We start from the raw sequence: 72,089 nt of genomic DNA on the forward strand, positions 1-72,089 counted from the left end.
ACTAGTACAGTAACCTAGTTTCTAGGCATTTTTAGGCAATTACATTTGCCTTCATTAGGGAATAACCAATGTTAAAAGAAAGAATGGCAGCAGGAGTAGGTTATGTACCATGTTAACTGTAGCAGCAGCAGTAGGTTTTGTACCATATTAACTGTAATAGCAGCAGAAGAGGACATGTACCATATTAACTGTAGTAGCAGCAGGCATAGGAATGGACCATATTAACTGTAATAGCGGCAGAAGAAGGTTTGTACCATAGTAACTGTAGTAGAAGCAGGAGGGCTATTTTTTAATTTATTTTTTAAATAGGCTACTGTGTTATGCCAAATTTAGCAGAATCTTATTGACAATGTTGTTTCCAATAGCGTCATTGTATTGAATTAGGCTACAAGTAGATTTAGGTTTAGCCTATCATGTGCACATTACAAATCAATGTTGTCAACGAGATAAAACAATACAATTTGATTCAAATAACCCAATTTAGGCAAAAGGCAAATGTTTTAAGAAGAATAGCTCAAAGACTCTGAAAAACCTGTATCAGATTGAAATGGCGTCTCCCCGTTTGGTAATTTAGCCTAAACAAGTACCACACGCCCAGCGTAATGACCACCCGGGACCTCACAAAATATGACATTATTCTGGGCCAGCGGTCTTCTTGCCCAGGGACCCCCTCCCAGGCAAACAGGTAACCCAGGGTCCCCCAACATACCTTACCAAAAATGTTTTGTCTTATCATCAGGTGAATGATAACGGCAAGAAGTAATCAACATTTTAAAATGAATATATTTGGTAGATAGTTTTTCCATTACCTCCCCACATTATAATTGGAAGAAGATAAAATTTTGACAAAATAAACAGAGCTAGATGGATAATAATGAATGAATACTGAACAATATTTGCTATATGTTTAACTTCTTATCAAATAAGAAAAATCTACTTTTGCCGAAGATGCGGTGATCTTTAACTGAAAAGGGGCGTGGTTTACCCGGTCTTCGTGTAGATCAGTGGGACCGCCGAGCTTCAGCTTCCGTGCGTTTTCGGGCTAGCTGTTCTTTGTCCTCCATTAGAGCTCGGATTCCCAGCCCCATCGTACGGCGCAGGCCCGAAGTAGCGCAGCCGCTCTGAGGTTAGTGCCCTACCGCGCAATCTCCAGCTATTTCAGCCCCGGCGCAGCCGCACCAACAAACCCGGCAGCATAGGGGCGAAAAGATGCAGATTGTTTTAGATGCCGATGAGAAAACGAAAACACCGAATATTTGGCATTTTTGACGAAAATACACTTAGCGCACAACTGAGAATAAGTCGAGATAATGCAGCAATAGCGCTGGTGTTGATGTAGGCCGCTAGGCCTGTTATGTATTGTGTGTTACAGTTGTACCTCGAGATGGCGGGTTCGGCGCTACAGTAGCTGCGTTCTTTTAGCTTACCAGTACACAGCACATCTAATTGCATGCGGTGCTTGGTTAGCATACAATATTTGGGATCCTGATGATTCCAATAATTGTTCTAGTTTCTACACAATTGTCCAGTATGTCGCTAAATACTGCGTTTTTATGGTTGACTTGCTAGCTAACGTTAACGAGAGGTATAGCTAGGTTCTTGTCATATCTAAAAGCATCCTCGGAGCTAGTTAACAGTTTTTAGACAGCCTAGCTAACTATATGGCTAGTAAATTAACCATAACGTTTGATCAGAAACGCTGTTAAACATTGTTATCGAAACACATTTGCTAATTTAACTTAGCCACTAACCAGCTAGCTTGTTGTCGTCTATCCACCGCCATCTCATTGAACGGCAGGTTGGGGTAGCGTTAGCTAGCTAGTAGCTATGGTCTGTTAGCAAAATATTCGAGAATGCTGATTAGTGTAGCCTGTTAGTAATGGGTAGCCCGTGAGTTACTGTTCGCTAGTTCATCTCGATGTCAATTGATAGTTTGTCAAGACGAACTGGATGGCTAGCCAGCCCATTCCCGCCCCTGTGTATCTCACTGTCTGTGCAGCCTCTCTCCCATCACATAATTCACACTAGGGCTACATAACGTTATAAAGATGCATCATGCAAGCCATTCAACATATATTACATTCAAGCTTTGCATTTCCTTTCTCCCCCACCCCCAAATATATTCTGAAATGTAATTCATTGGTCACCCAGTGCAATACTCAAATAGCCTTTTGAGTAATAAAGTAATACATGCCTTCTGAATGAATGAACATAGTTGGACTATAGTCAACCTCAGCCATTAGACGTACATACTCATTACATTTATTTAACATAAGTACAGAAGCACTGACCACATTACACATTTGTGGATTACGAGGCCCCCTGGTGGTCCATGAAATATTACTACAGGTAGCTCCAAATGCGTTATCATTAGCTGTGTCATGTATCGCAATAAATCTAGCTAGTACACATTTTCATATATAGCCCAAAGACATAAGAAGCTTTGTTTCATTGAGCCCTGTTAACATACTTTTGTGATAGTATCACAGTAGAAATGTGTGGGGCCTATACACACCCCTGAATGACACGTGCATGTGTGTCTCTGTGTTGCTTGCATCAATATCCCATGTGCCAACTATTGCCATAAAGCACATAAACCCCAAATCTGCTCCAGGAGGCAGGGGGGCTTCTCCTCTATGGCTGTCCCAGCCTGTTGTGTGTGGTGTCAGGTTGTTACGTACTGAGACAGAAAAAATTGAATTCCATGCAAATCGATAAATAAATATGTTTTCTATTTTCTTTCTCTCTCAGTTAGTATTTGAGGCTAGCACCACGCCATGGAGGACCACAACGTTCACCAGACCGAGCATATGACCACCATTGAGGAGCACGCCGTGCAGCAGGTACACGTGGCCACGTACACAGATCACAGCATGCTGAGCGCCGACGAGGACTCGCCCTCGTCCCCTGACGACGACGTCTATGATGACTCGGACATCCTTCACTCGGCCGGCAATGACGAGTTGACCGCACACCTGGCAGCCGCAGGTGAGCCTCGGCCAATTAGAGGAGGGGTCTTTGGCATGATGGAGGACAATCTATTAGTCATAGTAGCAGAGTGAAATGAGCGCTTTGGTCTCTGTCTTGAAGAGGTTACTGTATTCAGGATCTGCTCTGCCAAAGCTAGTTATTTCTGTCTTGAAGAGGTTACTGTATTCAGGATCTGCTCTGCCAAAGCTAGGTCATGGGACCGTTGTACCAGGGTCACACATTACGAAAATGCAAAATTACAGAATGCTGTGTTGAACAGAAAGACATGGTTGCCTGTCATCAAATCAAATTTTATTTGTCACATACACGTGTTTAGCAGATGTTATTGCGGATGTAGCGAAATGCTTGTGCTTCTAGCTCTGACAGTGCAGTAATATGTAACAAGTTATATCTAACAATTTCACAACATATACCCAATACACACAAATCTAAGTAAGGAATGGAATTAACAATAAACACTATCATTCAAAAGTTTGGGGTCACTTAGAAATGTCCTTGTTTTCGAAAGAAAAGCATTTTTTTGTCCATTAAAATAACATCAAATTGATCAGAAATAAAGTGTAGACATTGTTAATGTTGTAAATGGCTATTGTAGCTGGAAACGGCTGATTTTTTTATGGAATATCTACATAGGCGTACAGAGGCCCATTATCAGCAACCATCAGTCCTGTGTTCCAATGGCACGTTGTGTTTGCTAATCCAAGTTTATCATTTTAAAAGGCTAATTGATCATTAGAAAACCCTTTTGCAATTATGTTAGCACAGCTGAAAACGGTTGTGCTGATTTAAAGAAGCAATACAACTGGCCTTCTTGAGACTAGTTGAGTATCTGGAGCATCAGCAATTGTGGGTTCGATTACAGGCTCAAAATGGCCAGAAACAAATAACTTTCTTCTGAAACTCGTCAGTCTATTCTTGTACTGAGAAATTAAGGCTATTCCATGCAAGAAATTGCCTAGAAACTGAAGATCTCGTACAACGCTGTGTACTACTCCCTTCACAGAACAGCGCAAACTGGCTCTAACCAGAATAGAAAGAGGAGTGTGAGGCCCCGGGGCACAACTGAGCAAGAGGACAAAAACATTAGTGTCTAGTTTGAGAAACAGACACCTCACAGGTCCTCAACTGGCAGCTTCATTAAATAGTACCCACAAAACACCAGTCTCAACGTCAACAGTGAAGAGGCGACTCCGGGATGCTGACCTTCTAGGCAGAGTTGCAAAAAAAGCCATATCTCAGACTGGCCAATAAAAATAAAAGATTAAGATGGGCAAAAGAACACAGACACTGGACAGAGGAAGATTGGAGAAAAGTGGTATGTTCGGATCACAAAGAAGAACATTTGTGAGACGCAGACCAAATGAAAAGATGCTGGTGGAGTGCTTGATGCCATCTGTCAAGCATGGTGGAGGCAATGTGATGGTCTGGGGGTACTTTGGTGGTGGTAAAGTGGGAGATTTGTACAGGGTAAAAGGGATCTTGAAGAAGGAAGGCTATCACTCCATTTTGCAATGTCATGCCATACCCTGTGGACGGAGCTTGAATGGAGACACTTTCCTCCTACAACAGGACAATGACCCAAAGCACAGCTCCAAACTATGCAATAACTATTTAGGGAAGAAGCAGTCAGCTGGTATTCTGTCTATAATGGAGTGGCCAGCACAGTCACCGGATCTCAACCCTATTGAGCTGTTGTGGGAGCAGCTTGACCGTATGGTACGTAAGAAGTGCCCATCAAGCCAATCCAACTTGTGGGAGGTGCTTCAGGAAGCATGGGGTGAAATCTCTTCAGATTACCTCAACAAATTAACAACTAGAATGCCAAAGGTCTGCACGGCTGTAATTGCTGCAAATGGAGGATTCTTTGATGAAAGCAAAGTTTGAAGGACACAATTATTATTTATATTAAAAATCATTATTTCTAACCTTGTCAATAACTACATTTCCTATGCATTTTGCTATATTTCCTATTCAAACTCATTTCATGTATGTTTTCATGGAAAACAAGGAAATGTCTAAGTGACCCCAAACCTTTGAACAGTAGTGTATACATATATGGACGAGCAATGACAGAGCGGCATGGACTAAGATACAGTAGAATACAGTATATACATATGAGATGAGTAATGCAAGATATGTAAACATTTACATTTACGTCATTTAGCAGACGCTCTTATCCAGAGCGACTTACAGTTAGCACATACATTATTTTATCGAACCCACAACCCTGGCGTTGCAAACGCCATGCTCTACCAACTGAGCTACATCCCCTGCCGGCCATTCCCTCCCCTACCCTGGACGACGCTGGGCCAATTGTGCGCCGCCCCATGGGCCTCCCGGTCGCGGCCGGCTACGACAGAGCCTGGATTCGAACCAGGATCTCTAGTGGCACAGCTAGCACTGCGATGCAGTGCCTTAGACCACTGCGCCACTCGGGAGACTATAAACATAAACATTATTAAAGTGAGTAGTGTCCCATTTCTTAAAGTGGCCAGTGATTTCTATAGGCAGCAGCAGCCTCTAATGTGCTAGTGATGGCTATTTAACAGTCTGATGGCCTTGAGATAGAAGCTGTTTAACAGTCTCTCGGTCCCAGCTTTGATGCACCTGTACTGACCTCGCCTTCTGGATGATAGCGGGGTGAACAGGCAGGCTTTGGTGGTCAATGTCCTTGATGATCTTTTTGGCCTTCCTGTGATATCGGGTACTGTGGGTGTCCTGGAGGGCGGGTAGTTTGCCCCCGGTAATGCGTTCGGCAGACCGCACCACCCTCTGGAGAGCCCTGCAGTTGCGGGCGGTGCAGTTGCCGTACCAGGCGGTGATACAGCCCGACAGGATGCTCTCAATTGTGCATCTGTAGAAGTTTGTGAGGGTTTTAGGTGCCAAGAGACATTTCTTTAGCCTCCTGAGGTTGAAGAGGCTCTGATGCGCCTTCTTCACCACACTGTCTACGTGGGTGGACCATTTCAGTTTGTCAGTGATGTGTACGCCAAGGAACTTGAAGCTTTCCACCTTCTCCACTGCGGTCTCGTCGATGTGGATAGGGGGGTGTACCCTCTGCTGTTTCCTGAAGTCCACGATCATCTCCTTTGTTTTGTTGACGTTGAGTGAGAGGTTATTTTCCTGGCACCACACTCCCAGAGCCCTCACCACCTCCCTGTAGGCTGTCTCGTCATTGTTGGTAATCAAGCCTACTACTGTTGTGTCGTCTGCAAACTTGATGATTGAGTTGGAGGTGTGCTTGGCCACGCAGTCATGGGTGAACAGGGAGTACAGGAGGGGGCTGAGCACGCACCCTTGTGGGGCCCCAGTGTTGAGGATCAGCGAAGTTGAGGTGTTGTTTCCTACCTTCACCACCTGGGGGCGGCCCATCAGGAAGTCCAGGACCCAGTTGCACAGGGCGGGGTTCAGACCCAGGGCCTCAAGCTTAATGATGATCTTGGAGGGTTACTATGGTGTTGAATGCTGAGCTAAAGTCAATGAACAGCATTCTTACATAGGTATTCCTCTTGTCCAGATGGGATAGGGCAGTGTGCAGTGTGATGCCGATTGCATCGTCTGTGGATCTATTGGGGCGGTAAGCAAATTGAAGTGGGTCTAGGGCAGTGCTTCTCAATTATTTTCTGTTACGCCCCCCCTAGGAAGAAGTAAACATTTCGCGCCCCCCAACTCTCCACCGCGACTGTAAATAGTATAATTTGTCTATAAAATTCTTATAAGTACACCTCTGCATAACATTGTATCCTTATTAACATTAAAGAAAAAATATATAGATCAACTTACAACAAATAATAACTTTATTAACATTGTTTTTTAGTCTGTAACAGAAAATACTTAAAGTGCATCAATTTGCCTGAAATTAAAAAACAAAATTAAATCCTTATTTAAACTGTAGAAAAATTTTGACCATTTGATACTGAAAAATTAAATAAAATATAATCAATAAATAATAATAAATTCAAATTGATCAGCAACATTAACTCAGGAGCACAATATATGAAACACTTTGACCTATAAAACAAAAATGAATAAAACAATTTGTGCTGATTTTTTAAAAATCAAAATGAGGAAGTCAGGATTAATGGCTACAATGAGCACGTTTTGCAGTGCACAGCTTTTCGAAGCGGAGTTTCAAGCATGATACTGCAACTCTCAGCTCCTGCTCAATGTTTAGCTGGGACCTGTACTTGGTCTTCAGTGCAGCAACAGCAGAGAAGCCAGTCTCACAAAGATAAGATGTTGCAAAAGGAAGAAGAATGCCCATGGCCCTCTGCCCTAAGAGTGGATACTGCCTCTCTACACTCAGCCAGAATTCACTCAGTGTCTGTGATGTGAACCTCATTCTCAATGAGTCAGACGTCATATCAATGAACTGGTCCTCCTCTGCAGAGTTGAAACCAGTTGGAGCTGGTGCATTGAATGGATCTCTCACCCAGTCATATTGGGAACTGTTTTCAGGGAAGTACTTTTTAAAGAATCCCATCAGTGATGAAATATGCTCCTTAATATATGGAATCACTGAGGTGGCATCATAGTCAGTAGTGTCAACAAATTCATGCAGGTTCTCGAATGAATCAGTATTTCCTTCATCATGTCGCCTGCCCCACATTGCAAGCTTTCGAGTGAAAGAGCTGATCTTGTCTGTGACCTGAGGGATGTGTTTCTTTCCCTTGAAGCTGAGAGATTTAGTTCATTTAGCTTTCCAAATATATCACTCAGGTAGGCCAGTTTTGCCAGGAAGTTCTCATCACAAAAAATTTCTGCGAGGTCATACTTGTGCTCCTGCTCCGAAAACATTCTTATCTGCTCTCTGAGCTCAAAAACTCGGGACAAGACTTTTCCTCGTGACAGCCACCTTGCTTCACTGTGAAACAGCACAGCTTGATGTTCAACTCCCATCTCCTCACAGATAGCAGAGAAGACTCTTGTTTTTAGTGGTCTGGTCTTTATAAAATTGACTACACCTACAATGTCAGTCATAACCTCACTTAATTTAGAGGAAAGGTGCCTTGATGCCAGTGCTTCTCTGTGTATAACTAAGTGTGTCCACTCAGCATTAGGTGAGGCCTTCTTGATGAGTGCCCAAAGTCCTTTTCTCATCCCTGCCATGGTCTGTGCACCATCACTGCAAACACCAATGCAATTCTCCCACTTTAGCCCATTCTCAGTCAGGAAGCAGTTCAGCATTTTGAATAGCTCTTCAGCTGTGGCTCTGTCTCTGACATATTTACAAAAAAGTAGATCCTCACACAGGGAGTTTGTCATGTCAAAATGTACATAAGCAATAAACAAACAGTCTTTGTTGCTGTCAGTTGCTTCATCGAACTGTAAGGCAAAACGTTTGTCTTTGAGTTTATCTACCAGCTGTTCTTTAAGATCGTTAGCAATGTCATTTATACATCTGGCGACAGTGTCATTGGACAGAGAGAGAGTTTTTATTTTTGCAGCACTTGCGTCATCCAGCATGACCGAGACCATGTCTAATGCTGCAGGCAGTATCAGCTCCTCTGCTATGGAGTGGTTTTTTTTGCACTGAGCAATTTGGTACGCCACCTTATAAGATGCTAACAGTGCTCGCTGGTTTACTGAAGTAGCATTCACAAAGCGGGACAATTGTTGGCAATATTCGGCACGATTTCGCTGAAAAAACTCAAGCGGCTTATCAGCGTGGTTGGGGTGTAATGTCTTTAAGTGACGCCTTAATTTATTTGGCTTCATGCTGTCCGCTGCCAACATTTTTAGACACAGTAAACATGCCGGTCTTTCCTCGTCTCCCACCGTAGTCACAGTGAAGCCAAGCACTACATACGCTTCGTCATATTTCCTCGTCTTAGCTTTCGGGAGACTTACGTTTGTCTCATTATCTCCGTCTCTCTCCGCCTTTCTTTTCATCCCTGTTAAATATTTTTCCATGGTGTCTCTTAAGGGTTTTTTATCTGCACTTCATATCTCCTGCTCTGTGCGGTGTGCTCTTGTTCGGTGCAAAAAAAACCTACTCCCTGCGGCAAAAAAAAAAAGCATGTTCCACGGGGTCACACCAGGGGGGCGCGCCCCACTATTTGAGAAGGACTGGTCTAGGGTGACAGGTAAGGTAGAGGTGATATGATCCTTGACAAGTATCTCAAAGCACTTCATGATGACAGAAGTGAGTGCTACGGGGCGATAGTCATTTAGTTCAGTTACCTTTGCTTTCTTGGGTACACGAACAATGGTGGCCATCTTGAAGCAAGTGGGGACAGCAGACTGGGATAGGGAGAGATTTAATATGTCCGTAAACACACCAGCCAGCTGGTCTGCGCATGCTCTGAGGACACGGCTAGGGATGCCGTCTGGGCCAGCAGCCTTGCGGGGGTTAACATGCTTAAATGCCTTACTCATGTCGGCCACAGAGAAGGAGAGCCCACAGTCCTTGGTAGTGGGCCGCGTCGGTGGCACTGTGTTATCCTCAAAGCGAGCAAAGAAGGTGTTTAGTTTGTCCGGAAGCACTGTAGTTCATGACCAGCTCTGTACAAAACATGTCTATCTACACCAGGGGTACTCAACTCTGACCCTACGAGGTCCGGAGCCTGCTGGTTTTCTGTTCTACTTGATAGTTAATTGCACACACCTGGTGTCCCAGGTCTAAATCAGTCCCTGATTAGATGGGAACAATGAAAAAATGCAGTGGAACTGGCTTCAAGGTCCAGAGTTGAGTTTGAGGGATCTACACTCTACTGAATCTTGAGCCCAACTACTTATTTCAGACATGACATTGACAAGTCTTTGAACTGATCCCTTCACCTAAAAGAGTAGTTGTCTTTCCTGTCCATAGATAATAAGTTAGTTCATATGCATGGTGTCATGTTCATAACTGACCAGCAGATGGTGCTGTCAGACCACTAACGCTAACTGCTCCATTTCAACTGTGTTGCGTTTCTATTCACAGGCCCAGTGGGCATGGCTGCAGCTGCTGCTGTAGCAACAGGCAAGAAACGCAAGAGGCCCCACATCTTCGAGTCCAACCCCTCCATCCGCAAGAGACAGCAGACACGCCTGCTGAGGTGCGCATCACAAAACTCTCTGACCCCAAAATCTTCCAGAACTCACCTAGGGCGCCTTCCCTGACTCTCTTTCTCTTGTAATTCTGAACAGTATCCTATTATTATCCTACTTTATTTGAATCAAAGTATGGAATGACAGTCATTTGTCACGGCTATTTGTTTTTATAGTCCCCATGAAAAGAAAGAGCGCGTTTGAGTGAGTGTTTTTGTGTCTGTAGGAAACTGCGAGCCACCTTGGATGAGTACACCACCAGAGTTGGCCAGCAGGCCATAGTGTTGTGCATCTCTCCCTCCAAACCCAACGCTTTGTTCAAGGTGTTTGGTGCTGCGCCGCTGGAGAATGTGGTGAGTGCAAAATGTCTGCCATACGTCACCCACACAGACAGATGATGTGTTGCCACCTCATAATGTTTGGCTGAATCTGTAACGCAGAAGAACAAGGAGTTAGTTTTTCACATCAGGATAAGGAGTGTGTGTTCACTGTTCCTGCCTCTCATTGGGGTTAAATCAATGGCCCAGTTCAACTTTTCTCAGTGCATCTACTTTTATTCTTCTTCTTCTTCATTGTTTGAAGTAAACACTGATCTGATCTGTGATTGGTGAAAGCAATAGACTGAAACATTGTCTTCACTCGACGAGTGCTTTTCCTTTCCTTACCTCAAGGAAAGAAGGGTGCATTTAGAAAATATCAGTGACGATAGATAAAGTTACCCAGTTGTCCTTTTGTCATCCTAGTGGTTAAGGTTAGAATTTAAGGGGTTGTATTCTGATCTTAGATTTGTGCCTAAGGTCAACTTCTGTCCAGAACATCCATTGCATTGGGCCATTCAAGTTGCAGTGTCAACATCCTACCAACAGTAGCATCAATGCATACTGACTATGTCCTGCAGAGTACCTCACTATGTCGCAATGTTTGGTTCTCAGACTGGTATTAAAAGGTTAGGGATAACCTTCCTCTGACCTTTGCCCCCTACTCTGGGTCGTCCACTAACCCATGTTTTTCCTCCTACCCCTCCTCCCTCTCCTCCTCCTACCCCTCTTCCCTCTCCTCCTCCTCCCTGCAGGTGAGGAAGTACAAGGGCATGATCCTGGAGGACCTGGAGAACGCCCTGGCCGAGCACGCGCCCCCCGGGGGGGAACTAAGCTCCGAGCTGCCCCCCCTCACCATCGATGGCATCCCCGTCTCTGTGGACAAGATGACCCAGGTGAGCCCGTAGAGATATGGTACACTGACACACACAGATATATATATATATATATATATATATATATATATATATATATATATATATATATATATATATATATATATATATATATATACTGCTCAAAAAAATAAAGGGAACACTAAAATAACACATCCTAGATCTGAATGAATGAAATAATCTTATTAAATACTTTTTTCTTTACATAGTTGAATGTGCTGACAACAAAATCACACAAAAATTATCAATGGAAATCAAATGTATCAACCCATGGAGGTCTGGATTTGGAGTCACCCTCAAAATTAAAGTGGAAAACCACACTACAGGCTGATCCAACTTTGATGTAATGTCCTTAAAACAAGTCAAAATGAGGCTCAGTAGTGTGTGTGGCCTCCACGTGCCTGTATGACCTCCCTACAACGCCTGGCCATGCTCCTGATGAGGTGGCGGATGGTCTCCTGAGGGATCTCCTCCCAGACCTGGACTAAAGCATCCGCCAACTCCTGGACAGTCTGTGGTGCAACGTGGCGTTGGTGGATGGAGCGAGACATGATGTCCCAGATGTGCTCAATTGGATTCAGGTCTGGGGAACGGGCGGGCCAGTCCATAGCATCAATGCCTTCCTCTTGCAGGAACTGCTGACACACTCCAGCCACATGAGGTCTAGCATTGTCTTGCATTAGGAGGAACCCAGGGCCAACCGCACCAGCATATGGTCTCACAAGGGGTCTGAGGATCTCATCTCGGTACCTAATGGCAGTCAGGCTACCTCTGGCGAGCACATGGAGGGCTGTGCGGGCCCCCCAAAGAAATGCCACCCCACACCATGACTGACCCACCGCCAAACCGGTCATGCTGGAGGATGTTGCAGGCAGCAGAACGTTCTCCACGGCGTCTCCAGACTCTGTCACGTGCTCAGTGTGAACCTGCTTTCATCTGTGAAGAGCACAGGGCGCCAGTGGCGAATTTGCCAATCTTGGTGTTCTCTGGCAAATGCCAAACGTCCTGCACGGTGTTGGGCTGTAAGCACAACCCCCACCTGTGGACGTCGGGCCCTCATACCACCCTCATGGAGTCTGTTTCTGACCGTTTGAGCAGACACATGCACATTTGTGGCCTGCTGGAGGTCATTTTGCAGGGCTCTGGCAGTGCTCCTCCTGGCACAAAGGCGGAGGTAGCGGTCCTGCTGCTGGGTTGTTGCCCTCCTACGGCCTCCTCCACGTCTCCTGATGTACTGGCCTGTCTCCTGGTAGCGCCTCCATGCTCTGGACACTACGCTGACAGACACAGCAAACCTTCTTGCCACAGCTCGCATTGATGTGCCATCCTGGATGAGCTGCACTACCTGAGCCACTTGTGTGGGTTGTAGACTGTCTCATGCTACCACTAGAGTGAAAGCACCGCCAGCATTCAAAAGTGACCAAAACATCAGCCAGGAAGCATAGGAACTGAGAAGTGGTCTGTGGTCACCAACTGCAAAACCAGTCCTTTATTGGGGGTGTCTTGCTAATTGCCTATAATTTCCACCTGTTGTCTATTCCATTTGAAATGTATTGTCAATCAGTGTTGCTTCCTAAGTGGACAGTTTGATTTCACAGAAGTGTAATTGACATGGAGTTACATTGTGTTGTTTAAGTGTTCCCTTTATTTTTTTGAGCAGTGTATATGTCTATGGGTGATATGAGAACCCTCCTTCTGGCCAGTAGATGGAGCCAGTGGGGTATAAATCCCTTTCATTTGTTGGCTACGCTAGAAAATGACATTCTTCAAGGTCAAATGCCCCTTTTAAGTCAATTTCATCAAGGTTATCCGTTTTCATGATGATAGTTGCCACATTTCACTTTGTTCAAATTGACTATTTTCTCTAGCTTTGTGTTGCTCGTTAGAACTATAGATCCTATTTGATTCTAGTTTGTAATTAACGTCCTCATGAGACATATTTGGAATCCAAAATGAGCCAAACAAGGCTTTCAGATATGCCCATATTGTTTTAAAAGAGGCAGATATCCTCCCTGTGGTGCCAGTCAGTATATAAAAGGAAGAGAACGCAGAGTGAAGTGCTTTGACTGAGGCTGTGTTGCCTGGTCCACACCAGAGTCGTGTTCAGTAGGCACGAAGCGGACTGAAACGGGGAGGTACTATCAGAACTTGTCCAATAAATAAGAAGCACTCATTTTTGTTTTTCCATTCCAAAATGTTTTGCTTCGCTGTGCCCTAATGAACACAGCCCAGAGATGGCTCACAGGCTAGTCTTCATCCCCAGAGGAGCCAACTTGTTTACTTCACTGCTGACACAGTCATTGGATCATCATCAGAGACTGGGCACCATGGATCGCCCTCAGAGACACTACCCCAGGGAGAGGGCACAGGGACAGAGGTAGCCAATTACTGAGCCCACGGGGATAGAAACAGCCAACCACAGGGAGAGGAGCAGCCAATCAAAGAGCCGGTTTCCCGTCTCCTCGGGGGCAGGCGTGATAGAACCAGGAAGATCCTCAAAGGTTGTTTTTCTAGGAGTTGAGAATAGGAGGAGAGGAGGATCTGTTGCCTTACTTCACTCATCCAAGGCTGGTTGGCAATGGGGTTATAGAATGTGTGTGGTGGTGGGGGGGGGGGGGTTCTGGAGCACCTGGAAAGCGAGGTCAAAGCAGTATCCCAGGACAGTCTCACCTAGTTGGGGCCAGAGTGACGGGAGAGTATGGGCTTTGTGGAGATGTAGTCTGTCGACTGCTACTATGCTGAGTAGGTCTCTCTTGCAAAATAGGTGATCTCAATGAGACAAATCTGTATACATGTAAAGGTTAAATAAAGTAGTGGGGTGGAAGATGTGGTTGTGCCAGGAGAAAGGCTCAAATAAGAAGTTATCAGATGGATAGGGATGAAGTGACAATCAGGGGAGGGGAGTTGGCCCAAGGACTATCCCAGGAGAGGCTCACCTGGCTGGGCTTGGGGAGTTCACCAGAGGCCCTGGTGGCTGGTGGTATGGAGAGGCTAGGAGCAGCAGGGGAGTGGAGACCAGCCAGGGTGAGTGGAATTACAGCTCTTTGGGCTTGGAGTGGCTGGCTGCTGATTGGCTGATAGCCTGCCAGATTAGATCAAAGGGAGGGGGGTGTTAACTCCACACACAGTCACTGTAATTAGGCCATCTGTCCCCCAATCCCCCCACACCAGCTACAGGTGGAGAGACCGAGGCACTAAGGAGCTTTCTATGGCTGTTGCTACCTAGTAAGTTAGCCTTTGTCGGTCTCCATTTTATCAACTCTGGCAAATGTGTGTTTCTGTTGATGTTGTTTTGAGAGGGTTTCGCCAAACAGTAATTCACTGGTTGCAACTCAAATACAGCAGCAGGAGAAGAAGACTGGTCAGAAAGGCTTTCGCCAAAGAATTTTATAGTATGATAACTTCTCACCAGAGGTTACCCATCCATGTTTCAGACTATCCAAAGCCAGTCAAGGCACCGCCATTTTGTCAACTCTCAGAACACAGAGCGAACTGGATAGGTGTGTGTGTGTGGCGAATATATATATATATATATATATATATATATATATATATATATACACACACACACAGTTGAAGTCGGAAGTTTACATACACCTTAGCCAAAAACATTTAAACTCAGTTTTTCACAATTCCTGACATTTAATCCTAGTAAAACTTCCCTGTCTTAGGTCAGTTAGGATCACCACTTTATTTTAAGAATGTGAAATGTCAGAATAATATTAGAGAGAATGATTTATTTCAGCTGTTATTTCTTTCATCACATTCCCAGTGGGTCAGAAGTTTACATACACTCAATTAGTATTTGGTAGCATTGCCTTTAAATTGTTTAACATGGGTCAAACGTTTTGGGTAGCCTTCCACAAGCTTCCCACAATAAGTTGGGTGAATTTTGGCCCATTCCTCCTGATAGAGCTAGTGTAACTGAGTGAGGTTTGTAGGCCTCCTTGCTCGCACACGCTTTTTCAGTTCTGCCCACAAATTTTCTATAGGATTGAGGTCAGTGCTTTGTGATGGCCAATACCTTGACTTTGTTGTCCTTAAGCCATTTTGCCACAACTTTGGAAGTATGCTTGGGGTCATTGTCCATTTGGAAGACCCATTTGCGACCAAGCTTTAACTTCCTGACTGATGTCTTGAGATGTTGCTTCAATATATCCACATAATCTTCCTTCCTCGTGATGCCATCTATTTTGTGAAGTGCACCAGTCCCTCCTGCAGCAAAGCACCCCCACAGCATGATGCTGCCACCCCCGAGCTTCACGATTGGGATGGTGTTCTTCGGCTTTCAAGCTCCCCCTTTTTCCTCCAAACATAACGATGGTCATTATGGCCAAACGGTTCTATTTTTGTTTCATCAGACCAGAGGACATTTCTCCAAAAAGTACGATTGTTGTCCCCATGTGCAGTTGCAAACCGTAGTCTGGCTTTTTTATGGCGGTTTTGGAGCAGTGGCTTCTTCCTTGCTGAGCGGCCTTTCAGGTTATGTCGATGTAGGACTCGTTTACTGTGGATATAGATACTTTTGTACCTGTTTCCTCCAGCATCTTCACAAGGTCCTTTGCTGTTGTTCTGGGATTGATTTGCACTTTTCGCACCAAAGTACGTTCATCTCTAGGAGACAGAACGCGTCTCCTTCCTGAGCGGTATGATGGTTGCGTGGTCCCATGGTGTTTATACTTGCGTACTATTGTTTGTACAGATGAACGTGGTACCTTCAGGCATTTGGAAATTGCTCCCAAGGATGAACCAGACTTGTGGAGGTCTTTTTTTTCCTGAGGTCTTGGCTGATTTATTTTGATTTTCCCATGATGTCAAGCAAAGAGGCACTGAGTTTGAAGGTAGAAGTTTTAATGACTCCAACCTAAGTGTATGTAAACTTCCGACTTCAACTGTATGTATTTATTTTTTCCAGAGCCAAATTTAGTCAGTGAAGTCAAGGCGGGCAGACACTGCAGTGGTTCACTGTGCAATATAATCCCCCTGACAGTGGTGCCCGGCTCTACCCCGGCCCCATCCTTATCCCTACCACGGCCCCAGCCACAGCCCCATCCCTACCTACCCCAGCCCCATCACTACCTCGGCCATACCCCGGCCCCATCCCTGCCCTATCCCTACCTACCCCAGCCCCATCTCTACCCTACCCCGGCCCCATCCCTGCCCCATCCCTACCTACCCCAGCCCCATCTCTACCATACCCCGGCCCCATCCCTGCCCTATCCCTACCTACCCCAGCCCCATCTCTACCCTACCCCGGCCCCATCCCTGCCCCATCCCTACCTACCCCAGCCCCATCTCTACCATACCCCGGCCCCATCCCTGCCCTATCCCTACCTACCCCAGCCCCATCTCTACCCTACCCCGGCCCCATCCCTGCCCCATCCCTACCTACCCCAGCCCCATCTCTACCCTACCCCGGCCCCATCCCTACCCCAGACCCATCTCTACCCTACCCCAGCCCCATCCCTACCCCAGACCCAACCCTACCCCGGCCCCATCCCTACCCCAGACCCAACCCTACCCCGGCCCCATCCCTACCCCAGACCCGGTATTACCAGGGCCACTGAGGACACAGGGACTAAACCCACCCCAGCCCAACCGGGGAAGACACACACAGGGCTACACATACCACATGCACACAGGACTGGTAAGAAACACAGAGGTGTGTGTGTGTTCCAGCCCCTTCGTCTCCCAGGAAGAGGGGGCAAATCAGATGAAATTAAATGACCCACGCTCCTCCTCTCTTTTGGCCCTCTCCAAAATGTTGGAGGCCTCTTACGCAACAGGGTGGATGAGACGACACAATCAGGCTTCATTGTGGTTAGTCCTCAATCCTAACTGTTCACAGTACAGTTCAGCGAATACAGCACACCACTTCAACAGTAGGGAGAATGGATGAAACATCAACCACCTACTACTGGTTAAAACTACCACTGAATCACCTCTGGTCACTACAGCAGTCTATTAACATGTTCTTGAACTGTGGTTAATCTCGCCAGTGGAAAATGTGTGTGCTGTTTCCCTGCCATAGAGAATTACGACTTTGAAAAGAGAGAATAGTTTATATCTGGATGTTGTCGTTTGTACTAGTCTCAATCAGTTGTACTATAGTGTCTCACTCTTGAGGCGGTTGAGGTTCTCTGCCCAGAACAGGGTTGTGTTCATTTGGGCACGCAACAGAAAAAAGTTGCAAAAGAGCACCATTTCTTATTGGGCAAGTCCACGTAGTCCCTCCAGGTATCAGTCCATTTTCTTCCATTTAGTGCCACCCAGGTTCAAAGCCATTAGGCCTAGATTATGTTACTTCATCAGTCCTCGCATTCTTCCACAGTCAGTCAGGGAGGCAGACTGGAGCCACAGTCATAGACTGGCCTGTAGATAGACCTCCGTGCAGTCTGGGCTCCTTTTAGAAAGCCTATTTCTGGGCCCAGTCCACCTCAGCAAGCTGCAAGTAGATAATCAATACCGCTTTCCTCCCCCTAGTCAAGGGCGTGTGTGTGTGTGTGTGTGTGTGTGTGTGTGTGTGTGTACCACTCACCCCCTGTATCTTGTTTCCTCTGGTCAGGCCCAGCTGCGAGCGTTCATCCCAGAGATGCTGAAGTATTCGACGGGCCGGGGCAAGCCTGGCTGGGGCAAGGAGAGCTGCAAGCCCATCTGGTGGCCCGAGGACATCCCCTGGGCGAACGTGCGCAGTGACGTGCGCACTGAGGAGCAGAAACAAAGGGTGAGAGCCTGAGAGAAACAAATTGCCTCCCTGGTATCATTACAATGTTGAATATGGTAGAGAGGTAGGACGTCGTGGAGACGGTTAGAGAATAATAACTTGGTGGGACAGAGTTCTACCAGTGACAATCCAGCACTTTGTTATTTAGAAATGACTTATTTACTGTTTCAAATGTTTTTTTATGAAGCATAGGTATCAATGACATACAGATGTACATTTTGTTTTGTGAGTTACTTTTTTACATAAAAGACAACGATATACAAAAAAATTATACTATCAGAATATCATAGCAAGGAAATAACTTATTCATTACTTATTTATTACAACTAAAGCTCAGATTACATGGCCTGAAAATCCATACTAAATTCAGCTCCGTTTCACTCCACTATATCAATTAGTGAAGTGAAACTATAGTGAAATGTAGCATAATTCCGTCTGGGTTTTGAGACTACAGAGTACAGGAAACAACCCAGAACAACACAAACCGATCTACCAGTCCCCTTGTATAACATCTCCTCTTGCTGTGGCGCCCCTTGCTAGGTGTCGTGGACGCAGGCGCTGCGGACCATTGTGAAGAACTGCTACAAGCAGCATGGGCGCGAGGACCTGCTGTACGCCTTCGAGGACCAGGTGCCACAGCATACAGCCATGACCACGGCCACCCACAACATCACCCACCTGGTGCCCTCACAGACCGTGGTGCAGACCATCAGCAACCCCGACGGCACCGTCTCCCTCATACAGGTCAGGTTTCCCTCTAGGTACAGATCTAGGATCTCCCTTAACCATTATTCGGTCAAGCTCCGGGGTGAAGTTTCCCCTAGGTACAGATCTAGGATCTCCCTTAACCATTATTCGGTCAAGCTCCGGGGTGAAGTTTCCCCTAGGCACAGATCTAGGATCAGCTTCTTTTTTAGTGGGGAAAATGCCAAACTGACCCAAGATCAGCGTCTAGGGGCAACTTCACCCTACTCCACAGATCAAAAGTCACCTAAATGCTGGGTCAGGATTAGGGTCCCAACATTCCGGGAATGTTCCCAAAGTTCCCAGGTTTTTCGGAAATCCCGATTGGAGGATTCCCAGAATCAGGAGGGAATAAGCTGGGAGAGAATCATCCAACTGGGAGTCCTCCAACCGGGACTTTGGAAAGACCTGGGAACTTAGGGAGAGTTTCCGTAATTTTGCAACCCAGGTCAGGATCCAGAGTTTTTCTTAAAATTGTATAGATGGTGCAGGGTTCCCTCCCTATAGATGGCGCACGCCTCCCTCCCTATAGATTGCGCAGGCTTCCCTCCTTATAGATGGTGCAGGCCTCCCTCCCTATAGATGGTGCAGGCCTCCCTCCCTATAGATGGTGCAGGCTTCCCTCCTTATAGATGGTGCAGGCCTCCCTCCCTATAGATGGTGCAGGCCTCCCTCCCTATAGATGGTGCAGGCCTCCCTCCCTATAGATGGTGCAGGCCTCCCTCCTTATAGATGGCGCAGTCCTCTCTTCCTATAGGTGGTGATTAAAAGATTCCCTGGATGAAGATTTTGAGGGATATAATCCATGGGAAGGATTTAGCTGTTTTGTATTCAAGCCAAGCTGCCCATTGTAATCTCCCTTTCCCCCCTCCTCTCTCTCTCATCTCTCTCTCTCTCTCCCCCCCCCACCATCTTCTATCTCTCTTTTTTTCCCTCTCTGCCCCTCAGGTGGGCACAGGGCAGACGGTGGCCACTCTGGCTGATGCCTCGGAGCTGCCGGGCACGGTGACCGTGGCCCAGGTCAACTACACTATGAACGACGGAGAGGTACACACAGAACACACCTCTCATCACTGTCTCTCAGAACACACACATGTTTAGAGACACCTGATTCTCCTATCTGATGACTGTATGCGGTTGTAATTGCAGTCCCTCCTGTGTGTAAGGCTTCTTACTACTATACTATGAGGAGTGTTAGATGGTAATGTTACAGAGTAGTGAACATAGCATGTAGCTGAAAGGTTTCTCTAACTTGCTCCATTGTACACTTTTAGGCACTATGCACTTTTATCACTTTTATAATTAATAAATAAATACAAAACGATTTTGATGGCGTTTTAAGCCTGAAGATGGTTTTTCTGCAGTGTGCGGACAGCGTTTCCACTTTTGAGATGCTAATGTTAACCATCTCCTGATTCCTAATTGGCATATATCATCCCAATAGTTGATGTGTGGTGAGCTTTCTGGCGCAAAAGGGCTGTCCAGACCACACCCAGGTGGGTTCTACACATTGGTCATGGATGAGGTGATTTCCCCCTTACTATTTAAAGCGCTGACAGGGATTTTTCTGCCATTGAAATCCTTGGGCGGGCCGCCTACGCGTTTTATCGGGTCACCTAAGTCCAAACCATGAGAGAGAAAAAATGTTGTATTTTTTATAGATTTTCGGGATGGAAAAACACTTTCAGTGTCAACTTAAACGACAGATATAAAGTATGTAGAAAATGTTTTTTGTATAATATGATCTTTGATCACTAACAATCACCAAAATAAAAACAATGAATTTAGCAGTATTGATTTTGTTATTATGCTTGAGCAAAATAACACAGCATTAGCCATGGCAAAATGCATAGAATTTCAGGAAATTAGCTTTAAAACTGCAACATCTTCTCTCAGCTCCATGGCAAAATATGTCGAATTGCAGGAAATTTACATTTAAAACTCCCCAAAAAATTATCTCAGCTCCGTAGAGAAATGTGTAGAACTGCAGGAAATTGGCATAAAATGCTAATAATACTCTACACCATCTAAAATTCAGCTGCGCCCACGGGCCCATTGCCACGCCCACCACCTAAGCCCCTTTTTGATCCAGAAAAAACCCTGCGCTGATGTACAAAGCGCTATATACATCCAATCAAATCTTGTTTTTTTATTATGTTAAGTGTTGTAGAACATGGAACACTGTGTGGTGCACTTTACACTCTCGGATCCGGCGATACTGCTAGCAATAGATGTGCACGCACATGGATAAATAATGTTGTTGGTTTGTAGTCCTATTTCATATTCAAGAGATGATCGATACAAGGCTTTAGTTTTAAACTGAATTTTATATTACTCAAAACTTTTATGCGTTCCGGTCTCCCGAGTGGCGTGGCGGTCTAAGGCGCTGCATCGCAGTGCTAGAGGCGTCACTACAGACCCGGGTTCAATCCCAGGCTGTGTCGAAGCCGGCCGCGACCGGGAGACCATTGAGGCGCCGCACAATTGGCCCAGCGTCGTCCGGGTTAGGGGAGGCCGGGATGTCCTTGTCCCATCGCGCTCTAGTGACTCCTTGTGGCGGGCCGGGCGCATGCACGCTGACTTCGGTCGCCAGTTGTACGGTGTTTCCTCCGACACATTGGTGCGGCTGGCTTCCGGGTTAAGCAAGCAGTGTGTCAAGGAGCAGTGCGGCTTGGCGGGGTCGTGTTTCGGAGGACGCATGGCTCTCGACATTCGCCTCTCCCGAGTCCGTACGGGAGTTGCAGCGATGGGACAAGACTAACTACAAATTGGATATCACGAAAAAGGGGTTGTCTGAATATGTTAGCCAACAAAACATGTTTATTGTAATTTGCATGAAATGATATTTGTAGGATTGTCATAAATCACTATGCCTTCATCTCTTGTTGTGGAACATGTCATTTACTGTACTGTAACCCTTAAATGCAACTTCATACTCTGTTTCAATATTATTGCTGAAAACCAAGTTCTCTCTACTCTTCACCAGAATATGTCGGTGTGTCGCACGTTACCGATGGAGGTGTCGCCACAGTTTATTGTAAGCGGCAGATCTACGTCACATTTTATGTTAATTAACTACGACAAATGTTTGTCGTAGGATCACAATCCTACTCGTTTTTGGCAACAAATGTTTGTCGTTGTGTAGAAACACTCTAACTCTGCCTCTCTCTGTCACTTTCCCCTCCTCTCTTCCTCTCTCCATCTCTCTTACGACTTCATCTCTCCATCTCTCTTACGACTTCCTCTCTCCATCTCTCTTACGACTTCCTCTCTCCATCTCTCTTACGACTTCCTCTCTCCATCTCTCTTACGACTTCCTCTCTCCATCTCTCTTACGACTTCCTCTCTCCATCTCTCTTACGACTTCCTCTCTCCATCTCTCTTACGACTTCCTCTCTCCATCTCTCTTACGACTTCCTCTCTCCATCTCTTACGACTTCCTCTCTCCATCTCTCTTACGACTTCCTCTCTCCATCTCTCTTACGACTTCCTCTCTCCATCTCTCTTACGACTTCTTCTCTCCATCTCTCTTACGACTTCCTCTCTCCATCTCTCTTACGACTTCCTCTCTCCATCTCTCTTACGACTTCCTCTCTCCATCTCTCTTACGACTTCCTCTCTCCATCTCTCTTACGACTTCCTCTCTCCATCTTTTTTCTCGCCCTCTTCCCTCCCCCTTCCATCCCTCCCGCACTCTCCCTCCCCCCTCCATCCCTCCTTACTGGCCAGGTTGAGCAGAACTGGGCGACTCTGCAGGGTGGGGAGATGACCATACAGACCACACAGGCGTCCGAGGCCAATCAGGCGGTCGCGTCCCTCGCAGAGGCCGCTGTCGCCGCCTCCCAGGAGATGCAGCAGGGAGCCACCGTCACCATGGCACTTAACGGGTAGGACACACCGTAGGGCACACCGTAGCAAAAAAAAGAAAATAGGAATTTCTTATTGGACCAGTTCAGATAGTACCCGACGGAGTGAAACGCAGTTTCTGAACATTACCACAGAGAAATGGGTGGGTGGAGGGAGGATGGGGGAGAGAGAGGGGTAGGGGAGGGAGGATGGGGAAGAGAGAGGGGTGGGGGAGGGAGGATGGGGGAAGAGAGAGGGGTGGGGGAGGGAGGATGGGGGAAGAGAGAGGGGTAGGGGAGGGAGGATGGGGGAAGAGAGAGGGGTAGGGGAGGGAGGATGGGGAAGAGAGAGGGGTGGGGGAGGGAGGATGGGGGAAGAGAAAGGGGTGGGGGAGGGAGGATGGGGGAAGAAAGAGGGGTGGGGGAGGGAGGATGGGGAAGAGAGAGGGGTGGGGGGGGGGAGGATGGGGGAAGAAAGAGGGGTGGGGGAGGGAGGATGGGGAAGAGAGAGAGGAGGGAGGATGGGGAAAAGAGAGAGGAGGGAGGATGGGGAAAGAGAGAGGGGTGGGGGGGGGATGGGGGAAGAGAGAGGGGAGGGAGGATGGGGAAGAGAGAGGGATGGGGGAAAAGAGAGAGGAGGGAGGATGGGGGAAGAGAGAGGGGTGGGGGAGGGAGGATGGGGGAAGAGAGAGGGGGTTGGTCTCAAGGGACAGGTAGGGTCATCCAGCCAGGCGCCGAAATCGTCCAACTCAACAGCATTGCGGACAATCAGGCAAAATGCTATATCTGCACTGACTCTGGGAGTAGGTGACTATTGAGAGTACATAGTTTGGGGACCAGCCTTCATAATGGCAACACACAGATACCACAGCCATTGGATGTCCCATCGATGTCTACTTAAAGGCCCAGTGCAGTCAAAAACGTGATTTTCCTGTGCTTTATATATATATTTCCACACTATGAGGTTGGAATAATAATGTGAAATTATGATAATGCCATTTTTGTGGAAGAGCTGTTTTGGTGGGATGGAGTTTTGACCTTCCATGGTGACATCACCATGCAGTAAATTAGTTAATAGAACAATAAGAAATAGAGTTCCAAACCTCTGCCAATAACAGCACATTTTCCATTTTCCCCTCCCCACTCAGACCACTCCCAGACAGTCCTAGAAAAATTATTGCTTGAGAAATTGCCCTTTGCTAAGAAGCTATTTTAGTTTTAACCATTTTAATTGGAAACAATCACGTAAGGTACTTAATTGTTACCCATAAATGATTTGATATTGAGATAAAGACGGCTGCATTGGGCCTTTAAGGACAGTGCTTGCATTGGCAATGAGGCATCTTACAACGTGCACAAAGTGCATCTAGGTGTATTCATATCAGCAAGTACTGACATGAGGCCCTGGGTTCTGCAGCCGTAGCAAGGGAGGGGCAGGCAACTAGGCTGAATAGTGTTATTCCCAAAGTCTCTAATTGCATAGGTAGTTGTATAACACCTGTGATGTCAGAAGGAGGGGACTGTTGGGGCAGGAAACTAAGGGTTCCATAGGGACATGGGGTCAGCTGCTTTTTCCTCCCATTTCAGTGTTTAATTTTAGTTAATTAATTAGTCGTTACCTGTGTAATGAACTGCCTCGCCTGGTTTCTGGGGTGTGAAGTGGTTGCTAACCAACCAATCAGCCACTACATTTATTCCTCAGAAAACCACTGCTGAATGAGATTGCGCTTTTCACAAAAGTGTGGTAACGGGTCTATGTGAACTAAACAGTAAAACTGCTAAAATTGGTCATTAGCTTTTTTGGAACCTATGGTGTGTATTAAGTGTGAAGATGCTAGCGGTGCACTCATTGACACTACGGTAGTTCGGAGTCATTTCCTCCAGTGTCTAGGGGTTCCCATTGGGGCTTGTTACAGGTACCCACCTGAGTCCCCTTCCTCCCTCACCCTTCCTCCTCCCTTCCTCCTTCCCTCCTGGTTACATCATGTGAGCAGCACGGCACTCTCTGCACTTTGCCAGAACCTTCTGTCCCTGTTTCCCAACCCCCACTGAGGAGGGAAAAGGCTTTTGTTTTTTTCAAAAAGAGAGCTTACTTTTATCCTAGTGGATGTTCTCATTATGCCAGTGGTTGAAACGGGATATGTCAATTCTTGTCAGTGTGATCTTTAGTTTGTTCTATAAAAGTGAGATGTAAACAGTCATTCTATGAATGTTTGTGGATGAAACTCTTGGGTGTTGATAATATTTCCTGTCTCGTTTGCCTGGAAGAGGAGGACTAGAAGTTAGTATGCCTGTTCAGGAATATGTAACAGATTCCCAAAGTTGACCATGGCAGAAAATATGCTTATAACGCCTCCATCCCCCATGTTCTAATAACCCCATTCCTTGTCAGCAGTCCCTGGGGCACTGGGGTCGGTTTGGGAGTGGTGGGAGGATGGGTGTATTGTTTTAAAGAGTGTCCCAATGCAGAGCCAAGTATGTGCAATGGTCCGCTGCCTTACTCACCTTCAGATGTGAGAAGTTGAAGTGGATGTCTGGGTGAGAGACCGAGGCTCTTCTACAGGTGTCAGACTGTCAACTGTAGGCTAATGTTGGGCCTCTGCCAGCACCATACTGTCAGGGTTGGGTCTTGGGTTGTTGTCCCCTCTCCTTATAGATGTCAGTGTCCACCAATCTGTCAACAACGTTTGGAGGCCTGATGAGTAGGGTGGACAAATCGCCATGCATCCACTCCTTTCCATCTCTAACCTGTGAGTGTGATTGTGTTGCAGTGAGGCTGCGGCCCATGCGGTGGCGACGCTGGCTGAGGCCACCCTACAGGGAGGAGGGCAAATCGTCCTGGCCGGGGAAACGGCGGCTGCTGTAGGAGCACTGACTGGAGTGCAGGATGGCAGCGGTACGTACCACACAACCTCTCAACAACTATTGTCAGGTAATTGACTCACCTGTATAAATCAATGTGAAATACTCCACTGACACTCCTCATACCATTCAAACAACACAGCCTTAACATTCAAACAACACTACCCTATCAAAACAAAAAAAATGCCTTTTGTGAACTAACACTCGCACTTAACCCCCCCCCCCCCCCCCCCCCCCCACTTTACTGAGGAAAAGTATTCTTACTACGACTTGATATGTGCTTGTCCCACCTAGCTATCTTAAGATGAATGCACTAACTGTAAGTCGCTCTGGATAAGAGTGTCTGCTAAATGGCTAAAAAGTAAAAATGTCAATGTCAATTCAAACAACATAGCCCTAACAATCAAACAACACTGCCCTAACATTCCAACAACACTGCCCTAACATTCCAACAACACTGCCCTAACGTTCCAACAACACTGCCCTAACGTTCCAACAACACTGCCCTAACGTTCCAACAACACTGCCCTAACGTTCCAACAACACTGCCCTAACGTTCCAACAACACTGCCCTAACGTTCCAACAACACTGCCCTAACGTTCCAACAACACTTCCCTAACATTCAACTGGCCCATTGTTTCATATAGCTAGACACCATGCATACAAAACAACCAAATCACACAGTTTAACATAATCCTCCCATATCATGATGACCTGTCTGGGGGTGTCAGCAACAAGTAACACAGAACATACATGCACACACACACACACACCTGTCCCCCTGCTCTCGCTAGGATAACCCAGGTTCCCCAGCAGTGCTGTTTATGTGTGCTTGCGTGTGTGTGTGGCTCATACTAGATACTCTGTCCATGCCAACAAAAGGGCTTAGCAAGAAAAACGTCCAAAAGGACTAATTCAGTGGAGAATTTGTTTGCTGTAGCGCGGCGGCCTACCTGAACTCTACTCTGCCCTTGTGTTTCATTAAGTGACTACAACTGGTCCAGTTTCCTTGTTTGAATGTTAACTGAATGTTAATGATACTTTGTTTACACTAGATTTATATAATTAATTACATTCAGAGCAAGTCCAGCGCTCCTTTCATCTTCAAATCAGTCCAATTGGCTGGTAGGGTGGCATATGCAAATCACTAAAAGGCTATAGGAGGTTTTCAACAAGGTGGGAGGTTTCAGTGTGCATTTAACAAGGGAATTGGTATGAATGGATATTTGGTCCTGTACTTTAGTTGTGGATTTTCATATGTACTTTCTGCTTTTACCCCAGAAGGTAAGGTCCACATAAAATGAGTGTTGATAAGTATCATTCTTGGGTTGTGGCAACGCCTGGACATATTAGTGAAGGTGTTTTTTTAACCAATAGCATTTCCTCTATTGAGTCTAGTCTTCCCATGTACACAGTAGTGTCAGTATCACACCTGGGTTCCAATACTATTTACTGTATTTTAATTACTTTCAAATACATTTCAAAACAAGAAAATTAATATTTCAAATACTTAAATAGGCATGTATTTGAACCCAGGTCTGGTCAGTATGTGAGGGAATGAGACAGGACAGGAGCAGCCAGTGAGCTTCTCTATTCTAGTCTACTCGGTGTTGATGCAACAGATGGTGGGCATGGACACCAGAGACCCGTGTTAGTCAGTATGTCCACCATTCTATTAATCCATACTATTCCTCTACAACCCTACTGCAGACCGTTCATACTGTAGATGCATATTTACAATACATACTGATTACAGTTCATTAAAATCTTTCAGGTTGTATGATAACAGCCCACGTCAGTTGATGGTTACATCATGATCTCAACAGCCGTTTTCATCCACCACCACCGTTCCAGAAACTCCATCCCTCAACCTAACTCCCATCCTTCAAGTCCTCCCTCTCCTCCTTCAGGGCTAGTTTCCTGTCTCTTCACACCACTCCCCTGTCCTACAGTGGGCCATGCCCCTGCTGGTGACAATCCCTACCCCCTTCACACACACACACACACACTCCTCTTCCCCCCAGGCACGGGGGTGTTGTCATCTCCCTGAAGAGCTCCTGCTAAAGAGGCTTTGATCCACTCCATTATCAGTCCATAGTCTAATCACTGGGCCAGCTGTCAGCGCTCTGGGACCGGACAGCAACCGGCCGCATGGTGACACACACACACTGTCCCCTCCTCTACCACTGCCCACAGGCTGCATTAGGAGGAAGGCCATTAGGACAGGAGCGAGGCGTGTCTTTGAACACCAAAGCTGATTAGCAAGCATTACAACTACATTTAAAGAAATGGACATCAGGAAGCCTTCTTGCCCCCCCACAATGTGCCTGCCTATCATTTTAGTCACATTGCATTGCAGAGAGAATCGAATGCTTTTCTCCTAAGTGACGTTAAAGCTGTCCCTATTGGGTGTGTATGTTTCACAGGAGTGATCTGACGGTATGATTTGGACATGCATCATACTGTCATTTGCAAAATGGCTACCTTTTTAAGATGCCCATCTGTTGGGTCGTCACTAGTTAACACAGCCACAAAGTCATAATTATATTATTACATTTACATTTTAGTCATTTAGCAGACGCTCTTATCCAGAGCGACTTACAGTTAGTGAGTGCATACATTTTTATACTGGCCCCCCGTGGGAAACGAACCCACAACCCTGGCATTGCAAGCGCCATGCTCTACCAACTGAGCTACAGGGGACTACAATTACAATTATGACTGAACCCCACCCATTTCTACAATTTATCTTCTTAAAATCTGATTTTAAACCTAACTTTAACAACACTGCTAACCTTATGCCTAACCCTAACCTTAAATTAAGACCAAAAAGCAAATGTTTGTAGCCAATTTTGACTTTCTGGCTGTGTTATCTAGTGGATACCCCATCTGTTGTGGCTTTTTGTGAAGCGCCAAAAACTCAGGCACTCTGTTTTGTGAATGGACAGGGAGGGAGGCGGCAGAACCGTGGCGCCTGAGGCTATGAAAATACATTGTGGGATAGCTGGAGCCCCTTCCGTGCCCCATCATTCTACAAGGGGGGTATTTTAGCCAGTTGGTAGAAGCCACAGTGCTAAACTTCCTTCCCTTGTAGCTTATGCTGTTAGATTGCATCCCAAATGGCACCCTATTCCCTATATAGTTCACTACTTTTGACCTTAGCCCTATGGGCCGTGGTCAAAAGTAGTGCATTGTATAGGGAATAGGTTGTAATTTGGGACACATCCTTAGTCTGTTAGCTAGCAGCAGGCACCACTCAGCTAACAACCAGCCCCTTCACCTGCTGGCCCAGTACTCCTGAGCCTGTTGACCTTTACCTAATCAACATAATGGGAGAGTGGAGGGGCCGCTGTTTGAAGTGCTGCCTGATTGGCTAGCTTTGTCCCTAGCACACATACACACTCACACATACACACACCCGTCGACCATGGCCCTCAATGTCACAGTAAGTGAAGTGTGAGCGGCTTGGCCTGGTACTTGACTCAGTAAGCACCGTGCTCTCTCTCTCAATTCAATTTCAATTCAATTTAAGGGCTTTATTGGCATGGGAAACGTATGTTAAGCTAGCGAATTTTTCCATATTGTCATTGACTTGAAATCAGTCAAAACACCACAAAACAAGACATGATAAACTTACTGTGCCAGACTGCCCCCCCCCCCATATTGTAAGCCCTGCTACTACACAATCATCATTACCTGAATCAACACAACTTGATTCTGTCACTTAGCTGGGCCAAGGGGGCTTATTAGACTACTGCAGAGGGGGACCTGGGGCCTCATTTAGAGAGAACCTGTACACGCAGATTGATCATACGAGTCGACCAAAGGTGATTTACCTGGCATTACGTTTAGTGATTTATAAATGAAACGCTGTTACATAATTTAGACTGTATTAGTGCTTGTGTAGACAGACATTTTATAAATTGCATTTTCTCACATTACATTTTAGGACTCAAATGTGGTATTTAAACTAAGCACATTTTATAAATGACGTGTCTGGATCCTTTACCTAGTGGATAAGGTAAAGGGGTGTGGCTTACAGTGGGGAAAAAAAGTATTTAGTCAGCCACCAATTCTGCAAGTTCTCCCACTTAAAGAGATGAGAGAGGCTTGTAATTTTCATCATAGGTACACGTCAACTATGACAGACAAAATGAGATTTTTTTTCCAGAAAATCACATTGTAGGATTTTTTATGAATTTATTTGCAAATTATGGTGGAAAATAAGTATTTGGTCAATAACAAAAGTTTCTCAATACTTTGTTATATACCCTTTGTTGGCACTGACACAGGTCAAACGTTTTCTGTAAGTCTTCACAAGGTTTTCACACACTGTTGCTGGTATTTTGGCCCATTCCTCCATGCAGATCTCCTCTAGAGCAGTGTTGTTTTGGGGCTGTCGCTGGGCAACACGGACTTTCAACTCCCTCCAAAGATTTTCTATGGGGTTGAGATCTGGAGACTGGCTAGGCCACTCCAGGACCTTGAAATGCTTCTTACGAAGCCAGTCCTTCGTTGCCCGGGCGGTGTGTTTGGGATCATTGTCATGCTGAAAGACCCAGCCACGTTTCATCTTCAATGCCCTTGCTGATGGAAGGAGGTTTTCACTCAAAATCTCATGATACATGGCCCCATTCATTCTTTCCTTTACACGGATCAGTCGTCCTGGTCCCTTTGCAGAAAAACAGCCCCAAAGCATGATGTTTCCACCCCCATGCTTCACAGTAGGTATGGTGTTCTTTGGATGCAACTCAGCATTCTTTGTCCTCCAAACACGACGAGTTGAGTTTTTACCAAAAAGTTCTATTTTGGTTTCATCTGACCATATGACATTCTCCCAATCCTCTTCTGGATCATCCAAATGCACTCTAGCAAACTTCAGACGGGCCTGGACATGTACTGGCTTAAGCAGGGGGACACGTCTGGCACTGCAGGATTTGAGTCCCTGGCGGCGTAGTGTGTTACTGATGGTAGGCTTTGTTACTTTGGTCCCAGCTCTCTGCAGGTCATTCACTAGGTCCCCCCGTGTGGTTCTGAGATTTTTGCTCACCGTTCATGTGATCATTTTGACCCCACGGGGTGAGATCTTGCGTGGAGCCCCAGATCGAGGGAGATTATCAGTGGTCTTGTATGTCTTCCATTTCCTAATAATTGCTCCCACAGTTGATTTCTTCAAACCAAGCTGCTTACCTATTGCAGATTCAGTCTTCCCAGCCTGGTGCAGGTCTACAATTTTGTTTCTGGTGTCCTTTGACAGCTCTTTGGTCTTGGTCTTGGCCATAGTGGAGTTTGGAGTGTGACTGTTTGAGGTTGTGGACAGGTGTCTTTTATACTGATAACAAGTTCAAACACGTGCCATTAATACAGGTAATGAGTGGAGGACAGAGGAGCCTCTTAAAGAAGAAGTTACAGGTCTGTGAGAGCCAGAAATCTTGCTTGTTTGTAGGTGACCAAATACTTATTTTCCACCATAATTTGCAAATAAATTCATTAAACATCCTACAATGTGATTTTCTGGATTTTTTTTCTTCTCAATTTGTCTGTCATAGTTGACGTGTACCTATGATGAAAATTACAGGCCTCTCTCATCTTTTTAAGTGGGAGAACTTGCACAATTGGTGGCTGACTAAATACTTTTTTCCCCCACTGTATCTATACATTTACATTTTAGTCATTTAGCAGACACTCTTATCCAGAGCGACTTACAGTTAGTGAGTGCATACATATTTTTTTCCATACTGGATTCCTTACCTAGTGGAAAAGGCAAAGGGGTGTGGCTTATCTATAAATGAGGTGTCTGGATTCCTTAACTAGTGGAGAAGGTAAAAGGGTGTGGCTTATCTATAAATGAGGTGTCTGGATTCCTTACCTAGTGGAAAAGGTAAAGGGGTGTGGCTTATCATATTGTTTATCACATTTGTGTATCATTTCCTAAATGCCCGCATTAGTTATTATTATGCCAGTGTATCATTGAAATGTGGAATGGCCACGCGTATCCGCCCGCCACCATACCCAGCTCTGACCTTCTTCCCCTAGCCTGTGACACTGTGACAGCTTGTGGGGCTGGGCAGAGACCCACGTGACTGCAGTAATAATCCCCAGGCACACACACACACACACACACACACACACACACACACACACACAGCTGGGCAGAGAGGAGAGGCAGTCTCAGGCTCAATTGGACCATTGTTCTGCAATGCAGCCTCTTTCTAAAATGGCTGCCTAAAACGGTTTGACTCTAGCACGGCTCTCTCTCAGGCCCTAACCCCCTTAAAGACCCCTATTGACCAAGGCACTTTACAGCAGAACTAAAATGGTCAATTGTTATTTATCCATTTCACCAGTCCCTTCGTCAATACTGCATTGTATGTGTGGCCAAAATATAGAATAGCCTAGAAAAATGGATTGTTCCCTCATTCTGGGAAATGTATACTTCACTTCACAATTACATTTATAACATCAGACAAGAAAATATGGAATTTACATTTTTATTAGGATCCCCCTTAGCTGATGCCATGACATCAGCTAGTCTTCTTGGGGTCTGACACATAACTAAAAAGACATTACAAACAATTACAATTTACAAATAAAGACATTAAACATTTAACAAACGCACATTTAGGTAGATGGAGAACAGAAGAGAAGGCTACTTTAGGCTATTGATATGCAGCCCGTGTGTCTAAGCCTGTATTCCCCCGTCTGTCTCTCTCCAGGCCTGGTGCAGATCCCGGTCAGCATGTACCAGACGGTGGTTACCAGCCTAGCCCAGGGGAACCGGCCCGTACAAGTGGCCATGGCGCCCGTGGCCACGCGCATCGACAACACGGTCACACTGGACGGCCAGGCGGTGGAGGTAGTGACCCTCGAGCAGTGACACTGAATCCTCCCTCTGCAGGTGTGTGCTGCTGGAAAAAAGTGTCCCATAATGGTTGCCGCCGGGAGCTGAGGGAGGGATAGTCTGTTTTCACCATAGAGATAGATAGAGGACTCATCTTTGTAGCTGTGCCGTTATAGTGTCTGTGACAGCATGGGCAGCGCCATTGAGGCAATCTCCATTTCGAAGTAGTCCATTTTCTTCTTCACGATTGGCTTATCCCACCTGATAACCCGGTTGGAAATGACTCCAACAGGGTCTCTAGGACGGATCAGCCAATGCGGATCAGCCAATGAAGTTGGAAGTCCCACCCAGTTGACTACATAAAAATGGTGGAAGCCCTCAATGACGCTGCCCATGCTGATACGGCCTTTTGGCCACTAGTGGCCTCTATCGTTCTCTATGGTCTCCACACGCTGCGCTCTGTACAATGTACAAAATATTTTTTATGTACATCTGCAGGGGAATAAAAAGTGACGGATTTATCAATGCATTGTGTTTACTATGTGTATATAGTAGAATATGTTTTTTTTTTTTTTTTTTTAAATTTCCTTTTTTAGCTTTGTGATGTTGAGCATTGTGTGACAAGGGTTATAGAGTATTTAGTATTTATTTCTTTACACCTTAACCTTTACTTAAAGATTAACCAAAAAGCCAAGGGGGAAGCCACCACCACCGATTCACCTTTTAATTCTGAACCTATATCACAGTCCCATTAATGATGTTTTGGTACTATGTCTGTGTGAATATTATTCCATGTTTGTTATAGAATGTGGTTCCCAAATCACACTCTCCTCTGTTGTCATAGACTTCATATGCAATCAGGTTATGCCGAAACCCAGGAACCTTTCCACTAATTCCACCCCCTGCTATATTAGTCAATGTTCCTCTTGTACCGTGGAAGTTTACGAAGCGTCCCAATTATCAACTGTCCACTGTAAGACACTTCACTGCCTAGAATGATTCCAATGAAACATTACTTTTGAAATATGTTACCTGTTGTTGTGTGGTTTATTGTACTGTAGCCACTCCACACACATGCTGGGATTTGTGAAGACTCAGGATATAATAGTAAGATATTCTTTGTGCTGAATATTTGACGACCTGGCTAGGCAGCCATTTTGACTCCAGAGCATATCACCATTGTTGTCTGCAATGCATGAGTAGCATCTATCCCTTTTGAGTATTTTTTAAACAGTGGTAGGAACGTATTCTAAATCATTTTATAAATTGAGGGGGGCCGTACTGTATACTACAGAGCATTCAATGACTTTTGTATTTGTACAGAATACATGTGCAGTCTTTCAGTCTGGTTTGATATGACGGTAGGAATAAATCCAGCTCACTACAGAGAATCCTCTCCGTAGTATTCATGATTTGGGAAATATGTTAGAAAGGTGACTGAATTACACCAAACAAGCGGTCCATGTGCTCTCCCAATAAAGTGACTACTGTTCACCGGTCACACTAGCCAGTGTCATCATTGAACTCTGAAGGTGAAATACTTCCTTTCCAAACCCCTACTATTATTCATCACCCCAGACACTATATTGGTGGTGTTGGACTTGTTTTGTCATCCCATCTAATTCTCCCTCATTTTCTACATGGTTTATCACATATGGATGTAGTTACCCTGCCATGAAAACTCAATGACCTCTATACACTCCCCTGTCATCCCCCATACCCGCCACACACACCCAGAGCCTGTCGTGACGGACGGTCAGGGTCCTGGTTACATCATAAGCTGTATTGCACTGTGCAGCCCTCCCCCTGGTTAAAGCCTGGGATTTGCTAGCTGGGCCCTTCTGTTGCGGAGTGGGAGAGAGAGAGACGTTGGTTCGGGCCCTAATCCGTCAGGCGTCAATGCACATCCCACTCTGCCTCCCAGATTACAGCAGAGGAAGCAGGTTACAACCTCATGGATGGAAAGATACACCATGTCCTGTTGTTCCCTGCTTTCCTATCTTCTCCGTATTGGAGTGCTTGTTCATGAGACATTTTAAGGAGACCATTTTGAGAGGATCTCTAAATGGTGTGTGTTGATGTGGGTTAGAGGGCAGCTAGCCATGGGGGTTGTAGGAGCGTGGCACACGTGTGCGTCAACTTGTAGCACCAGATTAAAAAAGCCTTATTAGAACGCTTTCTGGGAAGCAGGCCTTGTCCTCTCTCTCTCTAAAATAAGCACCTATACAGGGAATTAAAGCCACATTCATTCTTACCTAGTCTCTCGTGACAGACTGCTACATCAATGAATCGACTCCAATCGAGTAGCTGGCCAGCGCAGACACAAGATTTGGTTCTGTGTGTCGAGATTGATTCTTACCATCACCGTTTGTCATTTTGTCCACCCAAACATATTCTTGGGATTTATAGAATGAAGTATACACTACAAATAGGAATTAACAAAGTAGCAGGAAGTAACCACTAAGTGCACATAGGGCCCCATGTAGCTCAGTTGGTAGAGTATGGCGCTTGCAACGCCAGGGTTGTGGGTTTGTTTCCCACGGAGGGCAAGTATGAAAAAATGTATGCACTCACTAACTGTAAGTCGCTCTGGATAAGAGCGTCTGCTAAATGACTAAAATGTCAAATGTAAATAGTAACTCAACACTAGCAGTAATGTACGTGTACTGACATAAGCCTAACACCTCACAGCACCCATACGCCTAACACCTCACAGCACCCATACGCCTAACACCTCACAGCACCCATACGCCTAACACCTCACAGCACCCATACGCCTAACACTTCACAGCACCCATACGCCTAACACCTCACAGCACCCATACGCCTAACACCTCACAGCACCCATACGCCTAACACCTCACAGCACCCATACGCCTAACACCTCACAGCACCCATACGCCTAACACCTCACAGCACCCATACGCCTAACACCTCACAGCACCCATACGCCTAACACCTCACAGCACCCATACGCCTAACACCTCACAGCACCCATACGCCTAACACTTCACAGCACCCATACGCCTAACACCTCACAGCACCCATACGCCTAACACTTCACAGCACCCATACGCCTAACACCTCACAGCACCCATACGCCTAACACTTACTGCAACTCGCTGTTGGCTGGGCTCCCTGCCTGTGCCATTAAACCCCTACAACTCATCCAGAATGCCGCAGCCCGTCTGGTGTTCAACCTTCCCAAGTTCTCTCACGTCACCCCGCTCCTCCGCACACTCCACTGGCTTCCAGTTGAAGCTCGCATCTGCTACAAGACCATGGTGCTTGCCTACGGAGCTGTGAGGGGAACGGCACCTCCGTACCTTCAGGCTCTGATCAGTCCCTACATCTTCCGGAGACATTTGAAACCCCACCTCTTTAAGGAACACCTGGGATAGGATAAAGTAATCCTTCTACCCCCCCCCCCCCCCCCCCCCCCCCCCCAAAAAAAAAAAAAAAAAAGTATAATTGTAAAGTGGTTATCCCACTGGCTATAGGGTGAATGCACCAATTTCTAGTCGCTCTGGATAAGAGCGTCTGCTAAATGACGTAAATGTGCCCTTGAGCAAGGCACTTAACCCTAATTGCTCCTGTAAGTCGCTCTGGATAAGAGCGTCTGCTAAATGACTAAAATGTAAATGTAACACCTCACAGCACCCAAACGCCTAACACCTCACAGCACCCCATACGCCTAACACCTCACAGCACCCATACACCATACACCTTACACCTCACAGTACCCATACACCTAACACCTCACAACACCCATACACCTAACACCTCACAGCACCCATACATCTCACAGCACCCATACGCCTAACACCTCACAGCACCCATACACCTCACAGCACCCATACACCTAACATCTCACAACACCCATACACCTAACACCTCACAGCACCCATACACCTCACAGCACCCATATGCCTAACACCTCACAGCACCCATACACCTCACAGCACCCATACGCCTAACACCTCACAGCACCCATACGCCTAACACCAAACAGCACCCATACACCTCACAGCACCCATACACCTAACACCTCACAGCACCCATACACCTCACAGCACCCATATGCCTAACACCTCACCGCACCCATACACCTCACAGCACCCATACGCCTAACACCCCACAACACCCATACACCTAACACCTCACCGCACCCATACACCTCACAGCACCCATACGCCTAACACCTCACAACACCCATACACCTAACACCTAACACCTCACAACACCCATACACCTAACACCTCACAGCACCAATACGCCTAACACCACACAGTACCCATACGCCTAACACCTCACAGCACCCATACACCTCACAGCACCCATACACCTAACACCTCACAACACCCATACACCTAACACCTAACACCCATACACCTAACACCTCACAGCACCCATACGCCTAACACCTCACAGCACCCATACACCTCACAGCACCCATACGCCTAACACCTCACAGCACCCATACGCCTAACACCTCACAGCACCCATACGCCTAACGCCTCACAGCACCCATACGCCTAACACCACAGCACCCATACGCCTAACACCACAGCACCCATACGCCTAACACCACAGCACCCATACGCCTAACACCACAGCACCCATACGCCTAACACCACAGCACCCATACGCCTAACACCACAGCACCCATACGCCTAACACCACAGCATTCTGCGTCCCAAATGGCCCCTTATTCCCTATAGTGCATGGGCCCTGGTCAAAAGTAGTGCACTATAATAGGGTGCCATTTAGGACGCAGGCTTCATGTTAACGGTTTCATCTCCAGTGTCTGATGAAGGCAGGCTCACTGATGAAAGGTGCTGTGGTAAGCCGGTCGGTCAGTGAGGTGGGTGGTGGTGATGTAATCAGCTAATGGTGGCAGCAGTCGGATCCATGCGGATGTCTGTCAGGGGGCTCGGTGATGCGGTGACCTGACTTGTAAAGGCTGAAGACTGTTCTACATGCCCCCTGAAACCAAGGTCTTGTTCATAAGGACACACTGTAATAAAGTGGTTTGCAACAGAAAGCGAAAACTAGCGTTTCTTATTGGATAGATTCAGATAGTACCTCCCTGTTTTACTCAGTTTCTGACCGTTTTCTTCCGTTTCGTGCCAACTGAACACCATCCAGTTATGTTTCAGCACTAAGCTACTCTGTCCAATGGAATACCACTCAGTTAGGACAATTCACTGCAGTCAAGCCTCATAATATCGATAGCATATCATTTTATTACATATGACATCATTGCCCGCTGCCCTTGATTGAGCTATAACAAACCTACTCTAAAATTGATTGGATATTGAATATGCAACTAAGTGGTTCTCTCTGACAGGAGTCTATGGGAGTGGCTGTGTGTGCTCTGTGTGCTGGTCCTCAGTTGTACACAGTACCTACACAGTACCTACACACAAACACAAATACACACAGTAGTAGTAGGAGGCGTATTGATATTGATTCGTCTCCACGGGGGGGGGGACATTCTTGTTGCCCGGAGTCGACCAGACTCTGAGGCAGGCCTTTAATCTCCACTAATCGTTTCTTAATACTCCAGCACAGGGGATAATCTCCACTCCCTCCCCTCGTCCCAGCACCAGCCTTAGGAGATGGGAGGAGAGGGGGTGGGGCTGAACAAGACTCCACAGTATACACTTCTACACACACACTTGTTAGCTACACATGAAATGTGTTGGATGAACCAGGGGATCATTCTGAATTATAGCAACATTTACTATCAGTGTACTAAGTGCTCCACTCTGTCTCATAGTGGGTTATAACTATGATAGTTAACATATGCTCTACCTGTTTCATCATAGATTAGACTAAATATTTACATGGAAAGGCATGTTTTGTTTCACTTACAGCTGTATAAAGTTTTAATTGGGTTAAATGAATTGCACCAACGTGTAACACATTTCACCTCTTCTCTAACCTCTCCTTCCTATCACACAAATATATTGACAGCCTATCAGCATGTGCTGATGCTGCATCCTCTAGTCTCCCCTTACGCCCCAATAATGGCCTCCACACCTTCCCCAGCAACACTATTAACTCACACCACCTCTGTTACCCTCCCTCCGGCCCAGACAGACACTGGCGTAAGAACGATGGGTCCTAATCTCATTTCACTAATGCCCCTGCGTGCATTAGTGGAGTACAGGCACGGCTGTCTCTGTCTCTGCCCTCAGCCCAACTGGGGCCGGGGTTGGGGTAGAGAGAGAGAGAGAGAGAGAGAGAGGGCAGAGGGGGCCAGGGTTGGGGTAGAGAGGGAGAGAGAGGAGAGAGGACAGAGGGGGCCGGGGTGGGGGTAGAGAGAGAGAGAGAGAGAGAGAGAGAGAGAGAGAGGGCAGAGGGGGCCGGGGTGGGGGTAGAGAGAGGAGAGAGGACAGAGGGGGCCGGGGTGGTGGTAGAGAGAGAGAGAGAGAGAGAGAGAGGGCAGAGGGGGCCGGGGTGGGGGTAGAGAGAGAGAGAGACAGAGAGAGAGAGAGAAAAAGAGAGAGAGAGTGGGAGATTGAGAAGGGCTGAGGGGGCTGGAGTGCAGGGCTGGCGGTGGAGAGAGAGAGAAAGGGGGCTGAAAAATGCGGTGTAACCTGAGAGGTGCAGCCCATCTGGAGAAGGCCCCTGCATTGACGATGGCTTTCCCACAATGCACTGTACTGCAGCGGAGAAGATCGTTACAGAAGTCTGAGACAATGGGCTAGTCTTTTGAATACGTTTATTATTTGCATGAGAGAGACTGTGATTTGCTATGGAGGAAAATTTTAAAAGCTAGAATGTCAACAGGTCAGGACTGGGTTTCACAAGTCACATAATCATCACATTATCAAGAGATAAAAATGCATTTTTATGTTTTGTGGGGTTAATAGTGTGCATGTTAAGTTTGGCAATATGAGACAAGAATAGAGTCAAGTGAATCTGAATATGACACACAAGAATAGAGTCAAGTGAATCTGAATCTGTTTGTCAAGCAGAGAACAGGCTACACCACTCTCACCAGGGATTTGTCTAAGGCATACTGGCTGTCTATCGAGGCATACCGGCTGTCTATCGAGGAATACCGGCTGTCTATCGAGGAATACCGGCTGTCTATCGAGGCATACTGGCTGTCTATCGAGGCATACTGGCTGTCTATCAAGGCATACTGGCTGTCTATCGAGGAATACCGGCTGTCTATCGAGGAATACCGGCTGTCTATCGAGGCATACTGGCTGTCTATCGAGGCATACTGGCTGTCTATCGAGGCATACCGGCTGTCTATCGAGGAATACCGGCTGTCTATCGAGGCATACCGGCTGTCTATCGAGGCATACCGGCTGTCTATCGAGGCATACCGGCTGTCTATCGAGGCATACCGGCTGTCTATCGAGGCATACAGGCTGTCTATCGAGGCATACTGGCTATCTATCGAGGCATACCGGCTGTCTATCGAGGCATCCCGGCTGTCTATCGAGGCATACCGGCTGTCTATCGAGGCATACCGGCTGTCTATCGAGGCATACCGGCTGTCTATCGAGGCATACCGGCTGTCTATCGAGGCATACTGGCTGTCTATCGAGGCATACTGGCTGTCTATCGACCACAATCTTACCACTTCCCTTCTTTTTCAATTTTAATGGCTTTCCAACACAAAAGCTAAAACCACCGCTGTGCAGGTCAAATGACAGCGTGTGCACAGAACAGACATAGCCCCCGGCTGAATGAGTTACAATACAAATCATATTAGCCAACGCTGTGGCGTATAGCATGGATTTATGCAAAAGCAGATGAAGGGTTTTAATCCCTCCCCCATCCCCCTGTCACCTACACTAGCAGATACCCTGACCCTGATCTACTGAGCAGAGCACTGCAGCAGCTTTCTGGCTACGGGCTTCTCTAACAACCAAAGTCATTCTTTCTATGAAAATATAGACTCCTACTCTCTCTCTTTTCACAAGCAGGTTGGGACGGGAGGGAAAAAGAGGTGCATTGAAAGAGGAGGGTAAGACGACACCACACAGTTTGCTAATTCTGCCTGGGACTCCAGAGAGGGAGGCATGGCCCCCTGTTGGCTGGCCATGGGCAGAACAGACAGGGGCTCATTATACAGACTTGGGAACTGGACTCACATTCTATTCAACTCTGATGGAGCGATAGCCTGGCACTAGATCTATTTGTGCTGTCTTGGCTTCTTATGGTCGTTTGGCATGACAAGGGCAATTGGGGTTGGCAAAACAGCACAAGCAGATATGGGACCAGGCTAGTGAAGCAAGGCTGAGAGCAACAACAAGAAAACAGTACTTGCTCATTCTAAACGCACTGCGAAATACAAATGCACAGACTTCACAGTGAAATACCAGCAGGCATGACCAATAACATTCTCTAGTCAAAAGCTATGTTTTACTAGCATAACTACTCAAGAAAAGTCTGGGTACATTACATATACAGTCACGTCCAACGGAAGAGAGACCCGATCTTGTCACATTTCCTGACTGATACTCCTGTAGTTGCAGCACAAACTCTCTTTTCCTCTGAGACTGTTGCCTGTAAGGTTGGTTCAATGGAGCTCTGAGACTGTTGCCTGTATGGTTGGTTCAATGGAGCTCTGAGACTGTTGCCTGTATGGTTGGTTCAATGAAGCTCTGAGACTGTTGCCTGTATGGTTGGTTCAATGGAGCTCTGAGACTGTTGCCTGTAAGGTTGGTTCAATGGAGCTCTGAGACTGTTGCCTGTATGGTTGGTTCAATGGAGCTCTGAGACTGTTGCCTGTAAGGTTGGTTCAATGGAGCTCTGAGACTGTTGCCTGTATGGTTGGTTCAATGGAGCTCTGAGACTGTTGCCTGTATGGTTGGTTCAATGGAGCTCTGAGACTGGGGTGTGGAGGGGAGGAATACAGAAGTCTCACCCCACCCTTCACCACCAACAGCCACTCACTCAGGGAGGAAGCTATCCCTATCCTAGCCATCCAGAGGGTGTCTTCATTTGGAGAATGTTGAGATACATTATAAGAATGTTGAAGAGTTAGACACCATAGAGAGTGCCTTGATGTCTTCACTGGTCTCGATGCGCCGAGCTGAAGCTCTCGAGCAGTAGTTGGCAAGTCTAGAACCACCGGATCCAGCTACCTCACCAGTGTGAGTTCTACCATTGCCAAACACCGCCAGAGAGCTGCCTGGCCGATCCAGGCCTGTCCATCTGAAAAACGAACCAGTACCTCCGATTGATGGGACATGGATGGTTTAAGGTTGCGTCTAGCATTGCCTCTAAAATCACGGCTATGGCAGGGGGAAGAAGGTAAAGACAATGAATCGATCCGCTCCTATCTGCTGTCATGCAAAATTCCACTCTGCACATATATTTAATACATCTTTTTGAGTTTAGGCAATAAACACCCTTGACATTCATCTTCATCATTGTCAATGCTAAAAGGAATCGTTTCAGAGGGGATGGCATGCGAGACTCCGACACATTTGCAGTCAGCAGAATATATTTTAAAAGTGGTCCATTGGTCTATTGAATTTTCTGTTTATCCATTCAGATAATGAGGCTCAGATTCCATTGTACTGAGAATAGAAAATGACCTACACAGGACAGGAGAACACAGAGGATCAATCAAGTCAAAGTCCTAGAACTGTCAGTGCAGGAGACAAGACAAGGTAGTATTAGTACCCAGTGAATGTTGAATTCCCCCCAAAACGACGTCAATCTATCTTGTCCTATATTGGCACTACACATGATTGCTCAAAGCATATATACAGAAGCAAAAATGTGCTAGTGCCAAAATGGGCAAAGAAGAAAAGCAGAGGCGGAGATGCAAGTCGATGCGGTTGTTGTGAGGGACACACCAAAGCTTGATTGACCCACAGAGATCCCAAAGGCCCAAAGGTACCCAATCAAAGATCCAGAGCACTACTCATACAACGGAAACAGAGACATCCCATTCACCCCACCCAATGCAGTAGAAGACAAGGGAGAGTTTAGTTAGCTCTAGAAATGGACGGGCATCATCCAGTGGTTCTTTCTCTGCTCTGTTTATGGCCCTATGGTAATTCACTGATAGTGTGCTTTCACAGTGAATTCTACCAGTGCCATACACAGAACAGGAGTCATCATCACCCCAACACATATAAGAGAACCAGCCAGCCAGCAAGTCAGTCAGCCCTGCAAAACTCTGCAGGAAACGAGAGACCACAAGAGACGGAGCGAGGGAAGAGGAAGAACACTGCCTGAAGAGAGATAGAGAGAAAACGTGAGGAGGGAGGGAGGGAGGGAGGGAGACAGGTGAGAGTAGACTGTTGAGAGAGAGACATAAACAGAGTGAAAGAAAGGTGGCAACACTCCATACTCAATGTTTTACCCACCTGAATGGAGTGACACAGCTTAGCCAAAGAGGCACTGCTGCAGTGGATGGAATGACGTTCGAGGAAATAAATCGATGGCCAGCGTGCCTTGGAGATGTGAGACTGACCGTAAGTCCACTTCCTCGGATAGCAGACTGCCACGACTAATTCCTCCCCGCTAATCGTCCTGAGCTGCCATCTTTGGATTTCTGGGAAAGGCTGTGTAATATTGGCAATTCTGGCAATTGTGGGCAAGCAATAGAGCGAGTGATCACACAGTCACTACATTTAGGGCAGTGAAGAGGTAAATGTGTAATAATCAATTTATAACATAAATCTCACTGTTTCCAAGATGTTACTGCATATTTCATTCACTTGAGTTGTAAGTTTGAAAACAAGGCATTTCTTGTGCCAATCATCTTTTACAAAACCGGCGTCTTTAGTTTGAATATTTTACATTTACCTGGAATATATACAGTACTTTTACACAACGTGTGAAGAAGACTACGAGATTACCCCAGCCCTTTGGTAAAGATGCCAGATGGTCCTTGGCCAAAGCTAGTCATCTTGTAAATGTTGTAAACGGCTGTTCAACATCAGTATTCACCCGTCTTTATTAGATGTCTAGGATTTGTTTTGGGGTCTTAATATACTTTGCTTTTTTTTTTTTAAGTAAATAAATATTATGTTGTTATAACACGCTGATATAACAAGCCATCATTATACAACCACAGGATACAGAAACACAAAACAGGTTGAATCAAAATTGTTTGCACGCCATTTCAACCCAAAAATGTAATGTGATGACGTTGAATCAACATGGAAAACTGATTGGATTTGAAAAAAGTTTTTTTTTCATCCAACTTTTAACCTAAATCCAATGACATGGTGACATTTGTTGTTGATTTCACGTTGAATTCAAGTTAGTTGACAACTCAATTTAAAAAACAATCAAAACTAGAAATTGAAATGATGACATCTGTGCCCAGTGGGAACGACCTTCAGAATGGCTTATTACACCATCTTCACCCAATAACACCCCAAGTGAAAAAGATGGCACAACATAAAACTAATAATAAGGATACAGAATATGCCAGTCATCCTCTCACACTATCCACCATTCTAACCTTCCAAAGGGTGTCAATGGCCCAACATTAGGTTCTCCAAATAGCATGGCAGTAGCACCAAACCTTGAAGTAACCTGAAGTCTTTCACCCTAATCTAGACAATTACCGTCTGCATGGAGACTCATTGAGAAAGAGCCCGTCTTAGAAGCAGCCAACATTACCCATGAGCCTTTTTTCCTCAGGTGTAAGGTCGGGTCATGTTCATTAAGCACAAAATGGAAGAAAATGGACTGAAACGGGGAGGGACTACCTGGCACCACGTGCCCTAATGAACACGACCCTGGTGGTGATAGCAGTGGTCCTGAGGACCCTTGGTTGCTAGGTGATCTCTTTACATCTACCTCTGTTCCCCTACTCTCTTCTGTCAGAGAAATGCTGATATCGTCCGATATGATGCCCTCGAATTGACATCTTAATTGGCTGTACTGGCCTGGCAGATTGATTACCCATTGTTACATTGAACCATGATGGTCTTTGCACGGGCAGGCCAGAGAGAAGGCAAATATGCCACCCATAGAGGCTCACAGGCCTCTTTTAGGATCTGTTCTTCCCAGCAGCTAAAATATTTCCATCATTTAATCTTCACAGATTAAACAAAAAATAAAAATAAAACAACATTGTGGATGACATCCACAGGAGGTATTGTGCCCTGCCAAATTACAACTGTTTTCATCAAGGTTGTTGTTGCACCAGCTTTTACACTAGAGACACATCGCTGCAATGGAAAGATCCAGAAAACAGAAGTTGTTCCTGACTCCCTAACATCCTGTATTGTGCCAAAGAGACCCCTTTTCTAAATAGCCTACTGTTCTATGATACCAGCACACTTAACACATTTTCCTTGACTATAAAGCACAGACAAACAACACACATATTGAAGCAGTAATCTATTTATAGATTATAATCGAAATCTCCATGTTGTCTCCATAAAGAGAAAACCTCCATCATAATATTATCATGCATAGATTCCTTTATGAGGCAATGAGCATAGTCCTTTATGGTGAGTGTGCCGCCAAGCTCAGGATGCTGCAGTGCCCTCTGTCCACAACAGAGACAATGGCCTGTGTGTGTTGACAGCCAGTCAATGGGTCTCACGGTCACCCATGGGTTTCTGGGCTATGCATCCCAGTCCCTGTTCGAAACAGAAAATGGCCGCCAGCCTGCCTTTACACTAGGCATTGCAGGGAAAGTGCAGCAGTTTGACATCATAACTGCAGTGTCCTCTATCTAATCCAAAGGCTAGACACTCTTAGAAAAAAGGGTTCCAAAAAGGTTATTCGGTTGTCCCCATAGGAGAACCCTTTTTGGTTCCAGGTAGAACCCTTTTTGGTTCCAAGTAGAACCCTTTTGGGTTCCATGTAAAACGACCCCCATGAAACAAACCTATATTCCTCCATAGGACATAAACCAAGTTCTCCCTTATGAGTCATCTAGCCTTCTATTTCTCGTTTACAGCTTAATATTTCCCTACCATCTGTCTGTGAGTGTGATGTGCCATCCTCCACTCTGCCCTGCTCTGCTCTACTCTGCTCCACCCCGATGGGCCCGCACTCAGCCATTAGCTCCCTCACCCTGGGCCCTGCAGTGGAGGAGAGCCCACATTGATTCCAGCTCTCAACCCATGTTCTAAGTGATTTCTCAGACACCCAAATGGCTCTCAGAGCAGGACTCCTGTTGCCATTTCCTGGAGAAATCAATAGCACTAAAAAGCCCAAGTTGAAAAAGCCCTGAATCCAGATTGACCTGAGTCTGCTGTTTTTTCAGCTGATTAAAGAGTGGAAATCCAGAAGATATTGGCTACCACTACATCATTTTTTAACTAATGCAGACGAATTTCTGTGTATCATTGGCCATTCATTCTAATTTAAAGAACCTGAGATTTATATATGGTAGGTTTTTTTCTCCTATTGCTTATCTAAAAGCAGTTTGAATTTTTATATTCATCCAATGGACGAACATAATTAAAAAACGAATATAAAATGCAGAAGATTCTATGACAAAACACACAGATTTGAAATTAAATATAGTATAGTAAACAAGTCATTCACATTAAGTGTTTTATGTCATTGAAGATGAGGTTTCAATCATTTCAATAAGATTAGTTCAAATTTTGACACAGAAAATAAATGCCATTTTGGTTAGAGATTGAGTTTTCATTGATTTGAGACATGTTTAAACATATACATGTTTTTAAACAATTAACAATTAAATTAATAAACTGATCCACATGTATTATGTAGCCTAGGCCTATCTATGAATTAAGCTATTTTGAGTCCAGAGACAAAACAGTCATCAGCCTACTCAGTACTCAATGCCAACTAAAGGTGCTGTGTATTGCGTGCCTGTCTCTACCATGGTGTATTTTGGTCACCCATCGTTAATTTAACCCCAATGACAGTTGCAAAGCCCTTTCATCTAATCGCATTTGTCTGATTACGGAGTCTGCAAGTCCTCCAATTTCGGTTATTTTAGGAGAGATTTGGCGCGATGTTGCTATGGTCTCTCTCTCTCTCTGAGGGCACGATAGGGTTGAGGAATCAGTTGACAAGTGTGATTACCAGTTGAGAAAACAAGATTGTAAATATGGGGAATAAAATCTGAATTAATAAAATATGTAAATGTTCAGCATTATATGGCACATAAATAAAAATAACGAAAATGTAAATAATTTAATTTGAGGATCATCATATTGTAGCCTAGGCTATACGGGGGATTTCGTTCAATTTTCCATATACAAATTATTGTAGCCTAAATACAATTCCAGAAATATTCTACACTACAGTTAGGCTAAATGAAATACAGACATAAAACTAGTTGTAGCAGTTAAGGTCCATACCCTATACAAAACGTGTAAACTACTGTATAAACAGGTGCAATGGCTCAAAATACACTAATTAGCCGACACCTGCTCTAATTTCTGCCCTAGCCTGTGGCAGGATGAAAACAATTTCCGTAAGACATTTTTAAGAACGATATTGCTCATTACGATGTAATAGCTAGGCTAAAACCATCCAGTAAAATATTGTTCGAAATGTTTTATTGTAACAAAATAAGACAATTAAATGTTAGGCTACACATGGTTTATATATTTTACTGAATGTATTCTCTAGTCTAGCCTAATTTATAGGCTAATAATTGTTATAGTTTGCTGAAGCATGTCCGAATTGCTTTATCTTGGAATAGGCTAACGGATTACAGAAATGTAACATTTCCAGATTAAATGTCTCTCCAACAAAATAAGGACATTTTTAAAGGAAAATACAGTCATTTGAAAAAACGTTTTTGAGGACCGATGGTCTACCAAATCGAATTATTTATTAGCCTATATAAAACTATTCTCAAATAAGAATCAGGCTACCTGTTTTCGATGCACGACGAAATCTGCAATTCGAATAAAAAAATGAACCTAACCTAAAACTAGACATATTCTAAACACATAATTGAGGTCCCCTTGACCTTTTTTCAGAGCTCACCAGTTTGAGCAGAACATATTCAAATCAACATTTGACTAGCCTACGCTTTTCAAAACATGAAGCTATTTGCTCGCCTCATTTCGACAAAACAAAACGTCGTTCGAAGCTCCCTAGACCTCAGCAAAACTTTATAATTATAATGAAACAAAGAAATCCAAGCGGCGTCGTTAACTTCCTGAGTATCAAATGTCAATTCCAACTCCGTTCCCCCCCATACGATTCCCCTCTCTTTCCCACCCTTTATTTTACCTGCGAGAGAGGCTCAATCCGCGACGCTTTGTCGACTCCAGGTGCGCGAGCCTCCTGTTGCCTCGTTTTCCACCGTCTATCCCGCCGCCTGCTGCAAAGGCTCTACTTCTGCCCACAAGCCGTTCCTCCTTGTTTGGGCTGCGGGCTGAGAGAGCAAGGATTTGCCAATGGAAAAGATAATTAGTTTGTAAGCATCTTACTCTCGTACCAAAGGAATAATCCAAACCCGCCTCTGTCTCTCGTATTTTGCGATGTCACTGGCTCAAATGCTTTTTTTTTTTCTTTTAAGGTGGAGCTCGCGGGAGGCAAGGCAACATTAAAGGTGCTTCGATTTTGGCTGGAGGACTATTGCAGCCTGAGCAGATGAGGATTGGTTGCTCCCTGGATTAAATGATTTCATGGAGAATAATTTGGTTCAGCCCCTCTTTAGGCTATTGTTTGATATAACAAGTGGCTCTCTTTGATTCTTTATATATGGTGCTCTGATGGTTTTGGGACTACATTGGAGATAGGCCTACGTTTTAACCATTAGGAATAATTCTTTTATATTTTAATGCCTTTTAATTGCTATTTCTAACAAGTATTTTGACATCATACACATATATTACAAATTAAATAGAAGTTATCCGAAATTCGTTCAGCAAAATCCTGCTGTGCGTCATTTGACCATATTTTTTATGGAGGACAATAATACAACATGATACATGTTAAATATAGAACATCTAAACATAATAGTAAATTCAGTCCTTTTTTGCAACGGGCATATACGCAAGACAGTCCTGATTGTGTCTGTCTGGATAAAGTTAGACAGGTGTTTACCTGCGGTGCCCAGCAGACAAAAGAGGCTCTGTCTAGCGTGGAAAGGAAAGAGAGAGGGAGGGAGGGACTATAACGGATCGACGGGCTTGCCCTGTACTGAATTGTATTAAAAAAACATTTAGATAGGGCTATTTGATATTACCTCTGCTGATTATAATTAGCTATTCATAGTTGTAGGGTAGGCATAGCCTATCCAATTGCCATTGCGCATTTCACGCAGCCTATTTGATTTGTTTTACCGACAATCTCTACATATGGTACAATACATAAACAAAATCAATATAAATAGTTAGTGCACTACTTTTTAGCTACTCACAACATCAGGCATTGCATATTATACCTTTCATTTTAATTGAATCATATGATTTTTATAACTGTAGACTAGGCCTAGCTGTGCTGCATTTTCAGATATTAAGCAATAGGCCTGTGATACAGAGAAAATGGCTGCATCTTCCCAGCCCCCACTCAAGGATTAGGTTTAGTCGGCTGGAATACTGTTGAGCCTGCAGTTCTTGGTTTAAATTGACATAGGAGGATCAAATGACCGAGTCCAGATGGCCAATAATTATCAAGAAGAACTAAAAAGCTGCATTTCATATGAACAGGCTGTCACAATGCGGTATAGGTCTGTCCATATTGCCCATCCTTTTAAGGCTGACAATAGGTCTACACAATTTCAGTCTACCAATATTTGTATTGTCATTTACCAAAGAGTTGAGATAATTGCCAAATAAATCATCATGCGCTTGTTGGATGCATGTAGGCCTAAAGTGAAATGTTGCCAATTGTCTGCGGACGACAACCCCTTTCTGCTACACTATTATTTCAGCACAATCATGATCTTATACAACCTGAAGAGTGAGGACCATGACGTCCAGAGAGTCCACGCAGTTGACAGTCAACTCTCCGGCGAAGACGTCACTCGATTCGGCGGTAACGCATCGTCCATAACGCACAAACCGGTGAACCGACGGCCAGGCCGTGCGCTTTTATGCAGCTGAGCGCCTCACCACTGGGCCAAGGTCGCTCTACTAGGCTAAACTAGGTATGGCATTCTTGAGCTTTGGATGTCTAATATATGCAGGTGAATTCTACCCATACTCCTCTCCGAGAGCTAACCAGAGTCCATTTACCTGCTGTTGATAATTGAACAGATACCGCAGTGGGAAAAACGACCTAATATTTTGAAGTAATCCAAACAGCATCAGTAGCCCTATATTGCGGATCTGGTTACCTCCCTTTCAAAAAGAATAGCGACAGTGAAATCTATCCTTGGTGACACATTGTCGTAGTAGTCAGCGGTGAACCTGAGCGCGGTCTAAACCTCTCCAAGCCGCATACTTGGTTTCCACCTGGAAAAGTGGAAATTCGAGCTGCGAATCATCTGTGCAAGAGGCACAGTATAGAAGAAGAGTAGCCCAATGAATATTTAAAATACTAATTTCGCTCTGCCCCACCGTGCCATGCCATTCCAGATGACGTTTTGGGTTCAGCCTACTCTCCCACCTGCCCGGAAAGGTATCGGATGTAACGCCGCTCGGGTGGCATGGCGTCTCCTTTTCAGGGTTTAGGCTATGCGATAACGGCCCACTGAAATAATAATGCAGCCCCCAACATGTAAACTTGTTAATGATGGACATCAGTTTTTTGATGATCAGTCGGGGTCTGAAGTTGATGCCTCGAGCAAATTGGTGTTACAATCTGCTCTTTGTTCATCTCACCTTCCACATTAGGGACAAGTGATGTGAAATGTTCATAGATCACATATTCTCCTTGGTAGACCTTCAGTATTAAGATTAATCAAATAAATAACATTATCCTGGAGAATAAAGTAGGCTTATAGGCCTTTACGCAAACCACTGGGCACAGACATCAATTCAACGTCTATTCCACGTTGGTTCAACATAATTCCATTGAAATTACGTGGAAACAACGTTGATTCAACCAGTGTGTGCCCAGTGGGATGGACCAATGGGCTACAGAGCTTACTCTGAAGCCAAAGTGACCATGCAAAAGAAAAGATGGAGATGGAGAGATATCCATATTTGGTGTGAAAATAAATTGGTGTACCTTCTCATGGTTTTGTTAAAACCATTTAGATAACCTTGACTGAAATTGTTGGCAGCAAAGGACTTTAATTGTTCTGTTCATGCATAGGCCTCTATATAAATTGACGAAAATCTAAATACACTATATATACAAAAGTATTTGGACACCCCTTCAAATTAGTAGATTCGGCTATTTCAGCCACACCCTTTGCTGACAGGTGTATAAAATCGAGCACACAGCCATGCAATCTCCATAGACAAACATTGGCAGTCTTACTGAAGAGCTCAGTGACTTTCAACGTGGCACCATCATAGGATGGCACTTTTCCAACAAGTCAGTTAGTCACATTTCTGCCCTGCTAGAGCTGCCCCAGTAAACTGTAAGTGCTGTTATTGTGAAGTGGAAACGTCTAGGAGCAACAACGGCTCAGCCACAAAGTGAGTGGCCACACAAGCTCACAGAATGGGACCTCGGTGTGCTGAAGGACGTAGCGCATTAAACTCGTCTGTCCTCGGTTGCAACACTCACTACCGAGTTCCAAACTGCCTCTGGAAGCAACATTAGCACAATAACTGTTCATCGGGAGTTTCATGAAATGGGTTTCCATGGCCGAGCACTAATGCTCTTGTTGCTGAATGGAAGCAAGTCCCCGCAGCAATATTCCAACATCTAGTGGAAAGCCTTCCCAGAAGAGTGGAGGCTGTTATAGCAGCAAAAAGGGGGGGGGGGGGGGGGGGGCAACTCCATATTAATGGCCATGATTTTGGAATGAGATGTTCGACGCACAGGTGTCCACATACTTTTGGTCATGTAGTGTATGTGAAATTGCACATTGATAGAAATATCACTATCCTAGATGATAAAAAGCAATAGTCTGATTTATTATGTTGTTCTTCTACAATCTATTCATTTAATGTTCCCGAGGCTATCATACACAATTGATATAGACTATAGGCCTAGTATCAGTATGACACATAATCAGCTGGAAAATCCAATGAATTCAATATATTTGTTAGGGGTAGGCTACGTATTGTCTTTATATCACAGTGCATATTTTGTTTCATTTTGATATGATACAATGCCAGAATGTGAATAAATAAATGGCCATAATGTATGAATGAATGAAATATGAATAATACTTTTCTTAAATGAAAACGAATACAACCTCGACCTGAAATATGTATTCTTATCAAATGTAAGAATATGCTCATTGGATGAAATATGTTTGTGCCAACAAATTCATTTGCTAGATATTTCCGCCTGATTTCGCACGCAAATCTGGTGCTGATAATCCACCCTTGTGTAGCGGATTAGGACGCATTAATCTTTCTGGGATGGAAAGGACACCATACAACACCATCACTCAAAAAAATATCAACCAGAAGGCAAAGATGTCTATTCATTGGCTTTAGGTTAGATAGTTGATCATATATTGAGTTGTTTAGAAGGCTGGATATTTGGCGCAGGCTATGGCTACATGCGATTGGTAATAAATACAATGAAATAGGCTACACCAAATTCATTACATTACATGAAATTAAAATATTCATTTAAAATGATAGCCCATATTTAATATGATAGCCTACTCTTTAGGGTCCATTCACACACGATGCAATTGTTGAAATAATATAAGATTAGAATAATGGAGTATCCACATACAACTATGGGGGTATCATTGTCAATATATATTTCGAATATATATACAGTGGGGAGAACAAGTATTTGATACACTGCCGATTTTGCAGGTTTTCCTACTTACAAAGCATGTAGAGGTCTGTAATTTTTATCATAGGTACACTTCAACTGTGAGAGACGGAATCTAAAACAAAAATCCAGAAAATCACATTGTATGATTTTTAAGTAATTAATTTGCATTTTATTGCATGACATAAGTATTTGATCACCTACCAACCAGTAAGAATTCCGGCTCTCACAGACCTGTTAGTTTTTCTTTAAGAAGCCCTCCTGTTCTCCACTCATTACCTGTATTAACTACACCTGTTTGAACTCGTTACCTGTGTAAAAGACACCTGTCCACACACTCAATCAAACAGACTACAACCTCTCCACAATGGCCAAGACCAGAGAGCTGTGTAAGGACATCAGGGATAAAATTGTAGACCTGCACAAGGCTGGGATGGGCTACAGGACAATAGGCAAGCAGCTTGGTGAGAAGGCAACAACTGTTGGCGCAATTATTAGAAAATGGAAGAAGTTCAAGATGACGGTCAATCACCCTCGGTCTGGGGCTCCATGCAAGATCTCACCTCGTGGGGCATCAATGATCATGAGGAAGGTGAGGGATCAGCCCAGAACTACATGGCAGGACCTGGTCAATGACCTGAAGAGAGCTGGGACCACAGTCTCAAAGAAAACCATTAGTAACACACTACGCCGTCATGGATTAAAATCCTGCAGCGCACGCAAGGTCCCCCTGCTCAAGCCAGCGCGTGTCCAGGCCCGTCTGAAGTTTGCCAATGACCATCTGGATGATCCAGAGGAGGAATGGGAGAAAGTCATGTGGTCTGATGAGACAAAAATATAGCTTTTTGGTCTAAACTCCACTCGCCGTGTTTGGAGGAAGAAGAAGGATGAGTACAACCCCAAGAACACCATCCCAACCGTGAAGCATGGAGATGGAAACATCATTCTTTGGGGATGCTTTTCTGCAAAGGGGACAGGACGACTGCACCGTATTGAGGGGAGGATGGATGGGGCCATGTATCGCGAGATCTTGGCCAACAACCTCCTTCCCTCAGTAAGAGTATTGAAGATGGGTCGTGGCTGGGTCTTCCAGCATGACAACGACCCGAAACACACAGCCAGGGCAACTAAGGAGTGGCTTCGTAAGAAGCATCTCAAGGTCCTGGAGTGGCCTAGCCAGTCTCCAGACCTGAACCCAATAGAAAATGTTTGGAGGGAGCTGAAAGTCCGTATTGCCTAGCGACGGCCCCGAAACCTGAAGGATCTGGAGAAGGTCTGTATGGAGGAGTGGGCCAAAATCCCTGCTGCAGTGTGTGCAAACCTGGTCAAGACCTACAGGAAACGTATGATCTCTGTAATTGCATTTAAGTTCTGCTTTTCTGATGTATCAAATACTTATGTCATGCAATAAAATGCAAATTAATTACTTAAAAATCATACAATGTGATTTTCTGGATTTTTGTTTTAGATTCCGTCTCTCACTGTTGAAGTGTACCTATGATAAAAATTACAGACCTCTACATGCTTTGTAAGTAGGAAAACCTGCAAAATAGGCAGTGTATCAAATACTTGTTCTCCCCACTGTATATATATATATATATATATATATATATATATATATATATATATATATATATATTCCAATGTAAAGGACGTCACACTGCTTGCTTACCGAGGACCACTTCCTTCTGACCATACTAGTGGGTATTATTTGTTTATTTTTTGCCTGAATCGAAAATGATGGTGATGATGCAATATTGCTGCAGAATATTGCGCTACCGTTGGGCATCAGCAGCACGCTCCCTCTTGAGAGTCTCTGATAATTTGAACAACATACACTTGAAGGGAAACTCGAAATCAAATCATGAGGACTTTATCAACACCAATAGTGTTTTAGATATGATTTCAATTTTCCATCCAAGTGGTCTTTAGTAAATAAATATATGTATAGCTTGAGGTTGTAAGGTGTGTGTGTGTGTGTGTGTGTGTGTGTGTGTGTGTGTGTGTGTGTGTGTGCGTACAGTGGCTTGCGAAAGTATTCACCACCCTTGGCATTTTTCCTATTTTGTTGCCTTACAACCTGGAATTAAAATGGATTTTTGGGGGGGTTGTATCATTTGATTTACACAACATGCCACCTTGAAGATGCAACATATTTTTTATTGTGAAACAAACAAGAAATAAGACAAAAAAACATAAAACTTGAGTGTGCATAACTATTCACACCCCAAAAGTCAATACTTTGTAGAGCCACGTTTTGCAGCAAATACAGCTGCAAGTCTCTTGGGGTATGTCTCTATAAGCTTGGCACATCTAGCCACTAGGATTTCTGCCCATTCTTCAAGGCAAAACTACTCCAGCTCCTTCAAGTTGGATGGGTTCCGCTGGTGTACAGCAATCTTTAAGTCATACCACAGATTCTCAATTGAACTGAGGTCTGGCCTTTGAGTAAGCCATTCCAAGACATTTAATATGTTTCCCCTTAAACCACTCAAGTGTTGCTTTAGCAGTATGCTTAGGGTCATTGTCCTGCTGGAAGGTGAACCTCCGTCCCAGTCTCAAATCTCTGGAGGACTGAAACAGGTTTCTCTCAAGAATTTCCCTGTATTTAGCGCCATCCATCATTCCTTCAATTCTGACCAGTTTCCCCAGTCCCTGCCGATGAAAAACATGGGGTGATGAGAGGTGTTGGGTTTGCGCCAGACATAGCGTTTTCCTTGATGGCCAAAAAGCTCAATAATAGTCTCATCTGACCAGAGTACCTTCTTCCATATGTTTTGCGAGTCTCCCACATGCCTTTTGGCGAACACCAAACGTGTTTGCTTATTTTTTCTTTAAGCAATGGCTTTTTTCTGGCCACTCTTCTGTAAAGCCCAGCTCTGTGGAGTGTACGGCTTAAAGTGGTCCTATAGACAGATACTCCAATCTCCGCTGTGGAGCTTTGCAGCTCCTTCAGGGTTATCTTTGGTTGCCTCTCTGATGAAAGCCCTCCTTGCCTGGTCCGTGAGTTTTGGTGGGCGGCCCTCTCTTGGCAGGTTTATTGTGGTGCCATATTCTTTCCATTTTTGAATCATGGATTTAATGGTGCTGCGTTGGATGTTCAAAGTTTCTGATATTTTTTTATAACCCAACCCTGATCTGCACTTCTCCACAACTTTGTCCCTGACCTGTTTGGAGAGCTCCTTGGTCTTCATGGTGCCGCTTGCTTGGTGGTGCCCCTTGCCTAGTGGTGTTGCAGACTCTGGGACCTTTCAGAACAGGTGTATATATACTGAGATCATGTGACAGATCATGTGACACTTAAATAAAGTCCACCTGTGTGCAATCTAACAAATTATGTGACTTCTGAAGGTAATTGGTTGCACCAGATCTTATTTAGGGGCTTCATAGCAAAGGGGGTGAATACATACAGTGGGGAAAAAAAATATTTAGTCAGCCACCAATTGTGCAAGTTCTCCCACTTAAAAAGATGAGAGGCCTGTAATTTTCATCATAGGTACACGTCAACTATGACAGACAAATTGAGAGAAAAAAAATCCAGAAAATCACGTTGTAGGATTTGTAATGAATTTATTTGCAAATTATGGTGGAAAATAAGTTTTTGGTCACCTACAAACAAGCAAGATTTCTGGCTCTCACAGACCTGTAACTTCTTCTTTAAGAGGCTCCTCTGTCCTCCACTCGTTACCTGTATTAATGGCACCTGTTTGAACTTGTTATCAGTATAAAAGACACCTGTCCACAACCTCAAACAGTCACACTCCAAACTCCACTATGGCCAAGACCAAAGAGCTGTCAAAGGACACCAGAAACAAAATTGTAGACCTGCACCAGGCTGGGAAGACTGAATCTGCAATAGGTAAGCAGCTTGGTTTGAAGAAATCAACTGTGGGAGCAATTATTAGGAAATGGAAGACATACAAGACCACTGATAATCTGCCTCGATCTGGGGCTCCACGCAAGATCTCACCCCGTGGGGTCAAAATGATCACAAGAACGGTGAGCAAAAATCCCCGAACCACACAGGGGGACCTAGTGAATGACCTGCAGAGAGCTGGGACCAAAGTAACAAAGCCTACCATCAGTAACATACTACGCCGCCAGGGACTCAAATCCTGCAGTACCAGACGTGTCCCCCTGCTTAAGCCAGTACATGTCCAGGCCCGTCTGAAGTTTGCTAGAGTGCATTTGGATGATCCAGAAGAGGATTGGGAGAATGTCATATGGTCAGATGAAACCAAAATATAACGTTTTGGTAAAAACTCAACTCGTCGTGTTTGGAGGACAAAGAATGCTGAGTTGCATCCAAAGAACACCATACCTACTGTGAAGCATGGGGGTGGAAACATCATGCTTTGGGGCTGTTTTTCTGCAAAGGGACCAGGACGACTGATCCGTGTAAAGGAAAGAATGAATGTGGCCATGTATCGTGAGATTTTGAGTGAAAACCTCCTTCCATCAGCAAGGGCATTGAAGATGAAACGTGGCTGGGTCTTTCAGCATGACAATGATCCCAAACACACCGCCCGGGCAACGAAGGAGTGGCTTCGTAAGAAGCATTTCAAGGTCCTGGAGTGGCCTAGCCAGTCTCCAGATCTCAACCCCATAGAAAATCTTTGGAGGGAGTTGAAAGTCCGTGTTGCCCAGCGACAGCCCCAAAACATCACTGCTCTAGAGGAGATCTGCATGGAGGAATGGGCCAAAATACCAGCAACAGTGTGTGAAAACCTTATGAAGACTTACAGAAAACGTTTGACCTGTGTCATTGCCAACAAAGGGTATATAACAAAGTATTGAGAAACTTTTGTTATTGACCAAATACTTATTTTCCACCATAATTTGCAAATAAATTCATTAAAAATCCTACAATGTGATTTTCTAGAATTTTTTTTCTCATTTTGTCTGTCATAGTTGACGTGTACCTATGATGAAAATTACAGGCCTCTCTCATCTTTTTAAGTGGGAGAACTTGCACAATTGGTGGCTGACTAAATACTTTTTTCCCCCACTGTATGCACGCACCATTTTTCCGTTATTTCTTTTTCAGAATTTTTTTCTTTTCACTTAACCAATTTGGACTCTTTTGTGTATGTCCATTACATGAAATCCAAATAAAAATCCATTTAAATGACAGGTTGTAATGCAACAAAATAGGAAAAACGCCAAGGGGAATGAATACTTTTGCAAGGCACTGTACCTGTGTATGGGGCCTGGGAGGCCTTTTTCATCAGTAGGTCATCCATTAATAAAGACCTGGGATCAATGTGCAATAGGCCTTCACTGTGCCCCTGAAACTGAGCTGGAAACCTGAGAGAGTCTGCTGCCTGCCTGCCTGCCTGCCTGCCACCCAGCCAGAGAAACCCTGCCATCTTGCATGGTGTTACATTCACCCATGGGGATGTCATTTCATCCACCTGGGTCCGGCACCCAATCCCCTGACTGCCAGGCTCAGATGAGAGAGGGAAAAGCCATCTTGTAGTTGTACTTTCATCACTAGTAGGCCTAAGCCTAGAGTTAACTTGTTTCCAAACTCTGTGCTTTTGCGCAATAGCCTGGGGAGTAGGTTATTCTTAAACAAGCATGTATTTGAACCCAGGTCTGCTGTGGAATGCTGTTTGGGTGAATTCCATAAAAATTATATTCAATGGAAATGGACATAGATGGAGTAGCCTGAACTGAACTGTTGTTTTCAATTAAAATGGTCAAAAAGGAACAAAGATAGCTTCTTTGTAAAAAGCAATTTCTCAAGCAAGAATTTTGCTAGGACTGTCTGGGAGTGGTCTGAGTGGGGAGGGGAAAACTGAAAATTAGCTGTTATTGGCAGAGGTCTGCAACTCTCTTTCTTATTGGTCTCTTAACTAATTTATCGCCTGTTGATGTCACCAGGCAGGCCAAAACTCCATCCCACCAAAACAGGCTGAAATTTCAGGTGTTCTTTTCAAACAGCTCTTACACTAAAAGGGTATTATCATCATGTTCACAATTTCACAGTATTATTTCAACCTCATAGTGTGGAAAGATATAAAATACTGTCAAATCACCTGTTTGACTGCACTGGCCTTTAACCATCAGTGGTGGACATGCTAAACTGAACCCAAATCAGCATCTATGGGAAACTTCATTCTGCTCCGTCATAAACAGAGGAGGGGGAGAGAGCATCTGGGTGGTGACAATACCTCAATCCCACTTCGGCATTCTGGGACAGCAGGATTGTGAATCCACACCCCTGTACCAGCATCCTGCATTAAGCCCACAGAGAGCCCCACCCCTGTACCAGCATCCTGCATTAAGCCCACAGAGAGCCCCACCCCTGTACCAGCATCCTGCATTAAGCCCACAGAGAGCCCCACCCCTGTACCAGCATCCTGCATTAAGCCCACAGAGAGCCCCACCCCTGTACCAGCATCCTGCATTAAGCCCACAGAGAGCCCACCCCCAAGCAGTGCAGGAGATGTGTGCAAGAATTGTTAATGGAGTTAGATTTCTCCCAATCTCAAATTTCTGCAGGTTTCATTCAGTTTGGATGCTTTTAGATTGACACAGCGTATTATGTAATGACAGTCTGTAACAACATTATACCGTGGTTACTGAGTTTTTCATTTATTTAACATTTATATATACAGTTTAGTCTCACTGAGAAAAAATATATTTCTCAAGAGAGACCTGTTTGAGATGGCAGCAGTCACTGATGACTGTCAGTAGCTCCAAAGATACACACTGATGACTGTGTGTAGCTCTTGGGTTAAAGCATGTATTCACAAAGGAAGGCTGCAGTCCTGCAGTACTTGTCAGTGTGTATATTTACTCTCAGTATACAGCTAATGGGTCCACAGGTCATGAGGGCATCATTCGACTAGCCTACAGTAGTCATTTACATTTAATTTAAGTCATTTAGCAGACGCTCTTATCCAGAGCGACTTACAAATTGGTCAAACCAAGAGCAGTCTGCTGTGGAGCCTGGGGGAATTGTGATGGTTTATAAAAGCGCCAGAGGCACGGCCCACAGTTCACCTGACCAACCGGGCTCTGCCTCGTCCTATCAGAAGGTCAGTATGAGGTTGTGCATTACGTCATGCAGCCAGGCCAGGGCGGCGCAGCCCTCTTGACCAACGCACTGCGGATAAAGTAGCTGCTCTAAATATTTCATTGAGGAGCTCGGGTTTCTGGACTCTTGGAGGTCAGGCCTGTGGAAAGACAGCCTCTTCCTCCTCCGCCCATCCTCCACGGCTACATGGAAAAGGCAGGAGGGTGAAGGGAGTCGTGTGGAGGCTGGTGTTCTTCCTCTCTGTGTAGGGTCCTGCTGTGGCCCGGTACTATGTGTTTGATTTTCCACCTCCGAAGACCAAAGTGCTTGTGACTTTGGGTGACGACCAGATGCATATCATGCTCATTTGTCCATTTAAAAAGGTTGCAACAATTAATTAAACCAACAAATACTGTAGACAGTATAACAGTGGTGGTCCTATAGAACCCATGTCTATGTCGGGACCTATTGACAGTGACACGTCTGTGTTGGGGCCTATTGACAGTAACACATGTCCATCACTGATATTCCTCCCAGTGTCCATGTCCCCTTAGGGGAGAGCCCTGGACAGGCTGGGGTTTGTGGGCTAGGACAGGCTGGGGTTTGTGGGCTAGGACAGGCTGGGGCTAGTGGGCTAGGACAGGCTGGGGCTTGTGGGCTAGGACAGGCTGGGGCTTGTGGGCTAGGACAGGGGCCCTGGACAGGCTGGGGCTTGTGGGCTAGGACAGGCTGGAGCTTCTGGGCTAGGACAGGCTGGGGCTTGTGGGCTAGGACAGGGGCCCTGGACAGGCTGGGGCTTGTGGGCTAGGACAGGCTGGGGCTTGTAGGCTAGGACAGACTGGGGCTTCTGCGCTAGGACAGGCTGGGGCTTGTGGGCTAGGACAGACTGGGGCTTCTGGGCTAGGACAGGCTGGGGCTTGTGGGCTAGGACAGGCTGGGGCTTGTGGGCTAGGACAGGGGCCATGTTCACAGAGGGAGAACGATGGAGGTGGGTGAGGGAATGAGAGGTTTAGAGAGGGAGGCAGAGACAGACAGAACAATAGAGAACAATAGAGAACAACAGGGAGAGAGAGAGGGAGTGAAACAGCGAGGTAGATAGAGAGAGAGAGTGAGGGAAAGAAACAATGAGGTAGAGAGAGAGAGTGAGGAGAGAGAGAGAGAGAGAGAGAGAGTGAGGGATTGAAACAGCGAGGTAGCGAATGAGTGGGGGGGTGAAACAGTGAGGTAGAGAGAGAGGGAGAGTGAGGGAATGAAACAGCGAGGTAGCGGGAGAGAGAGGGAGTGAAACAGGGAGGTAGCGAGAGAGAGAGGGAGTGAAACAGCGAGGTAGCGAGAGAGACACACTGATGACTGTGCTCACATGAAAGCGGACAGAGTTAGAGAACAGATTTCTATGTGAAGATATATTTTGGGGTGGAGGAGATTAAAAATGCTATACAGCACAAAGTGTAGGTACAGCAGTGATAAGGCAAGCAAAGGAGAGTGGAGCAGCGCTGTCCTCTGTGCTAATGTGGAACTGCAGATGCTTTGGGGCTCAAGTGGCATTACGACAGCTCCAAACGACCTATCCCTTCACACTACCGTGCCTACCCGAACCATAGTGTGGTGGCTCAGATATTTATTTTCACAATGGTGGCTGTGTAACCAGTTCACCTCAGTACAGCTCGGCTCAGTACTGGTATAAGAGGAGTAAGGTAGGTTAATTCACTCAACTCCCATGCCCAGCATGAACTCTTAGTTAGCCCTATCAGAGACACTATTCAATGGTCGCTTGATCGTTCTGAAAGGATCTGGTTTCTGTAAGCAATAAAGGCTGAAACGCTCTAGCCCTCATGAGAATTTCTGCCATGTTGCTTACAGCGATCCAGTTCCTTCATATCTAAGAGGGTCCACCAATAGCTGTCTAGTTATCCACACTCCAAGCTGATACATATTCAATACCTTTGTGGCTCAAGTCATAGAGATTGATCAAGTTCTCTGTTCATTTTTGGTTGCAGTCATTACCAGGTTTCAGCCACCTAGACCTGGTATACTAACCTGAATCTCAGGTTTCGCTGCACACCGGCTGTTTATGTGGAAGTTGGAACAGTGGTCCACATTGTTAGGAGAGTTTGACAAGTACATGTGGGAGAGTGGACTGTATTGAGATGCTGCCATCTAGCGGTAATAAACAGTATGACAACCATTAAAGGTGTAAGGCAGGGCTCTTTAACTCTGGTTCGTTACAGTTATCTAAAAACTCTACTTAGAATCAAGGCAGATCAACTCAATAACCCTTCATAAAGGGCCTAATAATTCTCTAATCGAATTTTAAGCTGTAAGCCAACTGCTGTGCATATGTATACACAGTTCAGTGCACTGTGAGGGGAAAAACTACTATTATACACAAACACATACACTCTGGGAAGGAGTATTGGAAATACTGGGCTAGATGAGAAAATCCCCCAAACTGAAACACACTGACAAAGTATATACACAGTTAATGTTTTATTAAAAAAGAACTTATTACGGTTTATTTATACACAACTATTTAAGAGGTTATAATCCTGTAGATAGAGAGCAGTGGAGGCTGCTGGGAGGAGCTATAGAAGGATGGGCTCATTGGAATGGCTGGAATGGAATTAATGGAACAGAGTCAAACATGTGGTTTCCATGTTTAATACCATTCTATTTATTCCATTCCAGCCATTCCAATGAGCCTGTCCTTCTATAGCTCCTCCCAGCAGCCTCCACTGATAGTGTTTGTCTTGTGACAAGCATGCCCACAATGCAAAGTAAAAGGAGGAAAGGAGAAAATGTAGAAGAGAGATTGGTTGAGAGAGGGAGGAGGAGGGAAGAGGAGTGAATCCACATAAGACCAAGGACAGATTAAAAAACACCCTTTCGACTTTTTCAAGTAGAACACACTAGGTACAAATACAGAGTTCCTATAAAAAAAACAAAAAAACAGCCATTTTCCATGCTGTGTGCCCAACGTCCCCTGTAGTGAAAGCAGTAGGACTGTGTCTGGGTGTGGTTCGTTCCACTCTGGAGAAGCACAAAGACAGAACGTGAGGTGCACATGATGAATCGAGCCCCTCCACTCCACACCAGATGTATGCAAGACAAGTACACTACAGCCAACACAGGGGTCAGGGGTGATGCCACAAAACAGCACTAGGGGGCGCCGACGGTGCAGATGGAAGCCAGGCCTCTAGCTTCCCCTCTGATGTAATAGTCTCTGGATAGAAGCCACTAGCTAAGGCCTTCAGTACTGACTTCACTATGCGAGGTGGTTGGGGGTACTATGGCTAAGTACCACTATCTCTTAGGAACACTCAAACCTTTACTACAGTAATTGCTTTGGCCCCCACCCACCTCGATAATACTTTGAACATAGGTTGACTTGGGTCAGTGTTAATAATGTGTTGGGGGAAACTAGATCTCATATTGGGTCAGTGTTAGTGTGTTGGGGGAAACTAGATCTCACATTGGGTCAGTGTTAATAGTGTGTTGGGGGAAACTAGATCTCACATTGGGTCAGTGTTAATAGTGTGTTGGGGGAAACTAGATCTCACATTGATATGCCTATGGTCTTATGTATTTCAGAGAGGGAGGGGCTAAAAATTGAATCAAGCAGTAAAACTTTTTCACAATCTTTTCAAAAATAATTTAGAATCAAAGTTGCAACGGAAGCACACTCATGTTTATTGGATATTTTTGGATTGTAAGTCATCGAGTCCTCAACTTGAGTTAAAAACAAACAGAAAAACAAAGGTTATAAATAGTCCTCTCATCATGGAGTTAGATTGGGGAGAATAAAAAGGAGGGGGTGAGAAAGAAACCAAAATGTTTACCATAGCAACAGACCACAGCTGAGTACATGTCGTCTTTGTATTGCCCCGTTTGTGGGAACATCGACACTTCTGCTTGAAAACCAAACCCATAGTTATAACGAGGACAACACAAGAGCACTCTTAAAAAATACCAAAATATCACATTTACTCCCCTCTGAAGTGTCCAAAACAAAAAATGGGCTCCATTGCATTTCTCCACTTATTCTGATGGGATGTATTTTTCTTACTTTTTCACTTTAGTACAATACTGCATAAATGTGAAGAAAATAAAAAACAAAATCATAAAATTCAAGCTGAATACTTAAAATACAAAAAAATAAAATGAATTCTAATTCTCTTCAGCATGACACAATTTGGCTGAAGTGTAAGTACATACACCTTTGTTTTAACAGTGGTGCCCGTAAATTATTTGATTAAAAAGGAGAAATAAAAGAGAAGGTTTCCATATAGAGTGAATAAATACAGGCAGCTCAGGAAACGGCAGAAGCCAACTGCAAGGTACTCTGCTGCGTATCCTTGTGACATCATTCAGTTTTTGCAGGCTCCATTTGGCCTGTGAGGAAACATGGGATCCCCAAACACACGTCCCTGTCTTATACCAGGAAATGGGTTGGAATCCAATCTGTCTTTGACCAGAGAAGAGAGGTGATTATCCAGGAGCCTTGAACAGCCAAGCTTTTAGGGAACACTGACATTAAAAAGAAACAAAATATGTGGGCTCCCATCCAATCCCAATGTGGCCTTCATCACGTTGGGCAGTCTGATACTTTCATCAGGCCCTATGCTTTTGTTTTGCCCAGACTATCATACATTCAGTCTAGTTTCTCCATCAGTCAATTAATTGCCATTGTCTGGAATCACTCTCACGTTGATCTGTACATCTCTGAAGGGGACCAGCAGGTATAGATCCATGGAATATCTGATGTAAACCCCACAATTGACACTTTACCTCCAAACATCTATTGTTGTTTTACTTATCAGACAATTGCCTGAAACAAGCCAACTCTGTAATATACCCATATATGTCTTTAGTTGAAGATACCGTCCAGCAAACGAACTATCCCTACACCAAGTCAAAAAAACACATATCATAGTTTAGCACGAGCAATAGGCAAAGTTGGTAAGTTCAACAATGTTAGCAAAAAAAAGACCTGCAGATATCCCCCCCCCCCCCCCCCTGTATTTTCCCCATCTAAGAGTGAAGGGTAACCCAGGTAAATCACTAAGCCTTATACACAACGCAACTCAAGCCTTCAGACAGTAGCCACACAAGCAGTACTACTTTAGTGGAGCCCTACACTAGCCTAACGCAACACAGTCCAACACAACGTCACTTCAGGATCATGCCCAAACTGTACAGAATGATGTCCTCCCCCCCAAAAAATAGATATATTCTGTCTTTGCCACCAAAATAAACAAGGTCCAAATCCTCTAGGAGGGAGGAGTGGGGGGAGGTTGTAGGAAATAAAATAAAACCTTGTGCTTTTTTTGTTGTTTTAACAAAAATGCTTCTTGTGATTTTTCCTATGCTCCTTTTATTTTGACAAAGAAACAGAGCTGAGGTGAGTATGTTGGGTCTCTGTGCTGTGGCCGGTGAGGTAAGGTCGGCCACTTCTACCTCACTTTCCAACACATCAGCGTTCAATCCCTCATTCTGGGCATTATTCACCCCTAACAAACTTCAGTGGATAGTTAATACCTATGGCGTTCCAGGAAGTGATGTACTTTTCTAAAGGGGTACAGGTAGTCTGACAGCCATACCAGCTTGGACAGGCTCAGAGAGATGTAAGCGCTTTGATTGACGCGCTGGCTGGGTTCATAAGGCTCTAATGAGAAAGGTGAAGTATCACTGTACAAGCAAGGTGCTGCACACACATACAAAACAACACAGGCAGCTCCTAACCCCAGCCAAATGAAAAGCACAAATTACAGAAATGAACACGAGAAAAACATTGGTAATATACAAAATAGATATTGAAGCTGCAATTCCCCTCTTTCATATTACTTTAAAATACCCAATCACCTGTCTAGCAGGACAAGTCGACAGCCAACGACGGCAGGGTGATGTATCTAATGTATCCAATTCCAATCCAACTTTACCATTCAAACAAAAATAAAAAATAAAATCCAGACAGGTACGAATTCGGCTGAAGACCTGGACCATAATTGCCATGACCATGACTATGACCTAACTCTCTCTAGTTCCTCTTCATCAACACATTCATGAGATTAAGAGAAGGGAAATCCCCCGGTGTCCCACTCCCGCCGCCTATTCAGCCCAACCCATAGAGCTAGTCTCCATTTTGTCAGGTCGTTGGTGCAGTGAGGGTAAGGCCGAAGGGGACTGCATGCGTTGGAGCTAAAAATCGCAGCTACCGGTGGAATGTGGGCACTGCTACCGCTACGTCCAACGCACCTTTACAGGGATTGAAGGAGGAGAAAGCGACTGGGACATGGAGAAAACACAAAGCGGGTGGAGGTGTGTGTGATATACACCGAGGATTGATATCCATAAAAATCCTTGTTTTAGTAGTAATAATAATAATAATAATAATAAAAAATCAACTTATATGAATATGATGTCTGCTTTCTCATGGTTAGGAAATCATACAGTCTGTGGTTTTAAAGGGGAGTCGTCTCCCATCACTACAACTCCATATCCTGGGCTTCGTCTTCAGAGAAATCCGACATGGAGCTTTCCGATGAGGAGTCGCCCTGGCCCTCCTCCTGCTCCTTGAGAGCCTCCTCTGTTGCATATTTCTGGATGTACTCTGTGGAGAGCAAGGCAGCAGGGTCAGTAACACTCAACCTCATTGGCTATACTCTGTGGAGAGCAAGGCAGCAGGGTCAGTAAGACTCATCCTCATTGGCTAAGAGCTCTGAGCCAGGGAGCAGACACGGGTGCTTTAAAACAGGGAACAAAGCAACAGCCAGGAGTGACAGACAAGACACACACACTTTAGTATATCAGATCTGAACAAAGGGTGGCCTATGGCTTAAGGTAGGGGTATCTACTGCACTACTGAATTCCCTTGGGACAGACAACACTGAGTAAAGCAAGGCGTATGGAGAGAGGCGTACCTTTGATTTTCTGTTTGTACTCCTCTGGCCGGTGGAGGTACATGGCGGCCGCGTCTCCGTTCAGCGGGTCGATGGGGTTGGGGTATGCCAGCAGCTGAGGCAGGAACGACTCAAAGATATTGGTGAGATCTGTGGGAGTGGACGATAGAGAGAGAGAGCGAGAGCGAGAGAGAGACACAGAGATATCGATAAAACAGGCCACAATGAACATACATAAGACGACTTTGCTAAAATATTGACTTTTACAATTAAAGCATTCTTTAAAAAAACATCCTTTCCGACATAACTGCAGATTTGACATGACCGGATAGGTGATAGTTATGTAATCTAACCCTTGCTTACACCTATCCAATCATTTTAGGATCAGTGATGAGTAAAGGGCCTCTAGGTAAAAAACAAACAAAAAAAACATCCTGCCAGAGGAAGGCCCTTCCACTAGACATACGGTTGCAGGCCTTTGCCTTTTCTCTGCAAGAAAATTAACGCTCAATGGAAAATGTGCAATGCTGCAGATGTCTACTGGATGCAATAATTATATATATATATATATATATATATATATATATATATATATATATATATATATATATATATATATATATATACACACACTAGATGACTGCTAGGGGGCGCTGTGTTGAAGTCACAGTGCCTCCATCTTGGCACTCCCCCTCCATTGGAAGCGATTGAAATGCATTTATTAATGTCTACATTCGTTTTTACCACATTTATTATATTACAGACACCTTAATGTATACTTTTAATTATATTACGTGAGCTAAACATAAAACAATTTTTTTTATAAATACAAAACATTTTCCTTAAAGTATAATTGTATTGTCCCCACTACAACAAAATACTTAAATACATGTAATATTGTCCTTGAAACATTTAATTGAAATACTGTAGAATTCCATTAATTCCTATGGAGGACTGCTCCTACTGGGGAGTGCCAATATAGCCGACTGGTGGCTTCAAAGCCTCTCAATGGCCAAAACACAGCATCAGCAATCCAGTTGATATACATTGACTGGGTGTCTCTATTGGTTAAGTACAAATATGATCTGAAAATACACATTATTGGGTAAAACTTTAGACTGACTGTAACCCAGTGTTTTAGACATCAAATCAAGTGTATTTGGTCCCTACTCATAATCAAGACCTAAAGTAGACAATGCTTCATTGATTGGGTTGTTTTTGTCCCAACCCCTCCACTACAGTTCTGGAAATCTAATTTGTTAGAGCTCTCAAAGTCCATTCAAAAACACTGGCTACTGGCAAAGCCCACAGTAGCCAAACCAAACATATTGCCTAATTAACTTGAGTGACTTATCTCGAACAAAAACAAAGCCGCGGTCCAAAACACACAGAACGAACGAACCCTGCGCAGAATGAACCGGGAGGCTTCAGAACTACAATAATAACTCAGTAATCTTCTGATAAGAAATACATTCCGTTCCATATTGATTAGTCTCTAGAAACATCAGTTTCTATAAGTGCAGTGGTAAGTTATAGCAATGTTTGGCGTCCCGTGTGGGTTCATGTGAAAACCCCAGTGAAAGTAAATAGTGAGGACTAATGAAACATCTGTTGTGGATAAACAAGGTCATCTACACCAGTGTGCTGCTGTCTTAACCTTGTAGAGCAGGGGGGGTCAACCTCATTCCATGGAGGGCCTAGTGTCTGCTGGTTTTTGGTTTCTCCTTTCAGTTAAGACCTAGACAACCAGGTGGGGGAGTTCCTTACTAAATCAGAGATCATAATTCATCAATCAAGTACAAAGGCTGAGAGAAAACCGGCAGACACTCGGCCCTCGAGAGACTGGTAATTATTACTGAGGAATTGATTGCAATATGGAGGGGAGTAAGAGATGAGGACAGAGTGAGAAACAGAGGCACACAGAGACAGAGAACAAGAGCGGTTCTGTTCTCTCAGCTGAAGAGTTGTTAATTATTAGTGTGAGGAGATGCAGCTAGGCCCACCTCTTTTCTGACTTTGCTGGCTCAGGGTATTACCTTGTTAGCCTTTTCCCCTGTAATCCTCTTACTGTGGATAGCTGACCGCGCTCCGCTCCTACATGAAGCCACACCCACCACTTTTTCCACTTGTTTCTCAAGTGACGCCAGCGGGCATTTTTTAAATTAATTTTTTACACTGGACAGGGGGGCCGTGGCCCATGTGCCTGTGTCACACATATGCGTAGACAGACAAACACACACACACATCCAAGCTCTGAGCCACCCCACTCACCATAAAGGGCTGTCCACGTCTGGTTGATGACATCTAAACACACTGTTCCTGACCTGGAGATGAGAGGAGAAGAGAGGGGGTTAAGGAGGCTCTCTTAGACACTTCCTCTCTACACAACAGTGAGGAGCGCCCCAAAGTGAGGTTGGTGACAGAGGAGAATAAATTCATTTAAAAATTCACCCCTGAAATGCTTGAGGCAATGTTTTCATCATGAGTGTTTTCATGTTTTGTATTCAGGACAGAATATTATGGTCAGTTAACGTAGAGGATCAGACTGTTGTTCTGTGTTTTAAATCCTCCAATGCCCCCTCTCACCATTTGATCTGGGAGACAAGCCAAACAAACCGTTGATGTCTTTGAATGGACATTCAATGAAAATAGAATCAGATTATGCTACACAGGACCTTAGAGATGGGCATGCAAGTGCTTAACAAGGTCATCACTAGATGGTCACTAGATGCTTGCGCAAGCTCATTAGCTATTAATTCTTCACTACGGGTTAGGGTCAAAAGGTTAGGGCCAGGGTTAAGGTTAGGGCTGGTGGCTTAAGATGGATTTGTGGTTAGAAAAGCTCCATGCTGCCATTCGCACCAGCAACACAAGACAAGGTTAAGGTAATGAGACTCATGAAAGAGGGCACCATGTACTATTTCAGTGTTCCTTTAAATCAGAAGTCGTGATCAACTTACGCTTCATCGATGTTGGGATGGAAGATTTTATTCATGAATCCTGCAAACGAAAGAGAAAAACAACAGCTAAAGAAGATGAGCAATACGCAAATCAACTATAGATGTTACCTGTTACTTCTAGTAAGAGGGAGCCGTACTGCAATGGCTGGCCTTGTAAAACTGCACCTATCCGGTGTTTGTGACAATAATAATACATATCTATATTTTGTGTGTGAACTGAGAATTGAACCCCAGCGGCCCCATGCCAACCCCCTACCTATTGATGGGGATTTGAAAGGGTATTTGTCCGGTAGATCTACTCGCACCTTCCATACGCCCCCCTCGTACGCTGCTGGATGGGAGGAGACACAGAGAGGAGGCGGATAACAGACATGCTACAGGAAAAGATCACATATGCACATCCAATATCTTTGAGCAGTTGCTGGAATATCAAAACAGTTCGGTAAATGGTAGAATTAGAGACTCTGCGCTTTCTAATCTAGACCTATGCTGTCATGTGGTTGATTGGTGACCAACATTTTCACCAATAAACCACATTAGGAACATAGATTGCGGTGTGCAGTGCCTTTTTCCCCATTTATGTACATAGACATGTAGGCTTCAGACCTGGGTTCAAATACATGTGCATTTGAGTATCTTGTATTTTAAAAATAAATCTGTGTATTTTAGTATTTTCAAATACACAGCCCCAAACAAGTACTTTTATTTGAGCATTTGACTGGTTATTTGTTAAAAATAAAAATTGACAGCATTTCCAAATACATGGGAGTGTATTTGAGTATATCAACTACTTTCCAGGTGTATTTCCAAATACATTAAAATATTCAACTACTTGTCTTTTCAAATAAAAGATATCTGAATACTTCAAATGTATGTGAAAGTAATTGCGATATCTGAAATAGTATTTAAACCCAGGTCTGGTAGGCTTATATACTAATGACATCATTGAGGGAGATACTTAATATCAGTACAGGGATTACAGCAGAGAGACTTAACCATAGAAACCCTATGGACTTGACACTGCAGCGCTGTAGCCCTTCACACTGGGCAGAGGAACAGTCTTCTCTACACCACTGACATCAACAGTCAGAGGAACAGTCTTCTCTACACCACTGACATCAACAGCAGAGGAACAGTCTTCACACTGGGCAGAGGAACAGTCTTCTCTATACCCCTGACATCAACAGTCAGAGGAACAGTCTTCACACTGGGCAGAGGAACAGTCTTCTCTATACCACTGACATCAACAGCAGAGGAACAGTCTTCTCTATACCACTGACATCAACAGTCAGAGGAACAGTCAGCATAAAGGTAAAACGAGCAGGCATTGATTTTCCTTTGATTCTACACAGTAAAGTATTTTAGCCATAGGCAGCGAAGAGTTCTTTACTTCCAGATCAATCTCTATAACAAAGACATCCCATGACTGGGTTCCAATGGAGAGGTGTTGTGTGTGTCATGAACTACCAGAATACCTGGCGAAGAATAAGAGCGTGGTGCCGAACTGGAACGGGACAGCACATGCATGCACACACTCAGAAAACAGACTAGTGTACTAGTGTATGTACTCCAAAGAGTCCTTTCACAGAATCCTGTTCTGTCTGCATCGTAACCACACACACAGACATCCTCTCTTTATTGCTGTGGAATCAGGGGAGGGTTTGGTGAGACAGATGTTGTGAAAAACACGGTGAGAAGTATCTCCACCTACACCTCCTCTACAGGCCACGTTCTAATCCATTTTCCTCTCCTGCCCCTGTGAACTTCACTCAGCGTTCAGAAAAGAACAGGAGGCTGACATTCCTGTGGTAGCGGACTTGAGGGCCATTGCTTCAGTCCAACGGGACCATCGTAACTGAATCTCTGTTGTTGTAGCTGACCGGAGGTCCTGGCTTCAGTCCAACGGGACCATCTTAACTCAATCTCTTGTGTTAAGTGGTCCTCTGTAGCTCAGCTGGTAGAGCACGGCGCTTGTAACGCCAAGGTAGTGGGTTCAATCCCCGGGACCACCCATACACAAAAATGTATGCACGCATGACTGTAAGTCGCTTTGGATAAAAGCGTCTGCTAAATGGCATATTATTTATTTATTTATTTATTTGTGGTACTCTTATGAGTAAACATCAGACATGATAGTGATTCATGACATGACATACAGTATGAACACATACTTGCAACCTGTTGTCTGGAAGTGATAGTTAGTGGTTTTCCACTTCAAAGTAAACGTTTGTCAGACGCTTTCAGACCTCAAAAGTGGTTTAGTCCGGGATGATTTTGTAATGAACTAGGCGATCACTTTAACAATGGAGAATGTCTGAAGTTATTTGATTAGGGGCGGGACTTAAAAACATAAGGCAGTTAATAGGTAAATAGGACAGAAACATTTCCATAACATGAACAGCTCACATCCATAGAAATGATTTGAATAAGAAAAAACACTTACTTCCTTGTTGTCCATAAAACTTCACTACAAATTCATTGAGTCCACTGAGGATTGTGACTTCGTGCTTGCTTTCGATGCTGTGTTCAAGGAGGTTAAGGCTAATGGCCATTGGACACACTGGATTTGAATTACACAACGACCTGAAACTCTAGCGGAGGTGGCTGCGGCTAAATAAATAACGCATCTCTCATTTTTTTTTATTCCTCTTTGTTTTGGTCACAGAAATGTTTGACCTCATTAATAGGATAATGCACCTGCTGATGGGGGAAACGCTTTCTCTGTGGAATGTCATCACAAGCTTCCTCACAAGGGAGTTGAGGAGAGAACACTATAGACGGGTTGGTTGTTTAGCAACAAAACCGACGCTTGCGCAACTATGGGGCAAAACAGACGGGTTGGCTTAGATTGTTGACAACATGTAAACAATATTTCGTCTCCAATGTTTATTGAAAACATACATATATTTGCACAATGAGCACTTGTCTCAAATACATCGTTACAGTTGTTGGTTAGCTAGCTAGCGGATTTGTGCCATATTAGCATAGACATGAAATCAGTCAAAACATCTCAAAACAAGACATGCTATCAAGAACAAGATGAAACTAGCTGAAACGAGTCACCTACGATTCCTCACATGGCAGTTTCTTGTCATTGTTGCTATCTGACCATCCAGAATCACAACAACTCACGGCCTTCTGCCCCATTGAAGCGTGTGCATCGTTTTCATGACGTTGTCAGCCAACCGGTCTATCCGATCTTCT

General features: G+C 44.8%; 2 protein-coding genes across 5 annotated transcripts; one reads left to right on the forward strand and one right to left on the reverse strand.

Annotated features, from left to right (window-relative positions):
• Nucleotides 1–1,055: 1,055 nt before the first annotated feature.
• LOC311126362 (nuclear respiratory factor 1-like) lies at nucleotides 1,056–33,281 on the forward strand. 3 transcript variants are annotated; one of them, XM_084200368.1, is made up of 13 exons: nucleotides 1,070–1,126; nucleotides 2,752–2,988; nucleotides 9,917–10,031; nucleotides 10,250–10,376; nucleotides 11,096–11,236; nucleotides 17,802–17,960; nucleotides 18,501–18,704; nucleotides 19,653–19,751; nucleotides 20,149–20,229; nucleotides 21,691–21,741; nucleotides 22,434–22,591; nucleotides 25,321–25,445; nucleotides 32,129–33,281. In XM_084200368.1, the coding sequence occupies exons 2-13, from the start codon at nucleotides 2,778–2,780 to the stop codon at nucleotides 32,287–32,289; spliced, it is 1,632 nt and encodes a 543-aa protein (XP_084056494.1). In that variant the 5' UTR covers nucleotides 1,070–1,126; nucleotides 2,752–2,777; the 3' UTR covers nucleotides 32,290–33,281. The 3 variants fall into 3 exon arrangements, with proteins under 3 accessions (XP_084056496.1, XP_084056495.1, XP_084056494.1); XM_084200370.1 differs by lacking the exon at nucleotides 20,149–20,229 and having other exon boundaries at nucleotides 1,056–1,126; nucleotides 22,443–22,591; XM_084200369.1 differs by lacking the exon at nucleotides 20,149–20,229 and having other exon boundaries at nucleotides 1,062–1,126; nucleotides 22,443–22,591; nucleotides 25,321–25,481; nucleotides 32,129–32,781.
• Nucleotides 33,282–61,501: 28,220 nt separating this feature from the next.
• LOC311126363 (ubiquitin-conjugating enzyme E2 H-like) lies at nucleotides 61,502–71,837 on the reverse strand. Of its 2 annotated transcripts, none has more exons than XM_084200371.1 (6): nucleotides 71,329–71,837; nucleotides 69,142–69,216; nucleotides 68,886–68,925; nucleotides 68,197–68,249; nucleotides 65,947–66,075; nucleotides 61,502–65,636 (listed from the first exon to the last, which is right to left on the reverse strand). In XM_084200371.1, exons 1-6 carry the CDS (start codon nucleotides 71,435–71,437, stop codon nucleotides 65,512–65,514), a joined length of 531 nt encoding a protein of 176 aa, XP_084056497.1. In that variant the 5' UTR covers nucleotides 71,438–71,837; the 3' UTR covers nucleotides 61,502–65,511. The 2 variants fall into 2 exon arrangements, with proteins under 2 accessions (XP_084056497.1, XP_084056498.1); XM_084200372.1 differs by having other exon boundaries at nucleotides 69,142–69,213; nucleotides 71,329–71,550.
• Nucleotides 71,838–72,089: the final 252 nt, after the last annotated feature.

This window comes from Coregonus lavaretus (assembly GCF_964263955.1).
Source record: "Coregonus lavaretus genome assembly, contig: HAP1_SCAFFOLD_1816, whole genome shotgun sequence".
NCBI lineage: Eukaryota > Metazoa > Chordata > Actinopteri > Salmoniformes > Salmonidae > Coregonus > Coregonus lavaretus.

Excerpts from the sequence above, each read along its gene's own strand:
- LOC311126362 (XM_084200368.1), top strand. The coding sequence starts at position 2,778 with ATGGAGGACCACAACGTTCACCAGACCGAGCATATGACCACCATTGAG. Across the intron at positions 17,961-18,500 it reads CTGAGGAGCAGAAACAAAGG|GTGTCGTGGACGCAGGCGCT; the intron begins GTGAGAGCCTGA and ends GCCCCTTGCTAG. Across the intron at positions 22,592-25,320 it reads GTCACCATGGCACTTAACGG|TGAGGCTGCGGCCCATGCGG; the intron begins GTAGGACACACC and ends ATTGTGTTGCAG.
- LOC311126363 (XM_084200371.1), bottom strand. The coding sequence starts at position 71,437 with ATGGCCATTAGCCTTAACCTCCTTGAACACAGCATCGAAAGCAAGCAC. Across the intron at positions 68,926-69,141 it reads TTTCAAATCCCCATCAATAG|GATTCATGAATAAAATCTTC; the intron begins GTAGGGGGTTGG and ends TTTCGTTTGCAG. Across the intron at positions 65,637-65,946 it reads GTACAAACAGAAAATCAAAG|AGTACATCCAGAAATATGCA; the intron begins GTACGCCTCTCT and ends TGCTCTCCACAG.